The sequence below is a fragment of the Euleptes europaea genome, chromosome 1, assembly GCF_029931775.1.
Source record: "Euleptes europaea isolate rEulEur1 chromosome 1, rEulEur1.hap1, whole genome shotgun sequence".
In the NCBI taxonomy this organism is placed as follows: Eukaryota; Metazoa; Chordata; class Lepidosauria; order Squamata; family Sphaerodactylidae; genus Euleptes; species Euleptes europaea.
Genome location: NC_079312.1, coordinates 183,082,517 through 183,139,587, shown reverse-complemented (window position 1 = coordinate 183,139,587; position 57,071 = coordinate 183,082,517). Strand labels below are relative to the sequence as shown.

Below are 57,071 nucleotides of genomic sequence, written 5' to 3'. Positions count from 1 at the left end.
TTTTTTTTAACAGTAGTGGACATAGGGCTGCCTCTTTCGGTGGCTGAGGGAAGACAGCCTGCGTCAGTGAAATCAAAAGAGTTTCCGTTTAGACATTAGGAAGAACTTTCTAACAGTCAGAGCAGTTCCTCAGTGGAATGGGCTTCCTCGGGAGGTGGTGGGCTCTCCTTCCCTGGAGGTTTTAAAGCAAAGCCTAGATGGCCATCTGTCAGCAATGGTGATTCTATGACCTTAGGCAGATCATGAGGGGGGGGGCATCTTGGGCATCTTCTGGGCATGGAGTAGGGGTCACCAGGGTGTGTGTGTGTGTGGGGGGGGAAGGCAGTTGTGAATGACCTGCACTGTGCAGGGGGTTGGACTAGATGACCCTGGTGGTCCCTTCCAACTCTATGATTCTATCTTTCTATGAGCGACTCATGTAGGATGGGCATCAGTGATTCATTGACGTGGCCCTTACATGATTTCACCAACCAAGATACACCAGGTACCAACTGCCACACAAACCTACTAAGATGCGCCCCCCCCCTCATATTCGGCCTATTGGTTTCCACACATTAAATACAGCACACCAGCTATCACATACAGTCCACTATCAAATACCAATATAAGCACTTAGTAAATAGTCAACAAATGTTTTAATGTTATAAATATTTGAATAGTTGGAAAGGATTTTTTTTTTCCATCAAAATTGCTAGGGAAGATTTTTTAGAAATAAACTGAGCAAATTTGTCTCGTTTCCAAAAGCAGACCGAGGATGTAAAGCCCCTTCCTTCCTTCCATCCATCCATCCATCCATCCCGCTGCGCAGGACTCTGGGCCCTACCCCCCGTGCGCCAGCCGAGGGCAGAACTGCCCCCCCCCCGCCGCCGGGGCTCCGGGGCCGTCTTTACAATGATTAGATGGTGTCACGTGTCATCATTTAAATCCGTTTTAGTGAGTCGCCGGTTCAGATCTCCCCTCTGCCACCAACTCCTGGGTGCTAAGCCCCGCCCTCTGTGCCCTCAGCAATAGGCTGGCCTACCTTGCAAGGTTGTTTTGAAAGACCACCTCAAGATAAAGTTCTCTGTAGCGCTTTGAACGCGCAAAGCGCTGTCGAAATGGGGAGCAGAAACGCCCCGGCCGCCAGAGGGGCCGTCGAGGCGGCAGCGGCCTCCAGACCAGCGCTCCCCTCCCAGGGGGAAGCCTCTTTTCGGGCTTCCTTCGCAGCCCCCCCCCCTCCGTTTTATCCTCACACACAACCACCCGGAGAGGTAGGTGAGGCTGGCGGTTGGTGGCGGGGTGGGTCGGTGGGCGATGGCCCGGCCGCCCGCTTGCCGGCCAGAGGGGAGGTTCGCCCCCAGAGCCTGGCTCGACGCCCTCGCCCGCAGGGGGGGGGGCGCGCACCCCACCCCACCCCCTCGCCTTTCCCCTTCCCCGCGGCGTCTGCGCTCCCCGCGCCGGATGGGACCCGCCTGCTGGCAGCCGGGCTGCTGCCTGCCCGCGCCCGAGCCAGCCGTGCGGGGCCCCCCGCCCCCGACGCAGGCAGCCGAGCGGAAGGCAGGGCGGAGGGCGGAGGCCACCCCTCCCCTCCCCGCCCGCCAGGCCCCCCGCCCGGGGCTCCCCCCCGCCGCGGAGGTGGGCGCCCCGGCCCGCCCGCCCGCCCGCCCGGCGGTCCAGGCGGAGCGGAGCCAGCGGGCTGCCTGCTGGGCTGGGCTGGGCTGGGTGGGGGGGGGGGGCGGGGGGGTGGGCAGCGCGCGTCCCCGGGCCGGGGGTGGGCAGCGGCGGCGGCGGCGGCGGCGAGCGAGCGCGCCCGGCCCGGGAGGAGAGGAGGCAGCGGCCGACACGCCCTGCGCGCGCCAGGTAGGTCCCTCTCCGCGGGGCGGGGGGGGGGCTGGGGCCGGAGCTCCCCGCGGCTGGGAGGCGGCGGCGGCCCCCACCCCGTACGGCCGCTTCGGCGTGGAAAGGGCCCTCGACAGGGTGGGGCAGCATGGCGCGGGAGGGGGGAGGGAGGACAGAAGGCTGCCCCCCCGCTTCCCCCCCTTGCTCTTGCTCAATGCCACCCCCGAGTCTGTGTGTGTGGTTGTTGTGGTTGCTTTCTTAAGCCCCCCCCCCCCCCGCCGCCGCCGTTTCTTATTCCCCTGGAGGCCTGGGGATATTTTCTCCACCAGCCAGACGCTTTAGGAGGCCGGGTGAGAAAAAGAAAAGGATGGGGCTGTCATTTTGGGGGGGGGGTGTCGGTCCCCTGCTCCGCCCCCTTCGGATCACATGTGTGTTTCTGATTGGGAAGCAGGGGCCTGGCCCCATCCCGGGCTCCCAGGAAGGATTAATTAAAGGCGGCAGCAGAGCCCCACCTTCCAAAGGCCTCCATTCAACCACCGGAGCCCAACACGGGACCTGAGAAATGTCTCCCTGGGCTGCCTCCTCCCTGGCTCTGGCACCGCCGGCCGGATCATGGAAGAAGGAAACCTGGTTCTGCTTCAGCAGGAGGGCTATTGAGCTAAATATTCCTTGACGCGTCTACAACCTTTAAATCCTATTGTCATTTGATAGGAGATAATGGACACCCTTCATAAAACCCGTGTGTGTGTGTGAGAGAGAGAGATCTGGAATTCTTGAAATGCAAAATCATAATGTCTCCAGTGCGATACACAGTTTGGTTTCCGAAATGGTTGGATTAAAATCTGCATCCAAAGAAAAACCCATCTCACCGTTTCCATGTGACCCATATTGCTCTACGTGCGCATGTCTGAGGATGATCCGATTGCCGGTTGCCTTCAGTACCTCCATGTGAACTCACGAAGATGCCTTCTACTGAGTCAGACCATTGGTCTCTCGAGGGCAGTATTGTCTACTCTGACTGGCAGCAGTTCTCCCGGATTTCAGGTAGAATCTTTCACATTACCAAAAAACCTGGTCCTTTTGACTGGAGATGCCAGGGATATTTTATTTATTTTCATTTATACCCCACCTTTCTCCCCAATGGGGATGGAAAGCAGCTTTCAACATTCTCCCTTTCTCTGTTTTATCCTCACAAACACTCTTGTGATGTCGGTTAGGCTAAGAGGGTGCATCCAGCCCCAGCCTCACCCTGAAAGCTTCCAAGTGAGGATTTGAACCCGGGTCTCCCAGGTGCTAATTCAACTCTACGCCAAGCTGGGGGCCTTCTGCATGCAAAAGGGCTGCTCCCCCACTGAGCTACGGCTGCTCCCCGGTTCCCTCTGATGCAAACGGCCTTTTTGGGATACTGGGACAGCAGGTGGGATCTGGAGTCCTCGGTCAAGAGAACTCCTGTAGCCCCAGGAGGCATCCAGCAATCGCTGCCACCTCTTGAGGAAGGCGGGTTTTCAGCAGGCCTAGGACTGGGAGCTGCCCATGGTGCTGGAATCAGATGTCACGGGAATGCTGGGGCAAACAGGCAGCAGAATAAAACGGTCCCGTTTTTTAAAATACTCTTTGAGAGAGGGAGAAAGAGAGAGAGAGAGGCCACAAAATAGGCAGCCTGGCATTAGGAAAAAAAGACTAGGAGATTATTAATCTGCAGAGAAGCCACATTACTCAGGAATCTTGATTCCCAGCCTGTATCATCTTCCAGACAAAAGTACAAAACCCCAGTTCTCCTCCTCCTCCAACTCCCTTTCCTCAGTCATCTCAGAGATACGGAACAATTCTTTTTTAATTTTTTTTTTATTTTTTATAATAAGCTGAAGAAAACAAAAAAAAGAGATACGGAACAATTTTTGAGGTGCGGGCCCTTTGTGTTCACTTGCAGATGGTGTATTTCCAAGAGGCACTTATGCATAAAAACTTTCTAAAAGCTGAAGGTTTATCACATGGTACCAGGCATGCTTCACCCTGACCTGCGTGGCCCAGCCTAGCCCGATCTCAGTAGACCTTGGAAGCTAAGGAAGGAAGCCAGCATGGTGTAGTGGTCAAGAGCGGTGGTTTGGAGGGGTGGACTCTAATCTGGAGAACCGGGTTTGATTCCTCACTCCTCCACATGTGTGGCGGAGGCTAATCTGGTGAACTGGATTTGTTTCCCCACTCCTACACATGAAGCCAGCTGGGTGACCTTGGGCTAGTCACAGCTCTCTTAGAGCTCTCTCAGCCTCACCTACCTCACAGGGTGTCTCTTGTGGGGAGGGGAAGGGAAGGTGATTGTAAGCCGGTCTCCCTTAAGTGGTAGAGAAAGTGGTAGAGAAAGTCAGCATATAAAAACCAACTCCTCCTCCTCCTTCTTCTCCTTTTCTTCTTCTTCTAGTCCTGGGTTGCTCCACAGAAGCTGGGAATGGCAGCCCACTCATGCTAGTCTCTGCCTTGACCTGGATGGCCCAGGCTAGCCCAGTCTCATCAGATCTCAGAAGCTAAGCATGGTCAGCCCTGGTTACTACTTGGATGGGAGACCACTAAGGAAGCCCAAGGTCACTAAGCAGAGGCAGGCGATGGCAAACCACCTGTGTGTCTCTTCCTTGAAAATCTCATGAGGGGTCGCCATAAGTTGGTTGTAACTTGGCAAGACATTTTGCCCCTCCAAAAGTCCTTAAGGACAAGGGCTATGAATGGCTCTTGGCTCAGTGGAGGCACCAGTTTTGATTATGCGTAGAACTGACAGCAGAGTTTCGATTGTACAGACCCCAGAACTCAAAGCCCATGTTTAGTGGTTCAGGAGTACTGCAACTGGTCTTTCCTAGCGCAGGTAAAAGTATCTGAGGGAATGTCTGAGGAGATGTCTCTTTCTCTTCTGTCTTGTTCACAGGACAAGATGCCTCCTCTGAGAGAGTTCCTGTAATGGAGGCTTGCTGAAGAAGAACAGGTTGAATGACTAACTCCCTTCGATGACGGGTATTCTTGGGTATATAATACGGATGGCGCTGTTATTGCTTGAGAATACGCGTAGTTGAGGGGAAGTTGATTCACCTCAGCACTTGTTGGCTTTGTGTGTACTTGCTCTGTCTGTGTCTCTCCCTTCTCCCTTCAGTCCTCCTTGGATGAAAGAAATGGAGTGAAGAACCACACACCAACAGAACGCCCTGGGTATAATTTTCCTTGCTCAACTTCAACCATAACCAAGCCTTCATTTTTCTTGCCCAGGTTCCTAGTTGTCACGTTCAGCCTGCGTAACTCACTGCTACAAGTGATTTAAATGGAGTCCAGACATGTATAGAATTCTGAGAGTAAAATAAGATAGAAGTCCTCTTCTTGAGAGACATGGCCTATACACACCCAAAGAGTGCTTGTTAATGGTTCCTCATCCTCTTGGAGAGGAGTGACAAGTGGAGTGCCTCAGGGATCTGTCCTGGGACCTGTGTTGTTCAGCATCTTTATAAATGATATGGATGATGGAACAGAGAGGATGCTTATTAAATTTGCAGATGATACTAAATTGGGAGGGGTAGCAAATATGGTAGAAAACAGAGCCAGAATACAGGATGATCTTGACAGACTGGAAAACTGGGCTAAAACTAATAAAATGAATTTCAGTGGAGATAAATGTAAAGTTCTACATTAAGACAGGAAAAATCAAATGCATAATTGTAGGATGGGGGAGACTTGTCTTGGCAGTAACGAGTGAGAAAATGATCTAGGGGTCTTAGTACACCATATACTGAACATGAGTCAGCAGTGTGATGCGATAGCTAACAACACAAATGCGATTTTGCTGAAACATGTCCAGAGGAGGCCAATGAAGATGGTGAGGGGTCTGGAGACCAAGCCATATGAGGAAAGGTTGAAGGAGCTGGGTATGTTTAGCCTGGGGAGGAGACAACTTGAGAGGGGATATGAGAACCATCTTCAAGTACTTGAAGGGCTGCAATATAGAGGAGGGTGCCGAGTTGTTTTCAGTTGCCCCAGAAGGTCAGACCAGAACCAACTGGTTAAAATTAAATCATAAAAGTTTTTGGCTAAACATTAGGAAGAACTTCCTGACAGAGCGGTTCCTCAGTGGAACAGGCTTCCTCGGGAGGTGGTGGGCTCTCCTTCTTTGGAGGTTTTTAAGCAGAGGCTAGATGGTAATCTGACAGCAAGGCTAATTCTGTGAATTTAGGCAGGTCATGAGAGGGAGGTCAGGAATGGTTGCATCTGTCCTTGGCTCTCCTGGCCCTTTCTTACATGCCCAGGGTAATGCCAATTGATTGCCACCTTGGGGTCAGGAAGCAATTTTCATCCAGGCCAGACTGACCAGGGATCCTGGAGGTTATTTTTTTTTTTTGCCCTCTTCTGGGCATGGAGTAGGGGTCACTGGGTGTGGGGGTAGGTAGTTGTGAATTTCCTGCATTGTGCAGGGGGTTGGACTAGGTGACCCTGGTGGTCCCTTCCAACTCTATGATTTTATGATTCTAATCTTTTCCAGAAAAAGTTTTTGAGATGATCCCATCTTTTTCCTCTTGAAAGTGAATGTCCCTCTTCCTTTGACACAGGGCCCCTCAACTTGATCCCTACCTCCATCTGATGAATCTACCGGTCACCTACCCACAAAGGCTCTGCCACCTTTTCACCTAGTGCTCTGAAGCATCTGATACAAGCCGATGTTGCCATGGGAAGCTATTGCAGGTAGCCCTGGGCTGGTGGTCACTCTCTAGTCTCTTTCATTCTGAGATCTTTCCAATTACTTTTCTGTGATATTTTTGGAAAGTGGTTACCAATCAGCTGCAGGGTTCAATTCTAGGTGCCAGCAATCCTCTACACAAAGCCCTTCATGGCCTCAGACCTGTGTATCTGCAGGATGGCATCTCCTGCTTTGTTTCGCTGTGATAGGGCCCCTTATCTGAGCAAAGCCTTCCGAAGGTAAAATTGGCCACTGCCTGTCCCCGTGCGTTCTCAGGGGTGGCCATGGCTCCCACGCTATGGGAATGGTCTACCTGAGATTCTTAGGAAGACCCCCACACACCTCTGTCATTCTCCAAAATGTGCACCACAGAATTGTTCGGGGGGGCATTCTTGTCGAGGGAGCAGAGCTGTGGTGTACTGGAGCGACTCTGACTTCTCTTAGGAATGCTGTTTTCATCCATCAATTGTCCTGTTGACTTAGACAGTTATGTTTTCTTGCATTGGTTTCCCCCCCCCCAGTTCTCAATCCACGACATTGCAGCATAATTACTTTCTAACTAAAACAAACAAACAAACAAATAATAGGATTTTTTTTGAGGGGTTGGCTTAGTTGGCTCTTGTCCTACCGTGCTTCATGATGGTGCTTCCTTGGTGTCGATTCCACGTATCTCCTCCTAGCAAGCCAGAGGGTCAGGCAGCCATGGCAGGACTCAGCAGTGGGGAAAAGGGGGGTCCTCCTGCTCCCCCCCTCAAGAGATCCAGAAAGTCAGTAGAAGCCTCATCCTTGCAGTCTGGAGTTTTTTGACGAAGGTGGAGTATAGATGCAAAATGAACATCTCCTGTCCTAGGAGACAACACTGAAGACTAGTGGAAGAGAGCCCCCTCCCAAACTAAGAGGTCTACACAGCCAAAGGAGGACTCCAAACCATGCCTTCAAGGGATGGGCCTCGGTTGCCTTGGTTGCATTGTTAGAAAAGAGATCCCAGTATTCTCCAGATAAGGAACTAGATACATCAGGGGAAAGGGCAGGGCAAGTAGACCCTGTTTTTTTTTTTTGGGGGGGGGTATTTGAATTTCCTTTCCTGGCTCCCTGCACACAGGCAGAAAGATCAGGGCAAAGAGCTGTACAATGCAGAGTTCTAGAGTTGGACGGGAGCTTAGAGACCATCTAGTCCAACTCCCATGTTCAATGCTGGAAACCCAAAGCCAGAGTATTTCCAGCAAAATGCTGTCCAGCCTCTGCTTGAAGCCTTCCAATGAGGAAGAGACATCACTCCCCCTCCCAGTTACCACTTGCATTGTTGAGCTGCTCTGCCCATTAAGAGGTTTCTCCTCACATGTCTCCAGCTTCGTCTGTCCATGAGCAGTCTGGAGGTCCTCCTTGGCAACAGTGAATGCGGGCTTACTTGGCTTGGTGGTGGCACATGCAGAAGGGCTTCTTGGGCTTGCGGTACCTCAGAGGTTGACTCTGAGTCAGCAGTAAGACGTGGTAGGCAGCTGTGTTGGTCCCTGGGAAAATGCAAGGCAATCATCATAGAGTTCAGTACCACCAACCAAAATGACCCAAAATGGGATGCAGGTGGTATTGACTAAGGCCCTTGGTCTATGAAGGTCACTACCATAGGCGTAAACTGTGGAGGGGGGCGCAGGGGCTCGATCCCCCCGAACTTGGAATGGGGGGGCTGAGCCCCCACCTGGAACCAGTGCCCACGTGAGGGGCTCAGTTACATTGGCAGCTGAAGTATAAATAGAAGCGAAGGCTGCCGATGTCACAAGGAGAGCGGCGCGTCCCGCTGCTTGGGATCCTGGCATCGCACTCCGGTTCCTGAATGTGGGGAGGGGAGAGGAGGAGGAGGATCGGGTCTGGCTGCGGAGAGTCTGCTGCAGCTGCAGGAAACCGTGCGATGGGCAGCCCCAGCGCCATGCTGCCTTTGTGCAAAGTTGGGGCTGCTGGCTTGCATCGCGCCCCTGCGTAAGGAGCGGTGGGATGTGCGGCAGCGTTTGCACCAGCTGTCGTCGCCGTCTGAAAGCACCCGTCCCTCCCAGGTAAGGCGCCGTGCGTCCTGTGCCGAGCTCCAGCGCCCGCTCTGCCCCCCCACCTCACGCCCCCCACCCTTCCCAGCTCTCACTCGCTCGCCAACACGTGTAGCTAGCAGCCTCTCCCAAAGTCTCCCACCGCAGAAAGTTGGTGCGGGAGCGGCTGCAAGAGCGCGGCTTGGCCCCGACCCCGAGCACAGTCGGTCTTGTCCTACCTTCCTGTTGTATCATATTTAGAATTTTTTGAAAAGAGACCTTTGACAAAGTCTACTAAGCAAAGACTGCTAAGCAGACTTCATAGTCACGGGATAAGAGGACAAGTCCTCTTTTAGATTGAGAGCTGGTTGAAAAATAGGAAGCAGCGAATAGGAAGCAAGGGTAAGTTCTCCCAATGGAGGGATGTGAACAGTGAGGTCCCTCAGGGATCTGTGTTGGGACAGGTGCTTTTCAACCTGTTCATTCATGACCTGGAGTTGGGGGCGAACAGTGAGGTGGCCAAGTTTGCAGATGACACCAAATTATTTAGGGTCCTTAAAATCAGACTGCGAAGAGCTCGAAAAGGATCTGTACAAACTGGAAGAATGGGCATTAAAATGGCAAATAAAATTCAATGTGAGCAAGTGTAAAGTGATGCATATTGGGGCAAAAAATCCCAACTTCACATATGCACTGATGGGATCTGAGCTGGCAGCAAGGGACCAAGAAAGGGATCTTGGGGTTGTAATGATGATGTCAACCCAGTGTGCGGCTGCTGTGAAAAAGGCAAATTCCGTGCTGGCCATAATTAGACGAGTAGAGAATAAAACTGCTGCTATTTTACTGCCCTTGTACAAATCTATAGTGAGACCACACTTCGAATACTGTGTACAGCTCTGGTCACCACACCTAAAAATGGATATTGCAGAGCTTGAGAAGGTGTAGAAAAGAGCAACCAAAATGATCAGATTAGAGCAATGGCCCTATGAGGAGCGGTTAAAACACTTAGGGCTGTTTAGCTTGGAAAGAAAGTAGTTAAGGGGAGACATGATAGAGGTCTATAAAATTATGCATGGTTTGGAGAGAGTGGACAGGGAGAAGCTTTTCTCCCTCTCTCATAATATTAGAAGGCGGGGTCATCTGCTGAAGCTGGCAGGGGAGAGATTCAAAACAGATAAAAGGAAGTATTTCTTCACACAACACATAGTTAAACTGTGGAACTCCCTGCCCCAGGATGTGGTGATGGCTGCCAACTTGGAAGGTTTTCAGAGGGGAGTGGACATGTTCATGGAGGAGAGGGGTATTCATGGCTACTCGTCAAAAATGAATACTAGTCATGATGGATGCCTATTCTTTCCAGGATCAGAGGAGCAGGCCTATTATATTAGGTGCTTTGGAACACAGGCAGGATAATGTTGTTTCAGTCGTCTTGTTTGTGGGCTTCATAGAAGCATCTGGTTGGATACTGAGTGAACAGACTGCTGTCTGATCCAGCATGGCTGTTCTTGTGTTCTTATGTGTCATTTAAGTGCAGAGTATTTTGAATTGCTACATCTTAATGAGTGGGTTGTACCTAGATGATGCAATCTGTATAGGTTTACCACTAATTATACCAACACATGCCAAGTATTGGGGTGGGGAGGTGAAGGGAAATTGGGAAGGAGAGGTGGAATATGGCAGGAGAGGATGCTTGTGGGAGCAGCAGAAGGCATAATAGGGGATTAGAACACTTGATTGTACTATAATTTCAAAAATATAAATAAAGAAGCAGTTTGAATTGTTAATTAAAAGTTATAGTTGTATTTCAGCTGTCTGAAGATCATTTGTTGAAGCCTTCCTAAATTTCTGAGGAGCCCCTCTCTAAATCCCCCATGGTCCTGCCTCCATAGATAGTGGAAAAGGAAGCCCCTCCCGGTGATGTCACTGGCCCCTCCCTATGATGTCATAGCAATGTTTTTGGCCAAGCCCCAGCCCCTTCTGGAAAATCAGAAAGTCTACACCCCTGGTCACTACGACCTCCTTTTGGACTGGTGGCACCTCTGTAGGGTTTCAGGGAAAGCCTTGCACATCTCCTTCTACATGATCATTTTAACTGGCGATGCCAGGTAATTTAACGTGGAGCCTTCTGCCTGCAAAGCAGATATTTGGAGACCAGGATTTTTGGATTTTTGCCTTTAAAATTCTAATGATTGTGGCCAATAACTTGCCCCCACCCCCAGAATTAGAACTTGTGGAACAGACCACTGTGATGGACGGGTCAAAGTTCTGCCCATTTCCTGAAACCTGCCTTTATACCTGACGGTGAACAGTCAGTGTGGGCCCTGGGAACCTCGGTGGAGCAGCTGGGAGTGAAGAGCAGGAGATAGGAGTCGCTAAAAAGCGTTTTCCCTTCAGACAGCTTGGACGCCTGTTTCAGGCGAGTGAGGGAATGAATCCTTGGTCTCAGAAGACGGTGGTCCCGGCGTGTGCCTCCTTCAGGGGAAGCGGGCCAGAAGAGCATCCTCTCTCAGAGAGGCTCACCTCACGGCCATGTTTAATTAACCACCTGCATGGCATATAGGCAGCAATTGCGCATGGACTTATTTTTTAGATATTTGGAAACCATTTATAGAAACTTATATGTAGATCTGCCAACACTGTTGTGATCTTTTGTTTTTAGTTTATGCATATTTTTAAAAGGTTTGTTCTTTTCTGTTAATTAAAAACAAACAAGCAAACAAACAAGCCTTCCAAGGCTGAAGAGAGCTGAAGGGACAGGCTGGGTTCAAAGCTCAAAGCTCACTGTAGCCTAGATTCTGTGGCTGGGGTCAGGATTCATACATTTTCTTTAAAAGCACAATTGGTTGTTTATTCACAATTGGTTGTTTATGTGTTATTACATGGTTCTTGTGTCTTGTGCTCAGCTGAAGTTGTGAGTTATATCTGTAAATATTTTCAAGCTCTGGTGCTCTTTCTAAGCCTTTAACCTTTTTCCAGGGAAATTTATAAAAATTACTTGTTATTTTTTTCACCTCACGACTACTGTTGTTATAGGGAAGAAGAGGTATTTTCTTAATAACCAACACAGGAGAGGAGAATAGAAGACTTCTAACACCGGCCCACCAACATTCATTTGTCCATGGGGTTCGGTTGAAATTTGCCCACAGGTGGGACTTGAGTGGTTGTGTGGTGGCTGTAGATAAAACCCAAATCACACGACCCAGAATATTTATACCCACACCCGTCACAACCACTAGTGAAAGGGAGGAAGATCTGCCTTTGAACTTATGCACTATCGATTTTAGCTAAGTTATATAGTCAAATGCCCGCATTTTTCACAGGTTGCAGAATTAACTGCAATAGTTTCTCCCCCAAACATGCCTTCAAACACCACCACGACAGAAAAATCCTTTTTCACATTTTGAAATATAATTTGAACTTCTGTATACAAAAACTTTAGTACACGTCAATATATTTTCAACAATAAGTGTAAACATTACATCTATATTTCTGCAATCTTTTATTGTTCATTGGCTTGGGAACCCTAATTTGGGTTGAAAGGAGGCTTAAAAGGTTATCGATGGAATATGTTCCCTGAATATATTCAAATACGGGTAATCTGGACCGTTCCATCCTTCACTGGAAACCATAATAATCTTTGGCAGCGCAGTTCATATGTTTGTTCAAATTGAGAATTCATAAATTTCTAACGAACCTAATTCTCCATTTAAATTAAACTGAGGATCATAAATTACAGAGTTATAGTCTGTGTCATAGGCGTGTATGTGAATAAAAACAAATAAATTGCTGGTTTTTGGGTCTGCAATTCCCCTCACGTGCAAGCGCGCCAGAGGGGTCTTGAGCCAGCGTCTCTGGAGTCACACATGCTGAGGCTGCTGTGTGAGGTAAACAGTGGGATGGGGGAAGACCCCTTGGGGACATCTGGGTGCTGAGGTAAGGGGGGAATCAACCAGCTGTGTAGGCAAGTTGGATCATGTCAGGGTTTTCCCTCAGAACCCCCAATGGGTGTCCCCTGGAAGTAAGCAAAGACCCTCAGGACATTTACAGCTCTCTCCTTTGCCAAGTGGCTCTAGTCTAAGACCACTGAGGTGAATTGGATTAGACTGGAGTAACTTTGTATAGGATTGCACTGTTAAGTGTCCTCTAAAACTGAGAGCCAGCATGGCGTAGTGGTTAAGAGCGGTGGTTTGGAGTGGGTAGAGTCTGATCTGGAGAACCAGGTTTGATTCCCCACTCCTCCACATGAGCGGCGGAGGCTAATCTGGTGAACCGGTTTCGTTTCCCCGCTCCTACACATGAAGCCAGCTGGGTGACCTTGGGCCGGTCACACTCTCTCAGCCCCACCTACCTCACAGGGTGTCCGTTGTGGGGAGCGGAAGGGAAGGTGATTCTAAGCCGGTTTGATTCTCCCTTAAGTGGTACTTCTTGTCAAAGTACCCGAAGAAAGGGGAAACAATTTGCCCTCATCCCTTCACAACTGACCCATTGCCTCTGGGACGTGGCATCAACATACGCTGATTAATGCAGAAAATATTATTTGCAGGACCAATATAGTCCTCCAAATAGGTGGTGCTGGGAATTTTTTTTTTGGGGGGGGGAAGCAAAGGAAGATGCAAGGAAAGCTCTCTGGCTTCTTAGTTATAAAAGTCCATCCATTGGAGCCTGAAAAGAGCTCTTTGCGTAACCTGGCAACTGGATCTCCAGTCACTAGGCAACATGGTTGCCGGGCAGCACGAAAGGTGATTGGCAGTTCTAGCAGGCGAGGCTGGGCAACAGCCCTTGGGCCAGGAAGCCGCCAGTGAAAATGGGCTCAACACCCTCCTCCCGCCCCCCTCCAGGAGCCACAGCCCCGGTTTTTTTGCTACACATGGATGACTCATCCTTCCAAGGGCTGGAAAAGACCCACCCCACCCCGTAAAAGGGGAGGATATGCCCCTTGATGAAATTTCAGCCTTGACTATCTGGTAGGGCTTAAGTACAAAGAAGATGCGAAAGGGCTGGGGAGGGAAAGGATGGGAAGATTTTAAACAGCTACAAGACGACCCTTTCCCCCAAAGTCCAAAAAACGGGAAATTAGGGTAACTGAAACAATACACATTGCATGTTTCTAAATCAAGTACGTTTGGGTTTCATAAGAAATGTTGCATGTTTCAGTTTTAAAATACCCAGGAGTTCCCCCTATGGCCTCAAATATTTCCCCCCGTGAGTTCATCATTTCCAGAAATGGTGCACCTCTCGAGTGACGTGAATTGTTTTGTTCAAGACAACAGAAAGTTTTATTCACATAAAGTACATTTTAAATTTTGTTTGCTAAATTTAAGTCAAAATAAACATGCTAGAACAGATCATGCTGTATTTAAGGCATTGGAGAATGTGCTGGAAAGATTTGAACCTCAGAGGTTGACTTAAAAAACGAATCCTGACAAAACTCACTGGCACATGAAAGAAGTCTCATGGGAGGAACACCCCAAGTACTATTTGTAGTCCATCAGCAGACCTAAAATGTAAAGGTCTGACCAACCCTTGTAGATAGCACCCCTTATATTGTGTGTCTGTGTGAAGTGCCGACAAGTCACTTCTGACTCATGGCGACCCTCCGAATCCATGTCCTCCAAAATCTCCTATTGTTAACAGCCGTGCTCAAGTCTTGGAAACTGAGGGCCGGGGCTTCCTTTGTAGAGTCTCATGTTGGGTCTTCCTCTTTTCCTGCTGCCTTCCACTTTTCCTAGTATGAACACATAGAATTGTAGAGTTGGAAGGGACCACCAGGGTCATCTAGTCCAACCCCCTGCACAATGCAGGAAATTCACAACTACCTTCCCCCAGATCCCCAGTGACCCTTACTCCATGCCCAGAAGATGGCCAAGATGCCCTCCCTCTCATCATCTGCCTAAGGTCACAGAATCAGCATTGTTGACAGATGGCCATTGAGCCTCTTCTGTCGAGGAGGATTTCCAATTGTAAGGATTGTTCCCATCTTGCCCCTTCTCCCTGGGGCAAAGTGATGTAGCATGAGGCCATGCCAGCATGTCCCCAAAACTCCATAAAAACTTTACCAGAAGAAGTTTATTCTTATACCTTCCGGATTTGTCAGCTGGTGATCAGGCAGCCAATGAATTCCTCAGGAAAATAATAAACCGATTTCATATTGGTCATGTCACTAGCCAACTCTTTGAAGACAAGGGATAAATTGCATTCCTGCAGCGAATGCAAATTATCAGGAGATTCCCAGAGCCAGCAAGGGCTAAGGTGTGACAGGATGGGTCACCGTGGAGACAGATGGGCCATCAGTGAGCAAACTTCAAAGGGAAGGGGGTTTGAGAAAGAGTTCCTCCCCCCCCCCCCGCTCTCACAGACTACAAACAGAGCTTTGAAATGCATTTGCTAGGGGTAACTAGGCCTCAGCCTCAACTAAAGTTTTGAGCCAATGTTGTGCAGTATTGTAGCAAAAGGGAATGCAGGGTGTATTTCCTTTACAGCTTCTTATAAACCTCCCGGGAAGGAGAGCTCACCACCTCCCGAGGAAGCCTGTTCCACCGAGGAACCGCTCGAACTGTTAGAAAGTTCTTCCTGATGTCTAGACGGAAACTCTTTTGATTTAATTTCAACCCGTTAGTTCAGGTCCAACCTTGTGGGGCAACAGAAAACAACTCGGCACCCTCCTCCATATGCCAGCCCTTCAAGTACTTGAAGATGATTATCATATCCCCTCTCATGAATACATGACACTGCCTTATACTAAACCAGACCCTCGGTCCATCAAAGTCAGTATTGTCCACTCAGACCGGCAGCGGCTCTCCAGGGAGGGGTCTTTCCCATCACCTCCTGCCTGGTCCCTTTAACTGGAGATGCCAGGGATTGACCCTGGGACCATGGCCCCTCCCCTGATTGTCTTTTCCAGTGCCTCTTGCCTTCTCATTATGAGACCACAGTAGGATAGCCTCAGTTTGGTCATTTTAGCTTCTAGGGACAGTTCAGGCTTGATTTGGTCTAGAAAGAGAGGAACACCCGATTCAAGAGGTAACGCTTATACACAGGGGTTAGCATGATTTAGCACCCCCCCCCAATGTCCAGGCATGCTTAGTGGCTCACTCCAACACCTGGGAAAGGCAGAGTTTGGGGAAGGAGCTCAGCAAGGGGTGCAACGCCACAGAGCCCACCCTCCAGAGAAGCTGTTTCCTCCAGGGCACCTTGCCCTCCCCCCCCCCCGAACCCAGAGCCGGCAGCGTTACACGCCATCCCTGCAAGCTGGCATGATTCTGCAAAACTCCCTGCGATACTCTGTTGGCTGCCCTCCTTTCAGGCTGCCGGTCCAACCGGTCCTGCGGATGGCAAGGGTCAGCACGGCTGTTTGACCAGGGCTGGGGTGAATTAAAATGCCCCCCCCCTTGCAGGCATGCTGTATAAAGGCAAATTCCATGCTGGCCATAATTAGACGAGGAACAGAGAATAAAACTGCTGCTGTCATCCTGCCCTTGTACAAATCTATGGTGAGACCACACTTGGAACACTGTGCACAGTTCTGGTCACCACACCTAAAAAAGGATATTGCAGAGCTTGAGAAGGTGCAGAAAAGAGCAACCGAAATGATTAGGGGACTAGAGCAACTGTCCTATGGGGAGCGGTTAAGGCGCTTAGGGCTGTTTAGCTTGGAAAGAAGACGGCTGAGGGGAGACATGATAGAGGTCTATAAAATTATGCATGGTTTGGAGAGTGGACAGGGAGAAGTTTTTCTCCCTCTTTCATAATACCAGAACATGGGGTCATCTGCTGAAGCTGGAGGGTGAGAAATTCAAAACAGATAAGAGGAAGTATTTCTTCATACAATGCATAGTTAAATGGTGGAACTCCCTGCCTGTGAGGTCCTCCAGCCAACCTAGGTTGTCTCAAAAAGTCACTTGCTCAGACAGGCATGTCAGAAGCAGGTAAACGTTTATTGAGAGCATCTAGTAAGCATGGATATGCTGCAGCTTCAAAGCTGCCAATGCAGAGCTCGGCTGCAGGCCTAACTTAAAGCAGGGTTACACGATTACATCACAGGTGCAAGATCAAACGGCCTGGGAAACAGCGAGATAGCAGAGTGCACAGGAAAGGAGGGAAGCAGGGGTGAGACAGGAATCTAAACACGGCCTGGCCGTAGCTACTCAAGGTCGGGACTCGGGAGGGGTGGGGAACAGGGAGTGGGAATCACAGAACAACTGAACAGCAAACACGGGCCTAAGACATGTCAAGAGCCTGAACCAGGACCTGGCCGCTTGTACGGGCCGGACCTGACAACAGAGTCGAAAGAAACCGTTCAGCAGACGTCCTCACACTGCCCCAGGATGTGGGGATGGCTGCCAATTTGGAAGGCTTGAAGAGGGGAGTGGACATGTTCATGGAGAATGGGGCTATCCATGGCTACTAGTCAAAATGGATACTGGTCCTGATGCACGCCTATTCTCTCCAGGGTCAGAGGAGCATGCACGTTATCTGAGGTGCTGTGGATCCCAGGCAGGATGGTGCTGCTGCAGCCGTCTTGCTTGGGGGCTTCCTGGAGGCCCCTGTGCGAGCAGACAGCTGGCCTCGACGGGCCTCCCGGGTCTGACCCAGCAGGGCCGTCTTTCCTTCCTTCCTCTCCTCGTGTCCTGCTGCGCCCCCGCCTTGCATGCAGGGGCCGAGGCTCCCCCACCCCCGGGCCGAAGGGCGAGCTCCTGAGCAGGAGCAGAGCGCCAGGCGCGAGGGGGCGGGGGCAGGCTGGCGCGGCCGCGCTGCTGGCAGGAGGAGGAGGAGGAGGAGGAGGAGGAAGGAGGAAGGAGGCGGCGCGCCCGCTTGCCCGCCCGGCGCTCCTCCTTGTCCGCCCGCCCGCCCGCCCGCCCGCCCGCGCTGTGTGCGTGCTCCCCGTCCGCGTGCATGCATGGCGGCGGCTGGTTCGGGTCCCGCCTGGGCTCCTCCTCCTCCTGCTCCTGCTGGGCTGCTGGTGCTGGGCCCCCCCGCCTCGGGCCGCTCGGCGCTGCTCTTCCGCGCCGCCCTGTCCGCCCCCCCGGGCCGCCGCGTCCTCTTCGTGGCCCCCCGGCCCTTCCAGCGCCTGCCCGGGGCGGGGGCGCCGCCCGCCAACAGCGCCAACACCAGCCTCCAGGTGCGCCGCCGCCCCTCCAACCCGCCGGGCAAGACCAGGGGGGCGGGGTGGGGGGTCGTGGGGTGGGGGTGGGCCGGTGGCTTAAAAGCCACGCCTGGGCGTGGAGGAGGGGCCGGGCCGGGGGGGGGCAGGCTGAGCGGGGGGCGGGGGCGGCTTCTGGGTCCCAAAGTTGCACAAACGGGAGGGGTGAAGAAGAAGAAGAAGAAGAGGAGGAGTTGTTGCTTTTATGTGCCAACTTTCTCTGCCACTTAAGGGAGACTCAAACCGGCTTACAATCACCTTCCCTTCCCCTCTCCACAACAGACACGCTGTAAGGTAGGTGGGCTGAGAAAGCTGTGACTAGCCCAAGGCCACCCAGCTGGCCTCATGCGTAGGAGAGGGGGAACAAACCCAGTTCGCCGGATTAGCCTCCGCCACTCATGTGGAGGGCATGCGGGAATCAAACCTGGTTCTCCAGATCAGAGTCCACCGCTCTTAACCACCGCACCATGCTGGAGTCCCCCAACAGCCCTGCAGTGGTGAGTCCTAGTGGATGCTACTTGGAAGTCTTACTGTTGAACATCTGGGGCCTTCCTACATCCAGATGAATCCACACCTTCTACTGCCCCCCCCCCATTCACCTGTACCCTCCATTAGCCGCGAGGCAGGCTTCAGCGACCCTACTGCCAAAACCAATTTGGTTGGAGTCCAGGAGCCCCTCCAAGACCAGCCCCATTTCCGGGGCGGGAGTTTTCCTGAGCCAAAGCTCAACTCATCAGATACTGCAGAAACCTGTGAGGAAGGGTCTCCCAACCCCCCTCCCCCTTTTTGTGCCCTCAAGGGACAGCTGACCTATGGTGACCCCTGGCGGGGTTTTCTAGGCAAGAGACGGTGGGAGGTGGTTTGCCATCCTCCAGCGTGGTGCAGTTGGTTAAGAGCAGTGGTTTGGAGTGGTGGACTCTGATCTGGAGAACCGGGTTGGTTTACCCACTCCTCCACATGAAGCCAGCTGGGTGACCTTGGGCTAGTCACACACTCTCAGCCCCACCTACCTCACAAGGGTGTCTGTTGTGGGGAGGGGGAATTGTAAGCCGGTTTGAGTCTCCCTTAAGTGGTAGAGAAAGTCAGCATATAAAATCCAACTCTTCTTCTCCGTCTTCTTCTCTGCGTCAGGACCCTGGTATTCCTCAGAGGTCTCCCATCCACATATTAGCCAGGGTTGACCCTGCTTAGCAAATTCTTGCCACTGCATTTCACACATGTAGGTGATCCAAGCGCTGTCTGTGATCCAATTGTCACATGAAAAACATAACGTGTGATCTCAGCGCTTGGTCACACCGCCTTCAGTACTCCAGCATTTGCCAGCCATCCTAGAGAAGACGAGCGCCCGGCCTGCTGTGCGGCTTCTGAGTGCCCCCCACCCACCTGCCCTTGCTCACACCCTTCCTTCCTTCCTCCCCTTTCTCCAGAGAATCCAGTTCTTGTACCCAACATCCCTCCGGGAACTGCTTCAGCTTCTGGCCTCCTTGCACGAAACGTGGCCTGGCAGCCCTTCTCTGATGGTGCTGGACAGCTTGGAGGAATACCTGGCCGGTTGCCCTGGCCCTCACCTGGCCGCCCAGCTCGCAGCCTTGCTGCTGGACACAGCCAGCCACTTCAGCCAGAAGCGCCATATAGAGCCTGCAGGCTGCCAGCTCATCGTCTCTGCGAGGTTCCCGGTGGAAGGTGGAGACGGAGCGGAGCAGCTCTCGGCCATCCAGCGCTACTTCCCGGCCCGATGCTGGCTGCACCTGGAGACGCAGGAGAGCGGGGGCTCCAACGGCCAGGGGGCTACCAAGGTGGTCAGAGCATGCCTCTCCCAGCCGGGGACCGAAGATCAGATGTGGCAGCTGACATTTGAGCCACGGGAGGAGATGAAGATTTCTCCACTTCTGTGCCAAAGGGAGGGGGTGGGGGTTCGTCTTCAGTGGGCCACGGACCACCCGCCACTGATGCTCACCGCATCGTGCCTGTCTCTGTTCTGGACCTCTGGGGGTCCTTAGCCTGAACCCTTGCCAAGTTTCTCCTTAAAATTGCTGCCTACCTCTGAGCAGTTGTTAACTGCAAACCTTCCTTAAATGGGCAGTGAAACACTATGTGGTTGTTTCAAAAAATTTCCCCTCCCAACTTTGGGGGGACTTCCATTTTGGTTGGGCTCGTAGGCTGCTTTTTGTGAAGAGGTGGCAAATTCTGGTTTGGGGGAAGTACAGTGTTTAGGTCTCTCAGAAGCGTCCCTGGCCCTGGAGATTGGAAAGGACCTTTGAGCGCAAAGATGGCCGGGCTATCTGGGAAAGGTCTCAAAACGTCCCTTCAGGGCGTGCTCTGCCAGTAACAGGATGCGAGAAGAATAAATCCCACAACTTGTGGCTTTAATTCCAAAACGCACAAGTCAATGATGTATTGGGAAATTGGAGCATAAACCGGGAAACCCGAGGGAGTCATGCAGCATTTCGGGCTGGGGCTGGGAGGGGTGTGTGCCTCTCTTAACACTTCTCATTCCCTGCCTGGGAGAAAGAGAGAGAATTCCTCACCACCACCTCTCCCAGTTGCACCTGATGCTTTCCCAGATTCGTTGGTTGCAAAAGGGCAGGGGTGGGGTTGGGTGAGGATTTTCCAGAGGCATCTTGAGTTCCCGGGTGCTGTGCAGGCTTCGTGTGGAGGAGTGTGGGGGAAACAAATCCAGTTCGCCAGATTAGCCTCTGCGGCTCATGTGGAGGGCGTGGGGGAATCAAACCTGGTTCTCCAGATCAGAGTCCACCGCTCTTAACCACCGCACCATGCTGGAGTCCCCCAACAGCGGTGAGTCCTAGTGGATGCTACTTGGAAGTCTTACTGTTGAACATCTGGGGCCTTCCTACATTCAGATGAATCCGCTCTTAACCACTACACCACGCTGGCTTTCCAGAGTGAGACACCAAAAACTGTCTCGCGAAGGGGGGGGGGTCTTCCGAATTTCCTGCTCTGGATCTCATCCAAAGGCCTGCCAGTGAGCCTGTCTGGTTGCTGCTTCCCCAAGTGTTGCCTCTGATAAGCACTCCAAAGGTGTGGCCGGCTGCCGGGCTGATAAGCGCTATCTCGGCCCTCCAGGCTGGGGCTGGGCCTGCCGTGTGGTTGGCGGGGTGGGACATCATGTTCCTGAGCTCTGGCCAGACACGGAAGAAGTCAGCCCAGAAGTCATAGAATCATAGAGCTGGAAGGGACCACCAGGGTCATCTAATCCAACCCCCTGCACAATGCAGGAAATTTCACAACTACCTCCGCCCCTCACAGCCCCACACTCCATGCCCAGAAGATGGCCAAGGTGCCCTCCTCCCTCTCTTGAACTGCCTAAGGTCATAGAATCAGCATGGCTGACAGGTGGCCATCTAGCCTCTGCTTATTAACCTCCAGGGAAGGAGAGCCCACCTAGAAAATTCCTGGATATCTGGGGGCTTGAAGAAGGAGGGGATTTGGGAAGGATTCCACCTATAAGCTATGGTACGCCATAGAGTCTGCCCTCTACAACTGCCATTTTTCTCCAGGGCAACTGGTCTTTGTGGTCCAGAGACCAGTTGTAATTCCAGGAGAACTCCAGGCCCTACCTGGAGGTTGGCAGCCCTAAGCACAAGGCGCCACGATCGGGAGAAGGAGACCTTTTTGTGGCCCTCTCCTGCAGGCAACCGGAGAAGTTTTTATGGCCCCTGCTTTACTGAGGCCTTGAGGTATTGCCGGTTGTGTGGGCCAACCACCGGAACATGGGAGGTGGGAGCCCAGACACAGGAGAAAAACAAGTCCAATGACTCCTTTTCAGGTTCTGAAATAGGTTGAACAACACTGAATGCATCTGAACATATGCAGCGCACCTTTCTCAACAATGCATAACCAACCAACCACCCATGGTGGGGAGGGCTGTTCTCTGTGCATCCATCTGATTCAGAGGCCGGGGCAGCTGCGCTGGAGTATTGCGGATCAGGGCAAAGGAATTGTCCGGCCTCCATTAGATGAGCAAGATGGGAAGGGGGGTGGGGGTGGGGGGCATTGCCTCAATGAGTTCCGCAGGGCCTGTAAAACAGCTATTCTGTCAGGCTTATGGTTGAGGCCAGCTAGATATAAAGCTTTCTAGATATAAAGGCTGGCCTCCCAGCCCTCGCCGTTGTATCTTAATCCATCTGCTCACCTAGTTAAAACTTTTTACATCTAGAGGCGCCTAAGTAGTTTTAGGATAATTGGTTTTTTATAACTTTACAAAGGTAAAGGTAAAGGTCCCCTGTGCAAGCATTGGGTCATTCCTGACCCACGGGGTGACGTCACATCCTGATGTTTACTAGGCAGACTTTGTTTGCGGGGTGGTTTGCCAGTGCCTCCCCCAGTCATCTTCCCTTTAACCCCAGCAAGCTGGGTAGGCATTTTACCAAACAGGCTATTTTAAATGCTGTTTTAATGGTTTTATTGATTAAATGGGTTTTACTCTCTTGTAAGCTGCTCTGAGCCCGGTTTTGGCCAGGGAGAGCAGGGTATTAAGTTGAAACAACAACAACAACAACAATAAGCAGTGGGGACGATGGAGGAAGGAGGAAGGGGAGACCCGCCCACCCCCAAAACATATGGGAAGCAAATCCGAGCATAAGCAAAATCTCCCCTCGCTTTTATTAACGTTTCAAAATAACGTCTTAAAAAATATACAGTCTGAATTCTGATACACATCTATACAAGGATGCTATGCAGGTATATCCCTGAGAGGTGGGTTGCGGTCCGAGTGTGGAAACATCTCTAATTCCACCACACGAAAAAAAAAAGAAAGGCCAGCATCTTGCCAGGTATTCTCAAAAAGAATATGACCATCACAAGTCATCTCTCGGTGGAAAGTAACAGTTAATCCTCCAAACGACCCACATACGATTTCAACCCACCCCGATTTGCCCCTCCTAGGGCAATAAGTAACAGCCAGAACTCCTTTGCCGCCCTCTCAGCATCGTCTTCCTGGGGCTTTTCTCCAAGGGCCGTGTGCTTATTCAAGCCAGGAGGAAAAGACAACCCCTTCGCATTTCAGTCGGTGTTTTTAATCCCCATCTTCCAAGGCAGAAGGACTGATTATTACTCCCATGGAGACGTCCGGGGCCCCAGAGACTTCAGGCTCTAACCCCTGAACCTGACTTCCTTTCCGGAGCTGGGGGAAGAAGCCTGAAGTCTTCGGTCCAAGGACGCTCTTCTTATTAAGCAGGCTGCTTCTATTCCAAGAACAAAACATTTCTAAATGTGCCCTCAAGTCCAAGAATGTGGACTGGAAGGAAAAAAATGGTCCGGATGGGCGTCGTCCCGTGAGCTCCCTGCAGGCTCGGGGGGGGGGGGGCGGGGGGGGAGTGTGGGGCTGTTGGGTGCCCCCCCCATGCATACCCTTTCCAGCCAGACTGAAGTACTCCAAACCTTCTCAAAAGGCAACTGGGAGCTCCCTCGAGACTTAGACCATTTTAAAAGGTTTTTACGGAAAAAGAAACCAGGGAAACATGTCCAGAGTCTCTTTGCAGTCATGGCCCTGTCCGCTCTGCGCTCGTCTCCCTGCATGAGTGAGCTGGGAACACCAGGAGCTCTGGAAGCCGCTAGTTTTTGCCGGGTTCCTCGGGCATCTTGCCAAAACCAGGAAAAGAGGAGCCAGGATCTTGACACCTCCGCTCTTTGGGGTCAGGGTCCGGCCCAGTGGCTGCCGCGACTACGAGCACACAATGTAGCTGGGCAGGAAGGAGTGTGGCTGTGTTACCCCCTCGCGGAGGTTGGTGTACAAGCTGGTCTGGCCAACGTTGGAGCCCACGGGGCTGTAGTCGGCAGAGATCCCGGAGTCGGACACCATCCGGTAGGTGCTCTTGAGCTGGGGCTCTGCCTGGCGGTCCCACGGGGAGAGGCTCTCTGAGCTGGGATCAGACACCGTGTACTCAAAGCTGGAAGACGCCTGGCTGGGCTCCCGGGCCCCTTCGAAGCTGGAAGACGCCTGGCTGGGCTCCCGGGCCCCTCCTGCCATGCCCCCTGCGCTCTCCCCCGTGGCACCGTCCACGGAAAGCAGAGAACCGCCCCCTCCGGGGCCGTAGGGCACCAAGTCTTCGTCCAGTACTAGGTAATCATCTTGAGACACGTCTGGAGAATGTGGGAGCTCCGTCAAGCCACGGGTCTTGGGGGGCAGAGGAGGAGCACCGTCCACCTTACAGCGGTCACACTCTGAGAGGACCTCCAGCAAGAACGGCTGCTCCTCCAGGTAGTGGGGGTTCTGGCCCCACCGCAGGTAAACACTCTGGTGCCCCAGCCACAGCTGCAAGGGGGAGGGAAAGTCAGAGTCAGAGGATGGGAGACCGGCCTTCAAGCGACGGCTGGACGAGGACTGGTTGGGTGCTCTAGGCTGACCCTGCACTGAGAAGGGGGTGGGACTCGGTGGCCTACCTGGCCCCTTCCCACTCTATGGTTCTATGAGGAAGGGTGGCCTTGTCTTCTAGGTGGCCTGCCTCTGCCTCCCCCCCACCCAAGTCTGTGTCCGGGTAGTGTCTGAAGGGTCCTCTCCTGATCTCTTCCCAGCTGAGCCCTATTATATAAGAGCATTTCTGCATCCAGAGATTCTGGAGCTAAAGGACCTTTCGCATAGGGCATGAGGCACTAAAGGGCTTTGGCCCCTTTAAAATTTGGGGGGTGGGGGAGACCTGCCATCCCAGTCCGGTTTAGGGCCATCATCGCCTTCTCGATCCCAGCCTCCCATCTATCCCTGTTAGCCAGCTACGGCTCTCAGGCAGCCATCTGTTGGCTGCCCCGCCACGCAGGGCGGCCAGTCCGACCTCGGCCTTTTCCATCGTGGTTCTGTGGCGGAGGGGCTCCCTGAAGAGGGGAGGGGACCCTTCCTTGGAGGGCTTCAGGGGGCGCTGTGGGGACTGCCCGTTTGCCAAGGCTTTTCAGGGGGCTTGAACGGCAGGCATCTTTTAAGAGGGAGGGGATTTGGGGCTGGCTATTTTATTTATGGGTTTTGGACTGAAAATGCTTTTTGAATACAATGTGAGGGCGGAGCCCTGGGTAGTACTCCCCCACCAAGGGGACTGGGCAGGCAGGCAGAGAGATACCTGGAAGTTTCCCTTGTAGATGGTGAAAAGGTCCTTGAATTCATGCTCTGGGGTGGGGATTGCGGGCCAAAGCTTCTTCTTCAGGAATCTGGCGAGAGACGGGCAAAAGAGAACACGTGTGTGTGAGAGAGAGACCAATACAGACTCCACCGTCACAACCACCCCACCCGGGAATTGAAGAGGAGTCCCCCGCAGGGCCTTTCCAGACGGCTGGCACTGCCACACCCCTCCCAGCTCTTCCGAATCTGACCCCACCGCCCAGACATGCATGGGAAGGGCTGAAGGAGGAGGGACACCCTGTCGAAGGAAGGCGGAAAACACTTTCCCCAGAGTGGTACCTGCGGTGAGACATCAGGGCGATGAAGGCCAGAAGCAGGACGATCAGCACCAGGATGACCGACAAGGTCAGGATGAGGGGGTCCACAGCTGCAAAGCAGGAGAGCCTGTTAGCCCCCACCGCACGGTGGGCATCCCCAGGGAGGGTGCCCTGCTCCACCTTCCTGTGGTGGCTTCCCAGGGAGGAATCCCCTCAAATTAGCTTTTCGCGGGCGCGTTTTGGCAGGCTGGACCAGCTGGGTCAACACTGCTGCTTGTCTCCTGGCACGTTCCCAAGGCCTGGGTGGCCTGGGGCCGGTCACACTCTTTCTCCGCCTAGCCTACCTTACAGGGCTGTTGTGAGGATAAGATGGAGGAGAGGAGAAGGAGGTCGGCCACTTTGGGTCTCCGTTGTGGAGGAAGGAGGGACAGAAATAAGGGTAAATAAATCCTGGTAGATTGTCGATCATGACTGTGAATGTTGCAGAGGACTAACAGGTCTGACCACCATATTAAACCCCTCTGAGTGGTCAACATGTGTGAGCGGCACCCTGTGTGAGCCGTTCAGCTGAGTGCTCGAGAGGGGATCATACATGTGACCAGGAATCCCCACCACGACCCTCCCTCCCTGAGCCACTTGTAACAGGCTAGAGATGAAGAGGAAGAAGAGCTGATTTTTATATGCCGACTTTCTCTGCCACTTAAGGGAGAATCAAACCGGCTTCCAATCACCTTCCCTTCCCCTCCCCACAACAGACACCCTGTGAGGTAGGTGGGGCTGAGAGAGCTGTAACTAGCCCAAGGTCCCTCAGCTGGCTTCGTGTGGAGGAGTGGGGAAACCAACCCGGTTCACCAGATTAGTCTCCGCTGCTCAAGTGGGGAATCAAACCCAGTTCTCCAGATCAGACTCCACCGCTCCAAACCACCGCTCTTAACCAACTGCACCACGCTGAAGAGAGCTAAGAAACTCAGAAGCTATTTTTCTTAGCCTGGAGAAGGTTGCTGAAATGGTGAGCTTGAAGACAACTTGACAATGTGTCCATGGGGCACCCCGGAAGAATGAAAGGTTGTTGTTGATATGATTTTAAAGCTGCGATATAATCAGCTGGTTAGGGCTTCTCCAGCCAAGCCAGGTTTTCAGCCCCTCTTGCTCGTGAGGAAGCTGCCCTCAGGATCAGCTCTTTATAATAATGGGGCAGCGAGAGCGGAGAGGACTCCTTGCCAAGCGCTGGGTTTTATGGGCTTCCCCATCCAGCAAGACATAAGAGCAGATTGGGCTGCCTTGCTAATTCAGGGCAACCATGTTTTGTGCAAGGAACATGTTCCCAAGTGCCCAGTAGCCACATCCAAGGGTATACAGCCAGATTTACTCTCTGGCACTAAAATGCCCTCTGCCGGGCCTTGGAAGTCCTCCCCCCTCCCCAGCTCTGTGGGCCAGCTGAGCCCTCCCTGGGAAAGCTGCTCTCCAGCCCTGGACGGCCAAAGTGAAGCCCCTGACCCCTCAAGAGGAGCCCCCATGGCTCCAGTTTCTCTCCATGCCTCTTTGGGAACCTGCTGAGGCTTTGCCCGCGTGCAGCCCAAGGCTCGTGGAGCACTTCCCCTCCTCAGCCTGTTTGGCTGTCTGTTGCCCGCACGCCCCCATCCCTCTGCAGTTTCAGGCCATCTCGCTTTCTGCCTTAAGGCAGAGTCAGGAAAGGAATGCAGGAACAAAAGAGCTGTCCCTGTGGATATTTTTATTAGACGGCCTGTTCCTCTACCCTGCGTGCAGACGCCCACCAACAGAAATGCTTCCTAGGAAGAAGTCATGGTTGGGATGCAAAGCTGGAGAAAGATTCCCCCCCCCCCCCCCGCCCCGAGTAATCTTGTGCTGGCGCAGTCCCGACTTCTGGGCTCCTGCATTACAAGTGAGGCTCAGGCAGGACGGATTCGGCCCTGCTTTGCTCTTCCTGCGCTTGGAATTGTCACACCCGTTTTCTTATTACGTTGCTCTGGCTTCCTTCGTTTTGTTTTGTGGCTGGACGTTTCCCACACATGTTGGGGTTTATCTCTTCCATCCCAAATACTAGGCACGTGCTTTTAGTTTATTTTTTTGGTCAGGAAGTTCAGATTCTCCACATTTCAGCATGGCGTAGTGGTTAAGGGCGGTGGTGTGGAGCAGAGGACTCTGATCTGGAGAACCGGGTTGGATTCCCCACTCCTCCACATAAGCCGCCAAGGCTAATCTGGTGAACTGGATTTGTTTCCCCACTCGTCCACATGAAGCCAGCTAGGTGACCTTGGGCAAGTCACAACTCTCAGCCCCACCTGCCTCACAGGGTGTCTGTTGTGGGGAGGGGAAGGGAAGGTGATTGTAAGCCTCTTTGAGACTCCCTTAAGTGGTAGAGAAAGTCAGCAAATAAAAACCAACTCTTCTTCTTCTCCTCCTTCCTTCCTTCCTCTGGGTATGACTGTGGCTATGCATATTCCTAGTTCCAGAATTCGTAAGGCAGGGGTTCTGAGCATTTTAAGAAGAAGAGGAGTTGGTTTTTATATGCCAACTTTCTCTGCCACTTAAGGGAGAATGAAACCGGCTTACAATCCCCTTCCCTTCCCCCTCCCCACATCAGACACCCTGTGAGGTGGGTGGGGCTGAGAGAGTCTGACTAGCCCAAGATCACCCAGATGGCTTCATGTGTAGGAGTGGGGAAACCAACCTGGTTCTCCAGATCAGAGTCCACCGCTCCAAACCACCGCTCTTAACCATGACACCATGCTGACTGTGGGCATCTTTGGAATGCTGACACAGGGTGGTGGGCGCAAACCATAACATGGCTGCTGGAGGAGGCAGAGCCCCCCCCCCCACACACACACAGAGGAAGCCCAAATGCAGGGGGAAAGGGGCAATTTGCAAAAACACACATGGAAAGAGGGGCGAGAGAGAATAAAACCAGCACAGCTGCTGCTGAAACAAAGTTATTTTAATCTGCGCAACCAATCAGATCTCCAGTGGCCAATCAGAAGCCCTGACCCAATTCACTCTCTAAAAACACTTGTGAGCGCCAGGCAAGGTGTCCGTGGGCAGCATGGCACCCACGGGGGTGCCACATTGGGGATCCCTGTCATAAGGGACTGACTCCATCATTCAGCCTTGCCAAGAGGACTGGCGCTTCTAGTGGACGGTGACGTCCGGCCAAGTTGGCTGACGGAGGACTTACTGGTGGTCATCGTGAGGGTCACAGGCTGGGACCAGGCGCTCCAGTAGCCGTTGAAGCTGACCCCGTCGGGCTTGGCCCTCACCTCCAAGGAGTAGCGGGTTTGGCCCTTCAGGTTGGTGATGAGGCAATACGTCCGCCCGTTGGCAATTTCCACCTGCAAGAAGAAGGACCAAGCAGAAATTAGCAAGGCGTGGGAGGGGAGGAGATGCCACCCCACCCCCCAGGGCACCAAGCCTGACTTACCATCTGGGCCTTGGAGCCCTCAGGAGAGACCTTCACCTCGTAGCGGATGCTGGAGTCCAGGAATGCCAGGTTGGGGGGCTGCCAGCTGACGTTGACCTGCCCGGGCAGGTCCATCAGGCGAACAGTCAGGTTGGAGGGGGGGTCCAGGAAAACTGCCAGCAGAGGGGAAGAAGCAGAGAGAGAGAGAGAGAGAGAGAGAGAGAAGGTGGCCGTGGCCGTCTCTTTTGACACCCCGAGGGAGTTTCCCATTGTGGGCACAGAGCCACAGAGCCCCGCCTGTCCGGCAGACTCCGCGGATCCATGGTTGCACCATCTCCGTTGGCAAGAGCCCCGCAGCCTCCATGCTCTTATGGATGCCGTAGGCTACCTGCCTGGGCCCAGCAGCTCAGTTGTTCGGTCCTGGGCAGCCCCGTCCTTCTCAGAAATCAGGCAAAATTACCTTCTGAGTAAAACAACTAGATTTGAGTCTAGGAGCACATTAGAGACCAGCAAGGTTTTTGGGGTGTACGTTTTTGAGAGTAGCAGCTCCCTTCGCCAGCAAGCTTCTGAGCCAAAAGACGCAGGATCAGGGCCTCTGGCTCTGCCAGCAGCAGCATCCCCCCCCTTCTGAGCCCGGTGACTCCGGTGGACTTGGGAGGGTGCAGCTCTGCTTCGGGCGGCCCTCTTGGTCTCCTTCGTTCCCCATTCCCTAACAAGCTGGCCACTATGTGCTGGGGCAGCCATGCCTTTCTCGCCCCACCTCGCAGGGCTTTTGACCACCGCATGAGAGATAACTCGACAGGTGAAGCTGGAGGAACTACACCAGTTTGATTTCTGTCTATTGTGCAGTGGTTACTGGCATGGGGGGGGGAGGCCAGAAAAAGAAGTTGCCCCCGCTCTACCCTGGAGAGCCAGCATGGTGTAGTGATTAAGAGTGGTGGTTTGGAGCGGTGGACTCTGATCTGGAGAACCGGGTTTGATTCCCCACTCCTCCACATGAGTGGCGGAGGCTAAACCGGGTTGGTTTCCCCACTCCTACACATGAATCCAGCTGGGTGACCTTGGGCTATTCACGGCTCTTAGAGTTCTCTCAGCCCCACCTACCCCACAGGGTGTCTGTTGTGGGGAGGGGAAGGGAAGGTGATTGAAAGACGGTTTGAGTCTCCCTTAAGCGGTAGAGAAAGTCGTCATATAAAAACCAACTCTTCTTCTCTTCTCCCTTCCCTTGGACAGACCCCCATAAGCCCCCGACGGCCTTGAGGACCAGAAGGGCTGGAAGTGGCTCCTGCTTACCTACTTTGTCCAGCCAGACTTTTCTGTGGTACAGGGTGTCGTTGCTGGACCCCTGAAAGACGTGGACCTCAATGGCCATAAAGGCGGCAATGTCCTGCCTCTGGAAGCGGCAGGTGTAGCGGGTCGTGTTCCTGGCCGTGTCTTCCACATTCAGGTGGCAGAGCTTCCGTCGGGTGTCGTCCCTGCAAAGAAGCAGGTTGTGGGCATCAAACTCTGGGCGGCGGGGGGGGAGCATTTGCTCTTCCTTATTTCCGGCGGAAGCTGCAGAGCCCAAGAGGGGTTGTGGGAGTCTTGAGGGGGCCCCAGAGAGGCTCTTATTTGACAGCTGGGGCCTCTGCGTTTGTCTACCAACAGGGCAAACAGCGCTTTGGAGGGTCATTTCAGGTCAGGAAGCTGGTGTGTGTGTGTGTGTGTGTGTGTCTTAACCCACACGGCATCACAGTCCAGATCTGAATCAGATCTGGGAAGGGGCTGTGGCTCGATGGTACAGCATCCCCTCAGCATGCGGAAGGTCCCCGGTTCAATCCCCGGCAGCATCTCCAGTTAAAGGGACCAGGCAGCAGGTGATGGGAAAGATCTTTCTCTGCCTGAGACCCTGGAGAGCTGCTGCTGGTCTGAGCAGACAAGACTGGCCTAGATGGACCGAGGGTCAGATCTGGTATCAGACAACTTCATGTGTTACCTCCTTTTACAGGAAAACAACTCATTCATAGAATCATGGACTTGGAAGGGACCACCAGGGTCACCTAGTCCAACCCCCTGCACAATGCAGGAAATTCACAACTACCTCCCCCCCACACCCCCAGTGACCTCTACTCCATGCCCAGAAGATGGCCAAGGTGCCCCCCCCCCTCATGCTCTGCCTAAGGTCACAGAATCAGCATTGCTGTCAGATGGCCATCTAGCTTCTGCTTCAAAACCTCCAGGGAAGGAGAGCTCACCACCTCCCGAGGAAGCCTGCTCCACTGAGGAACCTCTCTGACTGTTAGAAAAACCGCTCTAACTGTTAGGTAGTTGTGAATTTCCTGCATTGTGCAGGGGGTTGGACTAGATGACCCTGGTGGTCACTTCCAACTTCTATGAAAATTCTTCCTAATGTCTAGACGGAAACTCTTTTGATTTAATTTCAGCCCGTTGGTTCTGGTCCAACCCTCTGGGGCAACAGAAAACAACTCGGCATCCTCCTCTATATGACGGCCTTTCAAGTTCTTGAAGATGGTTATCATTCATGGGACTCCTGATTTAATGTACCAGATTATCTAAGTGTACACGCACACACACACAACCCCCAATTTGTGAATTTGGCCAGGTTTTCATGCAAGTAGCATTCTCAAGAGCCGTAACTTCCACCATCTCGGCTTCCTTTCTTGTAGGCGGCTGCTCCTTCTCCTCCCTGTCCCTTGTAGCCTCGGGTTGAGGCCGACACACACAACCACAATCTGTCCAAATGAAGGCAGGGTTGAGGAAGCACCACCCTCCCGTGTCAACCTGGTGGGGCAGAGTCAGAAGTAGGTAAAGAATGCCGGGGGGGGGGGAGGTTTGGGGAGGGGCTTGGCTGGGCATAACAGAGCAGCAGCACCGGGCATCTCTCGCTGGACGGGGCTCCTGGGCAGGCTGAGCCTTGAAGTTGGCCGCAAGGCACTCACTCAAAATTGTAGCGGAAGGTGTAGGCGGTCTGGTTCTCTCCCTCCCTCAGCGGCTCTGACGCCTCCCAGAAGCAGGCGAGGTCTTCCAGGCGCTCGGAGAAACATTTGGGACTGGAGGCCTCCTCAGTCAGCAGGCGGGAAGCTGGAGGGGACATGGGGGGGGGGGGAAATGTTATCCACAGGAAAGAATGTCATGCAGGACATACATCCCGCTCCCCCCAAAAGACACTCACCCCTGTCCCTGCCCAGTGAGGTTGCAGATGCAGGGGCTCCCAAAACAGTCTTTTCCCCAAAGGAACCCGGGGGGGGGGGTGAGAGAGAATTCTGTGACTCGTGCGAGTCAAGCTGCTTTGCATAATTTAATTTGCAACTTTGCTTTCCATAATATGAGAACCATCTTCAAGTACTTGAAGGGCTGTGGTATAGAGGAGGGTGCCCAGTTGTTTTCTGTTGCTCCAGAAGGTCGGACCAGAACCAACGGGTTGAAATTAAATCAAAAGAGTTTCTGACTAGACATCGGGAAGAACTTTCTAACCGTTAGAGCTGTTCCTCGGTGGAACAGGCTTCCTTGGGAGGTGGTGGGCTCTCCTTCCCCAGAGGTTTTTAAGCAGAGGCGAGATGGCCACCTGTCACCATTGCTGATTCTATGACCTCAGGCAGATGACGAGAGGGAGGGCATCTTGGCCATCTTCTAGGCATGGAGTAGGGGTGACTCACTGGGGGTGTGGGGGGTAGTTGTGAATTTCCTGCATTGTGCAGGGGGGTTGGACTAGATGACCCTGCTGGTCCCTTCCAACTCAACGATTCTATGATTCCATAAATAAATCTGCTTCTGAGAGAGTCATGGGAAGGGGCCAGGAGCCACGTCAACCTCCGTAGCCCAGCTGGGGCTCCCCCCCGCCCACGTGGTGCAGGGTGGGGGCCACTGGCTCCTATGTGGTGGGGGCCAACAAGCTTTGCCTGGGGGAGCTGGGGTTCCCCCCCCCCCCGGCCACTGGTTCTGCACTCGCACAGGAGGGCAACAGCCACACTCAGTCTTCTGGGGGTGCAGCACAGATTCACCAATTTTCACTCACAACTCCTGAGCAGGCAAAGAAGCCCCCCGCCCCCCGCCGCTCTCTCGTCCTGTGCGCCAGCTGCTGGCATCTCACCGTGGTTCCCCACAATGGGTCACGTTCAGTTAATGTCCTTGTGGAGGGCATCACACCGGCTTTTCTGCTCTGGTACCAGAGCAAATAGTTGTGTGGGTGTGTGGCTGATTTTTTTTTTTTTAATGCTGGCAGTTCTGACTGGGACACGGGCTGCCCAATTGCTCAGATGCAGAAGGAAATATCTATGTATGCGGATGTCACAAAAGGTGTTTTTGGTGGGAGAAATGGCACGATTTGAAAGAAGAAGAGTTGGTTTTTATATGCCGGATTTCTCTACCACTTAAGGCAGAATCAAACCGGCTTGCAATCTCCTTCCCTTCCCCTCCCCATAACAGTTCTGAATGCAACACCCAGATTGGGGTCGATGTTCTGGCAGTTGAGCACTGCGGCTGTGCTGAGCTCTCCCTTGCGCTGGGCACACAACACACAACTCTCTCTCTCTGCTGTCTCCACCTGACGTGTGTTTCCCGCGATAAGGGCTGGGTGTATACCTTCTGCCCCGGCCTTCCGTTCCCGCCAAGGCCCGGCAGAATCTGGGCTGGGGAAAGAAGAACAGGAAGCAGGGGGCGTTTTGGGGTGTGTGTGCATGTGTGTGTGTGGAGACTGCTTAATTTCTCCCCTTTCTAAATGCCTCCCAAAACAGGAAGACCAAATATCCTCAGTGTTCCCATCTTGCACTGGAGGGGGCCGAATAGTTTAAAGATAACTATCTAGATCAGTGGTTCCCAAAGTGGGCAGTGTACCACCCCCTGGGGCGGGATTACCTAGGGGGGCACTAAGAGGCGAGGGGGCAGCAGGGGGGCGCTAGAGGCAGGCCCCTTCAACAGTGTTGTTCACTAATTTACAATAGATCAAGCTATGGCACCATGCTGGCAAATTTGGTGGAAACTATCAGAATTCCCCCCCACCCCAGACTTTGAAGAGCTGGTACCACTGGATATCAAGTTCATCAGTTTTGTTGAATAAAGTTCAGCTAAAAAGTTTTAATTTGATTTTGAATAGATGTGCAATTAATTGTGACTGTTTTGAAATTTTATTGTTATTATTTTCTTTAGTGCTTCATGCAAACCCCTCTTTTGAATAATGCATTTATAGGATAGGGTAGGGGGTGCTGGGGTTGAGTTTGTGGAACCAAGGGGGGGGGGCGGTGGCCCCGAAAAGTCTGGGAACCACTGGTCTAGAGCTAGAGATTTTTTTTGTGGTGTGAATGTGTGTGTGTGTGTGGGGTGTGTGTGTGTGATGCAGGATGGGCCAGGAGAGGCTACAGAAGCACAATTCATGGGGAATCTCCATTCCCTCCTGCCACAGCGGTGTGTCACGGTTAGAGTGTCGGGCTAGGATCTGGGAGGCTCGGGTTCAAATCCCTACTCTGCCCTAGAAGCTCACTGGGAGACCTTGGGCCAGTCATACACTCTCAGCCTGACCTACCTCACAGGGCTGTTGTGAGGATAAAAGGGAGAAGAGTAGAATGGTGTGAGCAGCTTTGGGTCCCCGTTGGGGAGAAAGGGGTGTAAATGAATGAACAAAAAAATAAGCAATACAAGCAAATCAAGCAAATCTGAAAGCTTTCAGCTGGAAAGAGAAGCAGTTAAAAAGAAGAGCCCCTGTGGCTAGAGGCGGCTGTGAGAGACCCGGGTTCAAATCCCCACTCAGTCGTGAATGCACAGGCTGCTCTGAACTGTCAGTTCTCTACTGGGAAAACTGGAACAAGAGATTTCTCATGGGCACAAGACCCTTACTTGTCAGAAGATACCAGCTGCATTAAAAACCGGGTTCTTTGCCCCACAGTAAGGGAAATGCCTGCGTGAAAAATTATTTCCCATGCGAAGATCAGCCTGAGTATAGAACCTGGATTCCTTTGGTCTTTGGTACCACCTAGACCTTCTCTGTCCTGACAGTTGCAGAGGTCCGGCGGCAGCCCAGCCAGCCAGGCCTCCCGTCTACTCAGGTGACCTAAGAGCAGCTCTTCAGCTCTCCCTACTGTCCCTTCGCAGACTCTGAGCCCCTTCGTCAGGCTGGCTCACAAACACCTTCGAGCGGCTTGGAAAGGCGCTCCGGGCGAGGCCACACACAGCCCCGGGCCCAAGAAGCAACACCCTTTAGCTCCATTCACAGCAGCTGCAGAAGACCCCAGCTGCGGCACAATCCACCAGGAAGAAGAAGGAGAGGAAGAGTTGGTTTTTATATGCCGACTTTCTCTACTGCTTAAAGAAGAATCAAACCAGCTTACAATCACCTTCTCTTCCTCTCCCCTTCCTGGTTCGATTCCCCACTCCTCCACATGAGCAGTGGATGCTAATCTGGTGCACTGGGTTGGTTTCCCCACTCCTGCGCATGAAGCCAGCTGGGTGACCTTGGGCTAGTCACAGCTCTCTCAGCCCCACCTACCTCACAGGGTGTCTGTTGTGGGGAGGGGGAGGGGATTGTAAGCCGGTTTGATTCTTCCTAAAGTGGCAGAGAAAGTTGGCATATAAAAACCAGCTCCTCCTCTTCTTCTTCTTCTCTCCCCACAGCAGACACCTTGTGAGGTAGGTGGGGCTGAGAGAGTTTGGAAAGAACTGTGACTGGCCCAGGGTCACCCAGCAGGCTTCGTGTGGTGGAGTGGGGAATCAAACCCGGTTCTCCAGATTAGAGTCTGCCGCTCTCAACCACTACACCGTGGGGCACAGGCAAGAACTCTTCCCGGTGGACATGGGGCTCCTTGAAGTCAGTGTCCAGTCTGGAGAACTGTCCATCAAAAAGGACACTGGGGAAAGAGAAAGAATTTGGGGAAGGACTAACCAAAGGAGGAGGGATGTGGACGAGAGCCCTCGGGAGAGCCAGGGCCAAGCAGCAGCACGCGCGGAAGGCTCGCCAAGCTCCGGGTGCGGGTGATCCGCTGCAATGACCACTGATCCCCAGACCACAGACCCCTCTTCCCCTGCAGGAAACCGCCGCTTTGGAGGGCGGCAGGAGACCCTGCGGAGGTCCCGCCCCTCGCCAAACCCCGCCCCTCCGACTCTCCGGGGATTGCTCGACCCGCAGTTGGCAACCCTCCTGCGCCTCGACCCACGCGGGCGCACGCGCGTCCATCACCACCCCTCCTTTGGGGGCCCAGCACCCCTGACGGCGGGCCGCCCCGTCCCAAGGGGGGGGGGCAGGAACCCTTCTGGGCCAGCTCGCTGGCAAAAGCGGCCCTGGGGCTTTGGTCAAGAGCAGGGAGGGAAAGGGGTGGACTGGAGCCAGAGGCCAGCGAGAGGAGCCGGCACCCCGCGGCGCGCCGGCGGGCCGACTCTTCTCGCCATGGCACAGCCCCCCCCCCCCATGGCCGTGGACCCAAGCAAGCCCGCTGCCCAGCCCGGGTACCTTTGTAGTCGAAGTCGGTGCCCAAGGCGGCCGCCCCGTCGGCACAGGAGCCCGAAGCCCAGAGCAGCAGCAGCGCCCACAGGGCCGCCGCCCACCGCCCGCCTCGCTCCATCGGCGGCGGCGGCTGCTGGCGGCGACGGGACGGGTCGGGGACCACCTGCTCCGCGCGCCTCGGGCCCCACGCACGCCTGCCTGCCTGCCTGCCCCGCCTGCAGGCGGCCGATAAGAGCCGGGGGGGGGGGGGCTGAGCCGCTCCTCCCCAGCCAGAACCCTGCCCCCGCACGCAAGCACAGGCCCCTCCCCAAAGCCCACTCCCAATCTCCAGGAACCCCCCCCCTCCACCCAGAGCTGGCAACTTTAAGCCCAGCCCCCCCCCCCGGATTGTCCGTCGGACCTGCCCGGTGAGTTCCACCCTGGAAACGCCCCCCCCCCCCCCCAGCATGCAGAGTCCCTGGGGCAGAGGTGTGCGTGTGTGTGTGGGGGGGTATTGCTTAAAAAAACAACCACCTTGTGCCAAGTCCACCTGATTTGGGGCACCATTTGCCCCACTGGGGATGGGAAACCGGGGTGTGCCTGGCCCCCTCACATGGAGCCCCCAACAAACTGGACATTCCCGGAAGGTCCTGGCCGGAAAAACCAACAGTGTCGGACTAAGATCTGAGCGCCCCACAGGTGCCCCCCCCCCCCGCTGAGTGATCTTGGACCAGATTGACCTGCCTCACTGGATTGTTGTGTGGAGAGGAGAACCATGTGAGCCGCTCGGGGTCCACACTGAGGAGAAACGGGGGGGGGTATAAATGAAATAAATAAATAGTTGTTTTTATTTATTCTATACATCATTTAATATTTAGTAATGCTAATAAAACAAAGTTACATTTTAACTACACAAGCAACTGCCCAGAATTTATCCAAAAGTTCAAACAAATCTCAGAGTCCCCCAGCTCCTGATCGGGTGGAAATGGGGGAGCCCTGCAAGACCCCCGGCCCCAAACCAGAAAGAACCATGTCTGATTCTGAGCTAACTTTTTGCCTTTGGTTTCTCTTAAAATATATACTTTAAAAAATAATTCTCCTTCTGTTTTTTTTACTAGGTTGGCTATTGCTGAGTTTTCCCCCAATATCAAGGTCATCTAGGATTGCCCAACCTCCAGGTGGTGGCAGGAGACCTGGAATTACCACCGATCTCCCGGTGACAGAGATCAGTTCCCCTGGAGAAAAGGGCTGCGTTGGAGAGCGAACTAGTCTGTGGCACTCTACCCTGCTGAGGTCCCTCCCCTCCCCAAACCCTGCCCTCCCCAGGCGGTGTCCCCAAATCTGCAGGAATTTCTCAGCCCAGAGCTGGCAACCCTAAGGAAGACATCCTTCGGGATGCCCACAGCAGCTCATGCAACCCAGCCAGGTGTTCCACAAAAGATCCCGAAACCGTCCCGCTTGAAGGACAGCCGTCCCCTTTAGTGCAGTTTTTTTTGGGGGGGAAGGCCAGAGCCAAAGGGGCTGGCCCTCGTCCGCCTGCAGACCCTTGTGCCGGGACAGGCAGAACAAGGAACCACCACATTCCTGTGGATTAAGCAGGAAACGCTCAAGCAGTGAATCCCCCCCCCCCCCGCAAACCCCCACAGCTCCACTGTTCCCAGGAAGCAAGAAGTAGGACAGAAACAAAAAAGAGGAGGGCAGCCGACTTTATGAGCCGCTCACGTAGTCAAGGGCGCCTTCTTGCAATATTTGAATAGGAATTACGGTTTTAAAGTTGTATGTTTTAATGCTTGAATGCTGGTGTTATTTTGTATTTGTTGCTGGAAGTCCCCCCTGAGGGCGGGGTACCAACAAACAAACAAGCAAACCAAAGGCACCCCCAAGGAAACAAGCACCCCTTCCTTCCATTCTCCAAAACTTCAGGAGGAGCCACTGGGGTTTTCAAGGAGTCCAGCAGGTGCTGGAGCACCCACCCACCCCCCGGCCAGGCGCTGCTAGAGCAGGAGTGGGAAGAAAAACAGAAAGTGTCTGGGCACGATAAGGAGCCTGCTTCTCCCGCACAGGGGTTGTTTATTCCAAGACACTCACACTTTTCAAAAACATCACCAGTCACTTGTTGAAGTCACGGTCTCTTATCTGATGTTTTTCCCATTTGGCTGTTATTCGGCTTTTACCCTGACTTAAAAAAAAAAAAAGCCATTTCGTTTCCCCCACGAGGAGTTTGCAAGCCTCAGCACAGTGATGCCCTGGTCAGAGAGGACTTCCTTTTGTCTGTCCCATTCATTTCATTTAGTGATCCCAAGTTCTCGTGGTATGAGAGATGGAAGACATTCCCCTGGAACTGCTTTTTTCACACCATGCATTATATCTGCCCTCTCAGCTGTTTGTTTTCTGAACTAAACAAAAAAACCACTTCAAAAACGCCGAACATTATATTACTGCTTTGTATGCAAGTTCATAGAATCATAGAGATGGAAGGAACCACCAGGGTCATCTAGTCCAACCCCCTGCACAATGCAGGAAATTCACAACTACCTCCCCCCACACACCCCCAGCGACCCCTACTCCATGCCCAGAAGTTGCCCCACCACCTGAACCATAAGACCATCGGAAGAGCCCTGACGGATCAGACCATCTAGTCCAGCATCCCGTCTCACACAGTGGCCAAGGGAGGCCTTCCCCTGATGTTGCCTCTTTGCACTGGGATTCAGAGATTGACTGCCTCTGAATGTGGAGGTTCCCTTTAGTCAGCATGGCTGGTGCCTACTGACAGACCTCTCCTCCGTGAATCTCTCTCTAATCCCCTTTTGAAGTCATCTATGCCGTGGCAGCAAATTCCACATTTTAATCACTTGTTGAGTAAAGAAGTATTTCCTTTATTCCATCCTGAATCTACTGCCCACCAGCTCGAGTTCTAGTATTTGGGGAGAGCGAGAAAAGGTTATCTGTGACCACTCTCTCTACCCCATGCATAATTTTATAAACCTCTATCGCCCCCCCCCCCCCTAGTTGTGTCCTAAGCTGGAAAGCTGCAAACTCTCAAGCCTTTCCTCATAGGGAAGGGTGTTCCACCTTCATCTTCTTGGTTACTTCTGTACATTTTCCAGATCTTTTTGAGATATGGTGACCAGAATTTCACCCAGCATTCCAAATAAGGCCGCACCATACAGCAGTACAGGGACATTATAATATCAGCTGCTTTATTTTCAATTCCTTTTGTCCATTTATTCCTACTCTTTGCTTCCGGTCATTTAACCAATTTTTAATCCACAAGAGAACCTGTCCTTTTATCCCACGACTGCTAAGTCTACTCAGGAGTCTTTGGTGGGGTACCTTGTCAAAAGCCTTTTGGAAATCCAAGCGTATAATGTTATTGGCTTTTTTCCCATGCATCACTTACCCCAGATTTTCCATGTGGCCGATCTGCGAGGCTTGGAATCGAATTCCCCAATTTTTGTCCGCACTCCTCCCCTGGCAACGTTGTTTTCTGTTTTCCCTTATCTGTTTTATCCTGTCCGCACTTACCCCTAAAGGGAGCGTTGCATCATTCGTGCCGTCGTGAATGATTGCACTGGACGCTTCCCCCTACTTTGTTTTTTTGCACATGTGCTCCAGTGGAGAACTTGGTACAAAATGGATGCCCCAACACCAAAGCACCGAAGCATAATCCACTATTAGGGACCCCCCCAAAACAACTAGATCCCCCCTGCATTTGTCTCTCCTTGGCAATCTTTCCGTGCATGTTAATGAATGCCTGGATTTCTCCCCCCCCCCCATTCTTTCAAAACCACTCTTTAACCCGGTTACTTTTGATGCCACAGAAAAGACAGGAGGTGGCTTCAAACATGGGGCTAAGAAGAGCAGGACCCCCCCTCCCTCCACCTTTTAAAATGTCATTTTGGAGGCTCAGATCAGCCATAGAATACTGGATTGATAGACCTGCTTGACACATCATTGAGGGTGCAGAGGAAGTTGGGAGTTAAAGATGAAGCGTTCATAAGAAGTTATTTAGAATGATAGAATCATAGAGTTGGAAGGGACCACCAGGGTCATCTAGTCCCACCCCCGCACAATGCAGGACATTAACAACTACCCACACACACACCCAGTGACCCCTACTTCATGTCCAGAAGATGAACAAGATGCCCTCCCTCTCATGATCTGCCTAAGGTCATAGAATCAGCATTGCTGACAGATGGCCATCTAGCCTCTGCTTAAAAGCCTCTAGGGAAGGAGCGCTTACCACCTCCCGAGGAAGCCTGTTCCACCAAGGAACTGCTGTAACTGGCAGGATGTTCTTCCTGATGTCTCTAGATGGACTCTTGATTTAATTTCAACCCATTGGTTCTGGTCCGACCTTCTGGGGCAACAGAAAACAACTCGGCACCCTCCTCTCCATGACATCCCTTCAAGTACTTGAAGATGGTTCTCATCTCCCCTCTCAGTCTTCTCCTCTTCAGGCTAAACACACCCAGCTCCTTCAACCTTTCCTCATAGGACTTGGATTTTATTGAGCCTGCGTCTTCCTCAAGACCAGCCAGAGTAGATGTTGCCACTCAGGTCTCCTTGATAGTTTCCCCTTCTAACACGTGGTGTGGATCACTTTGCATGAGGCATCTGGGTCTGGATTGTGGTCTTCGGGAATCAGGCTGTCTTCTAGACACGGGATCCTTGGGAGGGAGTTCAGTGAAGTCCCACAGAATCCCACGAATGGCCAGTCCATAAACATCTCAGGGTGCTCAGTTATCTATTCCTTTATTTAGAAAATATCTATGCTGCCCTCTCACGGTGGCTTACAAAGCAAAACATGATAAAACGGCATAACATTCTTTAACAGTTAACGAACTATTAAAAACCCAGGATTAAAAAAACCCAGTCAGAGCATAAAAAAAGCACACAAAATATTTAGCAGCCTAAAAATTAATCTCATAAAACAGTCCTGGTAATGTTTTGTCCTGGCACCTAAAAGAGGGTAGGGTAGGCACCAGGCGGGCCTCAAGAAGGAAGGTGTTCTACGGGTGAGGTGCCACCACTGAAAAAGCCCTGTTGCTGAATTGTGCCCCGAAACAGACCGGCAACCAGGGCAGATCTTTCCGCACTGGGGTGGCACAGGGCCTGGACGCTGCTCACCCCAGTAGCCCGGCTGCCACGTTTGGGAACAGCTGAAGTCTCTGGACAGTTTTCAGCGGCAGCACCACGCAACGGGCATTACGGTAATCGAGCCTGGATGTGATCACAGCATGGATTGCCGTGGCCAGAGCATGGTTTTTGAGCAATGGCCCCAGCTGCCGTGCTCAGCCACGGCTGAAGAAAGGTGCGATGTGCCACAGAGGAGGAAGAAGAAGAGAAAGAAGAGTTGGTTTTTATATGCCGACTTTTTCTACCCCTTAAGGAAGAATCAAACCAGCTTACAATCACCTTCCCCTCCCCACAACAGACACCCTGTGAGGTAGGTGGGGCTGAGAGAGCTCTAACAGAGCTGTGACTGGCCCAAGGTCACCCAGCTGGCTTCATGTGGGGAAACCAACCCAGTTCACCAGATTAGCCTCCACCGCTCATGTGGAGGAGTTGGGGAATCAAACCCGGTTCTCCAGATCAGAGTCCACCACTCCAAACCACCGCTCTTAACCACTACACCACGCTGGCTCCCCGAGGCCTGAGTCTCCCCCCGGAGCTCTGGATCCAGCCCCCCCCCAGCTATGAATCTGCTCCCCGAGGAAGGGGGCACCCCTCCTCTTCGATCCTCAAGCCGCTTTGCCAAGGAACAGCAAGCAGCCCCTCAGCCGTGTCCGGTCCTGATCCACCCTAGCCCCTTCTCCTGCCTCTCAGCAAGTCTGGTGTGGCTGGTGTGGGGAGGCAGTTGCCGGTGAGGAGATGAGCGCTGGGCCCTCTGGCCCCCCATGTCCTCCTTGTGGTGGGGCCAGCGCTTGGCACCACGCCCGCGTTCGCCATCTTGAGCAGCCCAATTGTTGCGGGAGTCTGAGCAGAAGGAGGCCTCCCGAGAATGGGCGAGGGGGCCACCAAGTTGCAGGACCCAGAGGGGGGGTCTCTCCCAGGGAAAAGTGGCAGCTCTGTCAGAAGGGGGCGGGCCGAGGGGCTCCAGGGACAGCGGGTAACGAGGAAGAGGCTGGTGGGGAAGCCGGTTGGGAGCGACCAGCTCCTGCACTCCCCGAGACCTGGTGGGAGGAGCTGGGCACTGGGCCGGTAGAAGACGTGGTCCCTGAAGTAGCAGGGAGGGCTGAGGTGCCCGAAGGGCGGGGAGTGGGGGTGCCCGGGTGCGTGGCTCGGATGCCCGGCTGTGCAGCTTCTTCCTTATGGCGCAGCAAGAAGTCACAAGGGCCAGCAGGGCTCATGGCGTAGAAGGCGTTGGCACTGCTGGGGATCAGCAGCTCTGGAGGTGCCAAGGAGAGAGGGGGGGAGGAAGGGAGAGCTGTGAGGGACCTCGAGGGCACCCTGGCTCCTCCTCCCCCTCCCGCCACTGATGCACCTGAAGGCCTCACCTTGGCCATCCCCTAGGCGCTGCAGGAGCTGATAGTCGTGCAGCAAGACCTCCTCCCCCAGGTTGTGCTTCCGCAGGGCACGCCGCACCACCGCAGCCGTCTTGTCCTGGCTCGTTATCTGTGGGGATAACCCTTGTGGGTCACAGCAGCTGATGCCAGGGAGTTGGGGGGGAGGGCACAGAGGAAACACTTTCAAGGGACAAAGGAAAGTAACTGACAAACCGGGGCCCCCCCGGCTAGCCCAATCTCAGAAGCTAAGTGGGGTCGGCCCTGGTTGCTACTTGGATGGGAGGCCACCAAGGAAGTCCAGGGTCGCTGTGCAGAGGCAGGCAATGGCAAACCCACCTCTGAACGTCTCTTGCCTTGAAAACCCTACCTGGCTGCTACTGGTTGGCTGTGACTTGACGGCACCCCGCTTTCCACCACCACCACCACTCCAGACTGCCAGGCCTATCAGCATCCTCCTCTCCCCCTCCAAATGGCAGCCCCGCCCACCTCACGCCCACCCAGTATCTTGGCATGCCCTTGAGCGTGGTCTGCACGGAGCCTGCCTCAGATTTCCCTACCCGTTCCTCTGAAAGGCCCACAGCCCCCCCCCCCCGGTCGTGCCAACTCACCACAATGCTCCGATAGAGGTTGCCGTGACCATTGTCCACACTGACACGGATGATGCGCGACTCAGTCCCACTTTGCTTAGAGGCGGGCGATGGTGGGGCAGGAGCCAGCAGAGGGGAGGGACTCAGCTGGGAGGCAGGCAGGTCCTGGATGGGGCGGCTCTCTCCACCCCCTTCCTGCGGGAAAAGAGCCCCAGCAGGGGCCACGAGAGGAGTATCTGGAACTCAAGACATTTAGCAGAGCTGCAATGAAAGCAGGGTGACCCCCCCCCCCCCGCCACATACACACATAGCCCTACTGAGCTTCTTCTGGAGCGGAACCAGGCAGCTCCATCAGTCTGCAGGTGGCAGCAATTCCTAGGGCGGATTTCTAAGAACATAGGAAGAGCCCTGCTGGATCAGACCCAGGAGCCCCACCAAGCCCAGCAGTCTGTTCACACAGGGGCCAACCAGGGGCCTCCAGGAAGCCCCCAAACAAGACGACTGCAGCAGCATTTGTCCTGCCTGTGTTCCACAGCACCTCATATATTCGACAGGTTCCTCTGATCCTGGAGAGAATAGGGATGCATCATGACTAGTATCCATTTGACTAGTAGCCTTGGATAGCCCTCTCCTCCATGAACATGTCCACTTCCCTCTTCAAGCTTTCCAAGTTGGCAGCTGTCACCACATTTTGGGGCAGGGAGTTCCACAATTTAACTAGGCGTTGTGTGAAGAAATACTTCCTTTTCTCTGTTTTGAATCTGTCACCCTCCAGCTTCAGCAGATGACCCCCCCCCCGCGTTCTGGTATTATGAGAGAGGGAGAAAAGCTTCTCCCTGTCCGCTCTCTTCATGCGACGCATAATTTTACAGACCTCTATCAGGTCTCCCCTTAACCACCTCCTTTTCAGGCTAAACAACCCTAAGTGTTTTAACCGCTCCTCATAAGGCCGTTGCTCTAGCCCCCCTGATCATTTTGGTTGCTCTTTTCTACGCCAAGAAGGCCCAAGATGACATGGGGAAGCCAGCCTCATTCCCAGGCCCTGCTCGCTTGGAGCCTTTGGTAGCTGACCTGCCCAGGGAAGGGCAGCAGCCTGGTGCAGCCTTCTTGGGGGAACGACTGGAGGCCCTTCTGCTTGGAACAGAGCCCTTCCTGGCTGCCCCTTCCACCTCCCCTGCCGCGGCTTGAAGTGCCGTCCACACCAGCCGACCGATTCTCGCAATGCCTGTTCAGATAACTCACAGTCCATCCCAGAATGGAAACACAAACCGCGTTAGGGGCAAAGCTTTCCCTGCCCTAGTATGGGTGGAGAGAATGATCAATAGTGGCCAATGACTTTATTGGGAAATGGGATTAATGCAGTCATTGGGAAAACATCTGGTGACCCTCTCGTGTCCTTGTGTCACTTGGTGGCATGGATGCTCCTTTCCCCAACACACTCCCCTGACCGGAGACGGGATCAGCCCACCCCACTGACCCGAGGGGCTCCTAGCAGCGTACCTTGCAAGGGGGGGCTCCCGGAGCAGGGCAGCAAGAGGGGCCGAGTCCTTCCCCAAGAGGAAGGCCACCGGAGGAGCCTGGGGGCGAGATTCCAGCTCTGTCGGGGCCGGGCGATGCGGTGGAGGCCTCTGAGCCCAGGAGAAGACTGCAGGAAATGATGGGAGCGCAGCAGTGGTTGAGATGTTGCGGGGGGGGGGGGGGACGACACAAGCTCTTTCATGCACCCAGGTTGCCACCTGGCCACACGCTCCCAGCCAAACCTACCTCATAAGTTGCTGTGAGGACGAAATGGAGGACAAGGAAATAACTTACGAGCTGAAGCGCTTGGTGAGGCTGCGGTGCAGCTTTGGGGAGTTGGGGCAGGAGCTGGCTGGCGGCTCGATCACGCGGGAGATCCGGTGGCTGCAGGGGAGAAGGAAGGCGCTTGGCAACCAGGCCTGCCCGCTGCTGCCCCCCACCCCCCAGTGGGCACCTCTGCCTCTTGCAAAGCGGGCAGGCCCTCCCTCTTCCCAGAGACCTGTCTGCCCTGCCCTCCAGCAGCCCTCCCTGCCCTCTGCCTGCTCCCATCCCTTACTAGGGTTGCCAACTTCCAGGTGGTGGCTGGAGATCTCCCGCTATTACAAGTGATCTCCAGGCGAGAGAGATCAGTTCCCCTGGAGAAAATGGCTGCTCTGGAAGGTGGACTCTATGGCATTATGCCCCACTGAAGCCCCTCCCCTCCCCAAACTCTGCCCTCCTCAGGCTCCACCTCCAAATTCATCAGGTATTTCCCAACCCGGAGCTGGCAACTCTCCTACCCTCAGGGAGGTTCCCCTCGCTAGCCCCCCCTACCCCCTCCACTGGCTCTGCAGCTGACTTTGTGAATCCACGTCTTGAATCTGGGGAGTGCATTACTCTGAGGCCCTCTCTGAACCCTTGAGGGATGGGGGGGAGGGAGGGACAGTCTCTGCCCAATCTGTTGGCCTCAATAAGCAGGCAGCATTTGGGAGGCATGTCGCTCCCCAGAGAGAACCATAGAATCACAGAGTTGGAAGGGGCCATAAAGGCCATCTAGTCCAACCCCCTGCTCAATGCAGGATCTGCCTAGAGCATCCCTAACAAGTGTTCGTCCAGCCTTTGCTTAAAGACTGCCAGTGAGGGGGGAGCTCACCACCTCCCTAGGGAGCTGATTCCACAGAGTCTCCAACTGAGCTCAACCTTCCACGTTTCTCCTAGATTTGCCTTCCGCCCAACTATGAACCTTCCCCTCTCCTGGCCTCCTTACCTCTGCTCCTCAGAAAGCTTCTGTTGCCCGTGAAAGGCCAGGTGAAAGGAGGGGTTCAGGCAAAAGGTGTATCCCCGACACGATTCCTGCAGCTGACGGATCACGGTCAGGGTCTCTGCTTCCTGGGGGACAGACAGAAGGGAGGGAGCGAGGGAGCAGAGCGCAAAGACCCTGGGCTCTGGTCAGGCCTTGGCTACCCAGATCCACACCCATCGGCCTGTGCCCGACTCAGGTTCCCCCCTCCAGCTCTTCTCCACCACTGTTACCTTCCGCCTCTTCTCAAAATTGATGAGACTGCCCTGAGGAATGGAGGAAAAGGACAGGTGAACAACGCAGCTGGGACCACCCCCCCCGCAGCCTCAGTATCTCAGAACCCAAAGGAGGGAGGCAGAACCTTCGCCACTCCCGGAAAAGGCAAGGTGGCTGGCAAACAGGGAGAGGGTGCGGTCTGAATCTCTGGCAGACCGCGCGGCGGTGGGGTCAACAGCGCTGACCATTTTGTGAGCGGGGGGGAGGGGGCTCAAGACAGGCTGGGGCCAGAGGTGCCAATGCTTCATGTCCCGATGTGGAGGGGAATTCTTGCACGCCTCTTGTCCCACCTCTCCGGGCAGCGGGGCTGCACAAGGCCTCCCGCAGTCAGAGGAAATGGCCCTGTGGCCAGACGGACCGGCAACCACCTCTGTAAAGCGCCGGCGCGGGTAAAGCGCTGTCCAGTCGCTTCCCGCTTCTGGTGGCGACAGCCTCTGCCTCAGCATCAAAGACTTTTCCGCACAGCCTGCTGCTGCCTCAGGCACCCCGATCCCTTGGCCAGATCTGTGCGGCCGTGATGAAATTAAAGCCAAGGGGACTCCGGGAATCTCCCGTATTCCGCAGAGCTCAGCATGGAAATGGATTTGCGAGGCTTGTCCAACAACTGCCTTGCGGGGAGACAGCGAGGGACAATTTGCGGTCTACCGGGGATACGCAATAGGATCAGGGGAGGCAGGGTCTGTTTCCACTCCCACTCTTCTTTCCCGGCATGCTCACCTCCACAAAGTCTGGATGCGCCGTGTCCAGCATAATCAGGTCAGTCAGGAAGGTGCCCAGGTAGGGCACCGTGGGAGCCTGCAAGAGACCACAACGGGCTTCGGCTCCCGCCAACTGCCCGTGCCCCCTCCCACCTGAACTCCAGCACACTGAACCAGAGATGCCCACGTGGGGGGGGGGGGAGAGAGGAGCCAGTCTTTGACCAAGAGCACCTCTGCAAAGGACTGCAAAAGAGAGGGAGGGATGCGGGCAAAAGCAGAGAGGGACAAGAGGAAAGAGAGGGACAAGTGGAAAAGTAGAGAGGGACGCCACCGCCCGGCATTCTCTGTCAAGACAAGAAAAGTGGCCGGTGGGTGCGTTATCAGCCTCAGTTAATCAAAAACCCTCAGAATAGTGGGAGAGAAGGACAGACAGGAAATGCGGCAAGACCAAAAGGGCTGATTCTACCTCCCTCCCACCTCCACTCTCAGCACAAAGCACCGGAGTAGGATGATGCCTACTCGCAGGAGCCCCATGCAAATTGGCTGGTGCCGAGACATGAAAGACACCTGCTGGGGGGGGGGGGCAGCAAAGGAAAGGGGCAGCCCACCTACTTGGGGGGCCTGCGCCCCTGCGTCCAGAAAAGGGCAGAGGGTCTCACCATTGGCCTGCTTTGAGGGCTGGGCTTCAGAGGAGTCCTGGCTGGCACCTGGGGGCTGCTGCATCCACCATTGGGGCCCAAACTCCCTCCGTCCTGCAGAAGAGACCCAGGAGGGTCAGCAGGGCAGGGGCCAGAGGACCGACCGAGCCACCTCCCTCTGGGTTGCCGCCTTCCGTCAGAAGAGGGATTCCGTCAGAAGAGCCCCGGGGCACAAAGACATCCAGCAGCTTCCTGTTTGGCCACCCCTCCTGCAGCACAACACCCACCCCCCAACTTGTGGATGCAGGTCCTGGATGGGGGGGGGCAACTCCGGCATGGGTGCTACAAGCAGCTCTGGCGGAGGGGACTGGTCTTGCGAAGGGAACAAATGGACATCATTTCGAAGGAGGTATGAAGCAACGAAGGAGAATCTCAAGTGTTCCAAAACACGATTCCTATGCAGACATTAAAGCAACATTTGCTGATAGAGGGGAGCAGAATTGCCCCACTGCCTGCGGCCAGAGGGCTGCAGTGTGCCCCGTGCACGTGTAAGACAAGGCTTTTTGCAACTTTCCAAAACTGTGCGGAGGGCCTAAGCCTGCAGCCCTGTTCAGGTGCAGCTCTGCCGGTTTCATCCAGGTACAGAATCCTGGTTTATGGGCAGGGAACGAGCTGTGATTCGACCGGCTGCCTCCACGGGGACCCTCTCTCGGTGGACTGAGCGGGCTTCAGACTTGGAATTCTTCATTGGGCTCTGCACGCTAAGGGGGAAGGAGGGCAGCACATGCCCCACCCGCCCCCACACCAGCAAGCTTCTGCGCGTCATATGCCACCCTTCTTCAATGCTCCTGCTCAGGACCTCCCCTCTGAACACATGAACACATGAAGCTGCCTTCTACTGAATCAGACCCTTGGTCCATCAAAGTCAGTATTGTCTACTCAGACCGGCAGCGGCTCTCCAGGGTCTCAGGCAGAGGTCTATCCACATCACCTACTTGCCTAGTCCCTTTAACTGGAGATTGAACCTGGGACGCTCTGCATGCCAAGCAGATGCTCTACAAACTGACCCATGCCCCCCCAAACACCCATGAAGCTGTGTTATATTGAATCAGACCATCTATCCATCCAGGTCAGTCTTGTCTACTCAGACAGGCAGTGTCTCTCCTGGGTCTTAGGCAGAAGTCTATTCACATCACCTACTTGCATAGTCCCTTTAACTGGAGATGCCGGGGATTGCACCTGGGACCTTCTGCATGCCAAGCAGAGGCTCTACCACTGAGCCACAGCTCATCCCCGATGCCTGCCCCATAACCCCCCCTCCAGTCATGCTCTGCCTCTCAGACACCCCCTCCCCACAGCACAGTGCTTGGAGCCCCCTCTCCCCTGACCCACACAGCTGGGCTACCTGCAGAAGGATTTCTCGGCAGTTCAGGTGGTTGTTGTCTTCAGAGAAGATCTGGGAGAGCTTCTGGAAGGCACTCCGTGTGTTCCTGGGGATGGGGGAGGGGGTAAGTGGGCCTTTGTGAGTGGAACGGCCTGACCCACAGCCAGCCCAATCCCCACCCCCAGGAAGCCCCAGCTTCGGCTGGCAGAAGCTTGCTGGGGTCTTGAATGGAAATCCCCTCTGGCCCTGCTTTGGGACAAGCCCTAAAGCCGACCCTCCCCACAAGCTCGGCAGAGCTAGAGGAGGGCCGGCATTCCCCAGCCCCTCGCCCGGCCTCTGCCCACCCTCTCCTCCACGGGCCTCCCCAAGGCTCACCTGTTGACCGCAGCCCAGGTGCGCTTGAGGCGAAATATGGGGTTGGACTGCAGAGCGGAGAGGATGGCGTACAGCGAGGAGAAGTTCCGCAGGTCCCGGCAGCGCTGCCCAGTGGTGGGAGGGAAGGGCAAAGAATTCAGTAAGGAAGGCGTGACCCCCAGGGAGGCTTAAAGTGGTTCCTGGGATATGTTCAAGATTAAATGGCAAAAAAAGTATTCGAAGTGCCACGGCAAACTTGAACACATGAAGCTGCCTTGTACTGAATCAGATCCTTGGTCCATCACAGTCAGTATTGCCTACTCAGACCGGCAGTGGCTCCCCAGGGTCTCAGGCTGAGGTCTTTCACATCACCTACCTGCCTGGCCCCTTTAACTGGAGATGCTGCCGGGGACTGACCCTGAGACCTTCTGCCTGCCAAGCAGATGCTCTACCACTCAGCCATAGCCCCTTCCTAAAGGAAGCCTTAAATGAGATCCTTGGTTGATCGAGGTCAATACTGCCTACTTAGACTGGAAGTGAGCACATGAAGCCGCCTTATACTGAATCAGACCCTCGGTCCCTCAAAGTTAGTATTGTCTGCTCTACAGACCGGCAGCGGCTCTCCAGGGTCTCAGGCAGAGAGGACTTTCACATCACCTACTTGCCTGGTCCCTTTAACTGGAGATGCCACTGGGGATTGAACCTGGGACCTTCTGCATGCCAAGCAGAGACTCTGCCACTGAGCCACAGCCTCTCTCCAACTTTGATCCATGTGATTGGTATATTAATTAATTACACCAATTTTAATGGATGGCTCAGAGTGAAGGGAAGGCTTGTTCAATTCATAATTCTGATGCATCATTATAACACTAAACAAAACCTAAAATTATGACCTTAATAGCTGGAGACACCTATGACAAAGTGTTGGAATATTTTTTTTATTTATTCAAGTAATTTAAGCTGACTTGAATAATTAAGCTGAATACCTGCTCTGGAGAAATGCCCTCCACCTAAGAATTCCGCCCAAAGTTTCATTCATTGGGTCTGCACTCTGTCTATGCGCAGGAACCCAGCTGAAAACTAGTACCTGGCAGAAAGGGGGGTTGAGGGAAGGAGCCCTCGAGCTCCGAGTCCAGAGGACTCAGCCTCTTGATTATCTCATGAATCCACCCCCTTTGCTCTGAACTGAGGTTGGATCTTATAAAATCAATTCAATCCTGAAACGATGCACCTTCTGTGCTCAGAGTATTTTAGTTTTGGTTTTAATTGTTTTTATGATGTGTTTTTATACTGCTTGTTTTAACGGTTAGTTGCCTCGTTGGCCCAGAAGGGGCAGAAAGGCACGATACAAATTTTGCAAATGAAGAGTCATCAGAACAGCTTTTGGAAACATATATATTTGTACAATCATAAATTTAATTTTTGCGTACTTTCTCAAAAGCGCAACACACGCTTTAAAAAATGAAAATAAATGTCAGAAGAAGAGAATGCAGAAAAAGAATCCCCGAAGACCCTCCCGCCATCTCCTGCCCACCCAACCCAAATGGGTGAAATCTTCTCCTCCTCCTCCCTTGGCCTCGTTCCATCCACCTGGCCTGTGTGCCCACCTTCCCAGCCCTCGCTCCCCCACGGCCCACCCTCACCTGGGCAATGTCGATCCATTTCTCCAGCAAGTGGGCGCGCTGGGGGGTGCGCAAGGTCACATCTTCCAGCACGGAGGTGACCACACAGCTGGCCACGGCGTTGAACTGGGCCACGGTGGCCCGGACACTGGGCGCCACGTGCCGCATCTCCTTCTTGCCTCGCTGCGACCACACGCAGCCCAGGCAATGGAAGGGGCGCACCGCCCGGAAGAGCTTCTGGGGAGGGAGGAAGAGCAAGACGGCCGCTCAAAGCAGGCCTTGCAGGGGTGGGGGCCAGGACCTCCCGCAAGACCCGCAAAGAACTGTGCTGCGAGGCATGGCACTGCTTGCATTTTCTTTTCTTTCCTCCGGTAAATCCCTCCTAGAAGCATGTCTGCAGGAGTCTCGGCTTCTGTCTCCTGCACCTGCTCCCTATAAGCCATTCAGTTTCATCTCCCAGGGAGAAAAAAAACATTACCCCCCCGCCAGGACTCTCACAAGCCACTTCATGAAGCAGACTTTATACCAGCCTCCCCTCAAAGTTGTTCTTGGTCCTCTCCACTCCGCCCCCCGCCCAGCCGGCTTCTCTGCAGCTTACTCACGGAGTCCATCAGGGTCAGCTGCTCAGCCGCTTCCTCCACCGCGAAGGACAGCAGAGCTGGTAACTCCTCGTCGGCTCCTCCTGGCCCAGCTGCCGCCATCAAGTCCTGGGGCAGCCCCACGTTAAGGATCTCTCCACCTGGGGGGTGGTGAGACAAGACCACTCCGGGTCAAGGTGTATGCAGGCTACAGGAAGACTCCCTGCTTGGGCTAAGAAGTGCTTCCCACATTATAGTATACAATAGAATCATAGAGTTGGAAGGGACCACCAGGGTCATCTAGTCCAACTCCCTGCACAATGCAGGAAATTCACAACTACCTCCCCCCTCCACACCCCTAGTGACCAGAAGATGGCCAAGATGCCCTCCCTCTCATCATCTGCCTAAGGTCATAGAATCAGCATTGCTGACAGGTGGCCATCTAGCCTCTGCTTCAAAACCTCCTGGGAAGGAGAGCCCACCACCTCCCGAGGAAGCCTGTCCCACTGAGGAACTGCTCTAACTGTCAGAAAGTTCTTCCTGATGTCTAGACGGAAACTCTTTTGAGTTCCATTTGCCCTCCCGGAGGTCTCTGTCGTCTGATTTAACTGCTTTTCAGTAATCTCCCTTGAGTCTCAGTGAGAAAGGTGGGCTATAACTGAAGTTAACAACAACCACCTTTTGCTGCACCTAAACCAGCCACACGTCACAATAGCAGAGATGCGCCCCAAGACCTGTTGCCCTGTTAGGCCAGAGAGGCGGAACCCGGCTGGGTAGCCGGAGGCTGCTTGAGTACCAAAAATCTCAGCCTTTGGTTGGAACGAGGCAGCCTCTGAGCTCCCTGCCCACAACGCCCAGCTCAACAGCCTGCTGGCGTGGCCCTTGTCCTGCTCCGTGTCTCTCCTTGCCCAAGGCAGGAGAGGAAACGGCTCTAGGCAGGGGTGACCCTGGAGATGTCCTACTCTCTGCCTCGGCGACGTCTCCTCCTCCTCCTCCACAGGCCCCCGCCTGCTGCTGCTCCTCTTCCTCCTTCCTGTGGGCTTGGAGGAGGCTCTCTGCCACGGCACACGCTGGGGAACCCTGGGCACGTTGGCGCAAGAAGTGCAAGGCTCTGCGCAGACTGGGGTGCTCGGGGGGCTCCCAGAAATCCTCGGGGTGATCCTGCATCCAGACCTGCAGCACATGCAGCACTGCCCTGCAGCTGGAAGGGAAAACATCGTCCGAGAGGGGCAGGGGCAGCTCTGACTGCCCCTCCGGTCTTGGCCCACCCCTGGCCTGGCACCTCCCGTCGTCCTCCCCAGGGCCTGTGCTTCTCCTCCCTGACAAAACTGCTCTGCCCATCCAGGACCTTGATTTCCCTGGCTGCTCCTGCACTAGTCCCCTCCCCCGAGTCCTCCCCCTTGCCCCCCCATAGCAAGACTTCCTGACTGCAAACAGTAAGCAGAGAATCTGGCTGGGGGCCTCTTCTCCAGTGTCCCCTTGCCCGCGAGAGGGCTCGGGAACATTCTCTGGACCCTGGACACAGCTCTCCTGATGGCAAAGAGAGGGGGTTCAGAGGGTGCCCCCCGATACCCTCTCCTTAAGCCCCTGGAGGCCTTCCCCGGGAATGCCCCTTCTCATGTGCCCCTTGCCCAAGGCCTTACTTGTCTGGCCCCAGCGGCAGCAGCAGCTCCAGCACTTGCTCCAGAGTGGCAAAGGCCTGATAGGTGGCCAGGAAGCTTGGCACGTAGCCCGGGTCTCCCTCCGCCCCGCAGGCCAGCAGCCACCTCACCAAGGCCGGGAGTGTCGCAGCCCGCAGCACCCGTCTCTTGCAGGTGTGGTAGTGCATGAAGGGGCATCCCGGCAGGTTGGGGCCCACCTGGCAGGAGAAGGAGGGAGGGTGGATGATCATGGCACTGCTGACAGATGGCCATCTAACCTCTTCTTAAAAACCTCCAGGGAAGGAGAGCTTACCACCTCCCGAGGAAGCCTCGTTCCTCTGAGGAACCCCTCTGACTGTTAGAAAGTTCTTTCTAATGTCTAGATGGAAACTCTTTTGATTTAATTTCAACCCGTTGGTTCTGATCCGGCCTTCTGGGGCAACAGAAAACAACTCGGCCCCCTCCTCTATATAGACAGCCCTTCGAGTACTTGAAAATGGGTTCTCATCTCCCCTCTCAGTCTTCTCCTCTTCAGGCTAAATAAAACCCAGCTCCTTCAACCTTCCCTCATAGGACTTGGTCTCCAGACCCCTCAACCATCTTTGTTGCCCTCCTCTGGACACCTTCCGGCTTGTCTACATCCTTCTTAAACTGCGGTGCCCAAAACTGAACACAGTACTCTAGGTGAGGTCTAACCAGAGCAGAGTAAAGCGACACCATCACTTTGAGTGATCTGGACACTATGCCTCTCTTGATGCAGCCCAAGATCGCATCCCTCGCTCTCTCTATAAAACTCGAGGCCTGGGGGCTTCGGCCTCCCCTCCCTCATTTGCATTTATTGTCAAGGATGTCCACAGGACTCAGGAGCTTTGAAACAGAATAGAGTTCTCGAAACAAAATACAAAATTTAAAATGGAATAATAACGAAGACCGCAGAGCGAAGCAACTTTTAACGAAGAAGGTCATTTGCAAAACAAGATGATTACAAGGAGCTCAAGCAGATTAAAATAAAGGGGAGAAAATTAAATCACAAAATCGCAATCACCCTGTACTTGAGTAAATATTTCGAAATCTCAGGGCTGCAGAAATGTATTTGGCAGCTGCCAGCGTAGGAGCTCCTGCCACTGCCAGAAAGTTAAGGAGATGGTAATCTCTGAGGGCAACTTGGGAAAGGCAAGAGGGAAGGAGGGCGGGTGGGGGGGGAGAGGCCCTCAAGCGACAGGAATGAAGGAGTTTGACAGCTTCAAGGTCTACCTTTGTGAGCTGCCCTGAGCCCAGGGACTCAGGCGGAGGGTGGGACATAGATGTAAACAATAAGTAAGTATATAAGAATCCAGACAACCCAGGGACAAAATCTCTTGACTGCGCAGAAAGTTTGAAAATCTCCCCCAAAGTTCTGCTTGTCGGCCAAGCAGGCAATCTCGCCAGGGAGAAGCAAGGACGTTAAAGCCGGCACCTTAAGGAAGTAGAAACAGGGCTCGCAGGCCAAGGGCAGGGAAGGTCAGCCAGCGAGCCAAGGTCACAGAATCAGCCTTGCTGACAGATGGCCATCCAGCCTCTGCTTAAAAACCTCCAGGGAAGGAGAGCCCACCACCTCCCGAGGAAGCCTGTTCCACTGAGGAACCGCTCTATAACTGTGAGAAAGTTCTTCCTATGGTCTAGATGGAAACTCTTTTGAGTTCCATTCCCCCTCCTGGAGGTCTCAAGGCGGTGGGCATCAGAGAGGCGGTCTGCCCAGCCGTGCCACTCTCTGCTGCTGCTGCCGGGGGGGGGGGGGGGCAGAGGAGCCCAGCCGCCCAACCAAGGGCCAGGTGAGCGGCATTCCAGTAAAGTAGGGAGAGGAGTGGAAAGAGGCGCATTTGACTTACACTGGACGGGAGCAGAGCAGGCCGGGGCAGGCCGTGACTTTGAAGGGGAGAGGACAAATCACGAGGTAGCCCCTCCCCCACTTGATCCTCACAACAACCCTCTGAGGCGGGACAGGCCGAGAGGGAGTGACTGGCCCGAGTTCAGCCCGCCAGCTTCCAGGGCAGAGCGGAGGTTTGAGCTCGGGGCTGCCAGATCCAACCCGGACAGGCGAATCTCACGGCAGAGGGACTCTCCGAACCTCACCTGGGTTTCAGGGCTGAGCATTCACGGCCTGGCCCTTCAGCGGGGCTTGCGTGAGGTTGGTGAAAAGCACGTTCTTCACATGGACCTCACAGGTTTCATGGGGTAGTTTTGGACGTTCATCTTGTAAAAAACCCTTCTCTTCCCCCCCCTACCCAGAGTGAGCCCCCCAAAGGGGGAAAGAGAGCCCTCTGCCCTCCAATTACACACCTGGTGAGAGGATCCGCCGGCCTGGGGCTCTGCTTTCACGCGCTGAAGGACGATGGTGTAGACAGCCCCGTCTTCGGCCTCCTCCCCCCACTGCTGCAGGGGCGTCTGGGGAGAAGCAGAGAAGCCCCCCGTCAGAAGTGAGGTGGAGGTCCCTGGAAGAGCAGGTCTCCCTCCGCCCCCCTTGCCCAGCTCTGCCCATCTCCCCTGCATGCCCACAGCCCCACAGCACACTCAGGTGTGGGGTCAGGTGCCCGCCCAAAGTGGCAGGGCTTCCGTAGCCATCCATCCCTGCCCACCCAGGATGCCCCACTTGTCATGCTGAACCAAAAGAAGGGGGGGGGTTCTCCTTCAGGGTCCCTTTGCCCTGATGGGGGTCTTGGAGGAGGGGGGCATCTCTTCATGTGGGGGATTTCTGGAAGGAGGCGCTCCTGCACCTCCAGGGTGCCCAGAGCCAATCTTGGGCAGTGCCAGGCACCTCTGTGGCACGGAAGAGGAGGAGCACCTTGCTGGGGGTCTCCCCACTTACGCAGTGGGTCCCCCCCCAGGGCAGCCCCCCTCTCCCAGGTGAGCTCCTCGCTGGACGGGGCCTGACGGGTGGGTTCTCCCCCAGTAGGGCTGCCAACCTCCAGGTACTAGCAGGAGACCTCCCGCTATTACAACCGGTCTCCAGCCGAGAAGAGGTCCGTTCCCCTGGAGAAAAGGGCTGCTTGGGCCATCGGACTCTATGACATTGAAGTCCCTCCCCTCCCCAAACCCCGCCCTCTTCAGGCTCCGCTTCCCAAATCTCCCGGTATTTTCCAATCTGGAGCTGGCCCCCCCTTTCCTCCGGGTCTGCTCCGCTGCTTTGGGGGGGCGCGCGGGGGGGGGGGCGCGCGGGGGAGGGCGCCGCCTGCTTTGTTTCTGCTCTGGCCCCGGGGGAGGAGGGGGGTGTGTGGGCGCGAGGCGGCGGCGGCGGTGCGGGGCGCGGCGACCTTCGGCGACCTTCCCTGCCCAGCGGAGCCGTCGGACCGGTCGGGGCAGACCCGGGCGAAGGGGGGGGGGGCGAGGCCAGCCCCGCCCGCAGCCCACCGCAGAAGGACAGGCGCCCCCCCCCCACCCCGCCGCCGCCTCGGAGGCTTCCCCGCCGGGTCGCTCTCGGCCCCCGACGGCACCCACACACACCCCTCGCCCCCAGCCCGGCAGAGCCGAGCCAGCCCGGCGCCCCGGAGCCGTCGGAGCCACCTGTCCCCTGGGCCGTGGGGCGGCCCCGCCACGGGCTTCTGCCCTCCCTGGGGAAGGGCGTCGGGGAGGGGCGGGGGGCTTGGCTGCCCCCCTCCCCGCTCTGCCCGGAGCCTCCCTCCCTCCCTCCCTCCGCCCGCCCGCCCGCCGCTCTCGGCCGGGGGGCGCCCCTCGCCCGCTCGCTCGCCCTGGCCCCGCAGGGGGGGGGGCTCCCTCGCCCGTCGGGCCCCCTCGCCCCCCGCCCGCCCGCCCGCCCGCCCCGGTACCATCGCCAGCTCCGCCTTGCCCATCGCGCTGCCGCTCTGCGCCCGGGCGCCGCTCCGGCTGCTGCTGCCCGGCGGGGCCCCGGGGCGGCGGGGCGGGGCGGGGCGTGCGGGGCGGAGCGGGGCGGGGGAGTGGGTCCAGAAAGAGCCCCCGCCCCCCCGGGGGGCCATCAGCCCCCAGGGCTTGCGAAGGGGAGGCGGGGGCCAGCGGAGCCCTCGGACCGTATTCGTGGGCAGCCCGCCTCTGCCTGTTGCTCTGCCTTCGTCCTGCGAACCTCCACCTTCAGAGGCAGTCAACCGCTGCG

At 54.6% G+C, this 57,071-nt stretch overlaps 3 protein-coding genes across 3 annotated transcripts; 1 reads left to right on the top strand and 2 right to left on the bottom strand.

Moving 5' to 3' along the window:
* The first annotated feature begins 17,434 nt into the window (after positions 1-17,434).
* On the top strand, positions 17,435-19,677 carry SWSAP1 (SWIM-type zinc finger 7 associated protein 1). Its single transcript, XM_056850681.1, is given in 4 exon segments — positions 17,435-17,656; positions 19,105-19,590; positions 19,593-19,645; positions 19,647-19,677. Coding segments are annotated over 4 exon segments (792 nt in total).
* A 3,683-nt stretch (positions 19,678-23,360) lies between these two features.
* EPOR (erythropoietin receptor) lies at positions 23,361-36,022 on the bottom strand. Its single transcript, XM_056866958.1, has 8 exons — positions 35,911-36,022; positions 31,415-31,556; positions 29,769-29,950; positions 28,497-28,648; positions 28,254-28,407; positions 25,083-25,170; positions 24,745-24,832; positions 23,361-23,951 (listed from the first exon to the last, which is right to left on the bottom strand). Exons 1-8 carry the CDS (start codon positions 36,020-36,022, stop codon positions 23,361-23,363), a joined length of 1,509 nt encoding a protein of 502 aa, XP_056722936.1.
* A 5,640-nt stretch (positions 36,023-41,662) lies between these two features.
* RGL3 (ral guanine nucleotide dissociation stimulator like 3) lies at positions 41,663-56,793 on the bottom strand. Its single transcript, XM_056850680.1, is given in 19 exon segments — positions 41,663-41,878; positions 42,060-42,274; positions 42,384-42,501; positions 43,001-43,144; positions 44,480-44,624; positions 44,792-44,881; positions 45,744-45,865; positions 46,010-46,042; positions 46,770-46,847; positions 47,410-47,502; positions 48,794-48,878; positions 49,148-49,251; positions 50,770-50,985; positions 51,351-51,481; positions 51,809-51,866; positions 52,335-52,527; positions 52,970-53,184; positions 55,286-55,390; positions 56,770-56,793. Coding segments are annotated over 19 exon segments (2,385 nt in total).
* Positions 56,794-57,071: the final 278 nt, after the last annotated feature.

What these genes read in the sequence shown, in the direction of transcription:
- EPOR (XM_056866958.1), bottom strand. Translation starts at nt 36,022, where the DNA reads ATGGAGCGAGGCGGGCGGTGGGCGGCGGCCCTGTGGGCGCTGCTGCTG. An exon ending in CACCGACTTCGACTACAAAG is followed by an intron (nt 31,557 to 35,910) that starts GTACCCGGGCTG and finishes TGTCCCCTCCAG; the next exon opens with CTTCCCGCCTGCTGACTGAG. An exon ending in ACCTTCCGCTACAATTTTGA is followed by an intron (nt 29,951 to 31,414) that starts GTGAGTGCCTTG and finishes GCTTCTTTGCAG; the next exon opens with GGACGACACCCGACGGAAGC.